At 47.6% G+C, this 72,089-nt stretch overlaps 1 protein-coding gene across 1 annotated transcript; it reads left to right on the top strand.

The window, feature by feature from the left end:
- Window positions 1-35,969: 35,969 nt before the first annotated feature.
- On the top strand, window positions 35,970-64,487 carry LOC140732491 (beta-1,4-galactosyltransferase 3). Its single transcript, XM_073055256.1, has 7 exons — window positions 35,970-36,047; window positions 43,799-44,260; window positions 48,660-48,895; window positions 58,183-58,370; window positions 61,205-61,327; window positions 61,437-61,541; window positions 64,227-64,487. Exons 2-7 carry the CDS (start codon window positions 44,005-44,007, stop codon window positions 64,372-64,374), a joined length of 1,056 nt encoding a protein of 351 aa, XP_072911357.1. The 5' UTR covers window positions 35,970-36,047; window positions 43,799-44,004; the 3' UTR covers window positions 64,375-64,487.
- Window positions 64,488-72,089: the final 7,602 nt, after the last annotated feature.

Raw genomic sequence — 72,089 nt, 5'->3', positions numbered from 1 at the left:
ACTCTCCCTTTCACAACGCTTACAAAGCGCTCCTCCGTCCATTGTTTGGAAAGTTGGATCACTCCTCCATCTTGCTGCTGCCGATGTACAGGCAGAAGCGAAACAAGCGGCAGCCGTAGATAAAACAGTCCACTACTGATTGGTTGGACCAACGGTCTCCGCGCTACAGGACTGCTTTGATGATGTCGCCTGGAATGTCTTTTATGATGAGGTTGTCTCCGAGTTCACAGATGGGGTCATAAGCTTCATCTGGAAGTGCATCGAAGATGTTGTCCCCCAAAAATGGTCCAAACCAGAAGCCCTGGAGCAACAGCACATGTGATAACATGTGATAACAGCACATTTGGAAAGAGGTGAAATCATCGGACAAAGTCAGCATGGATTTGTGAAAGGAAAATCATGTCTGATGAATCTTAGAGAATTTTTTGAAGATGTAACTAGTAGAGTGGATAGGGGAGAGCCAGTGGATGTGGTATATTTGGATTTTCAAAAGGCTTTTGACAAGGTCCCACACAGGAGATTAGTGTGCAAACTTAAAGCACACGGTATTGGGGGTATGGTATTGATGTGGATAGAGAATTGGTTGGCAGACCGGAAGCAGAGTGGGAGTAAACGGGACCTTTTCAGAATGGCAGGCAGTGACTAGTGGGGTACCGCAAGGCTCAGTGCTGGGACCCCAGTTGTTTACAATATATATTAATGATTTAGATGAGGGAATTAAATGCAGCGTCTCCAAGTTTGCGGATGACACGAAGCTGGGTGGCAGTGTTAGCTGTGAGGAGGATGCTAAGAGGATGCAGGGTGACTTGGATAGGTTAGGTGAGTGGGAAAATTCATGGTAGATGCAATTTAATGTGGATAAATGTGAGGTTATCCACTTTGGTTGCAAGAACAGGTAAACAGATTATTATCTGAAAGGTGGCCGATTAGGAAAAAAGGAGATGCAACGAGACCTGGGTGTCATTGTACACCAGTCATTGAAGGTGGGCATGCAGGTACAGCAGGTGGTGAAAAAGTCAAATGGTATGTTGGCATTCATAGCAAAAGGATTTGAGTACAGGAGCAGGGAGGTTCTACTGCAGTTGTACAAGGCCTTGGTGAGACTGCACCTAGAATATTGTGTGCAGTTTTGGTCCCCTAATCTGAGGAAAGACATTCTTGCCATAGAGGGAGTACAAAGAAGGTTCACCAGATTGATTCCTGGGATGGCAGGACTTTCATATGAAGAAAGACTGGATCGACTAGGCTTATACTCACTAGAATTTAGAAGATTGAGGGGGGATCTTATTGAAACGTATAAAATTCTAAAGGGATTGGACAGGCTAGATGCAGGAAGATTGTTTCCGATGTTGGGGAAGTCCAGAACGAGGGGTCACAGTTTAAGGATAAAGGGGAAGCCTTTTAGGACCGAGATGAGGAAAAACTTCTTCACACAGAGAGTGGTGAATCTGTGGAATTCTCTGCCACAGGAAACAGTTGAGGCCGGTTCATTGGCTATATTTAAGAGGAAGTTAGATATGGCCCTTGTGGCTAAACGGATAGGGGGTATGGAGAGAAAGCAGGTACAGGGTTCTGAGTTGGATGATCAGCCATGATCATACTGAATGGCGGTGCAGGCTCGAAGGGCCAAATGGTTTCTATGTTTCTATGTTAACATCCTGTGCGAGCAGCACTTATCAGGCGAGACAGAGCTTACATTGCCAGTGACCAACAGGAACTCAAACAATGCAGCTACAATCTATGCAAAATCATCAAGGCAGCAAAACGACAATACAGGGACAAGATCCCAGACACAACTCTCCACCAATGACACACAGAGCTTATGGCGCAGTCTGCACACCATCGCAGACTTCAAAGCTAAACGCAGCGGTGCTGCCAACATTCTGCCTCTCTCCCAGATGAGCAAAATCTGCTCGGTTTGATGTTGCCAATGCTGAGCCCCCGAGGAGGACTGGACAGCATCCCTGGGTGGGTATTCAGCATGTGCACAAGTAGCAGGTGTGTTTACAGACATTTTTAATTTCTCCCTCTCCCAATGTAGAGTGCCCTCCTGCTTCAAAACATCCACCAATTGTTCTGGTACCTAAAAAGACCAAGGTAGCATGTCTGAATGACTGGTGTCCTATTGCACTCACCTCAAGTGTTTTGAGAGGCTGGTCAAGGACTACATCTGCAGCACGCATCCGCCCACACTGGACTTCCTACAGTTCGCCTACGGACACAACCGATCAACAGATGATGCAATAGTCACAGCTCTACACATCGTCCTTACACATCTGGAGAAGAAGAAATACTGTGAGAATGTGAGAATACTGTTCTTGGACTAGAGTTATGTATTCAACACCATAATTCCCTCCAGGCTTGACAAGAAGCTCAAAGAACTTGGCCTTCACCCTGCCTTGTGCAGATGGATCCTGAACTTCCTGTCAGATCGCTGCTATGTGGTAAGAGCGGGTACCCTCACTTCTGCCCCTCTGATGCTCAACACAGGTGCCCTTCAGGGCTGTGTCCTAAGCCCCCTCCTTTACTCTCTGTATATACCCGTGACTGTGTCGCCACCCACGGCTCCAATCTGCTAATTAAATTTGCTGACGACACTACATTGGTTTGCCTTATCTCAAATAATAACGAGGCACCCTACAGAGAAGAAGTCATCACCCTGACACTGTGGTGTCCAGAAAACAACCTCTCCTTCAAAGTTACAAAAACAAAGGAGCTGGTTGTGGACTACAGGGGGAATGGAGACAGGCTAACCCCTACTGAGATCAATGGATCTGGGGTTGAGAGGGTGAGCTTGGCATACACATCACTAAGGATCTCACATGGTCTGCACATACTGACTCTGCGATGAAAAAAGCACAACGGCGCTTCTTTCACCTCAGATGGTTGAAGAAGTTTGGCATGAGTCCCTATATCCCAAGGACTTTCTACAGGGGCACAATTGAGAGCATCCTGACTAGCTGCATCACTGCCTGGTATGGGAACTGTACCTCCCTCAACTGCAGAACTCTGCAGAGGGTGGTGTGGACAGCCCAGCGCATCTGTAGATCTGAACTTCACACTAATTAGGACATTTACAGTGACAGGTGTGTGAAAAAGGCCCAAAGGATCATTGGGGACCCCAGTCACCTCCAACCACAAACTATTCCAGCTGCTACCATCTGGGAAACGGTACCGCAGCAGAAAAGTCAGGACCAACAGACCCCCGGACAGCTTCTTCCACCCAGGCCATCAGACTGATTAATTCATGTTGATACAATTGTATTTCTATGTTATCTTGACTGTTCTGTTGTACATACTATTTATTATAAATTACTATAAATTGCTGATTGCACATTTAGACGGAGACGTAACGTAAAGATTTTTACTCCTTATGTATGTAAAGGATGTAAGAAATAAAGTCAATTCAGTTCAATTGTTACTTGAGGGCAGTTGAGGCCATTTTTGGCTGAGAGTTCTTAAAGTATTTTCAAGTAATAAGGAGCTCTCTCAATGGAATATTGTTGTTTCGGGGGAGTGTACAAAGGAGAAAGCGAATTTAGTGAGGTGGGGTTTACATCAATTGATCCAAGTCACAACCATTCCAGTTGGAGGTTACATATCTGGACAAACTGCCTTTCCAGTCTCTGAAAAGAAGAGAATCATAAGAAAAAATCTGCAGATGCTGGAAATCAAAGTAACGTTGGAAGAACTCAGCAGGCCAAGCAGCATCTGTGGAAAAGAGTGAGCAGTCCTGATGAAGGGTTTCAGTCTGAAACATCAACTGTTTACTCTTTTCCATACATGCTGTCTGGCCTGCTGAGTCCCTCCAGTACTTAGTATGTATTATTCTTTCCAGTCACTGAGTTTGTGTGTGTATTTTGATGGGCTCTGGGTCTCTGAACGTATCTGGCAAGATCTGCGGACCATTTAGTTGGTTTGCTGTTCTGATTTCAGGTTTAAGATGACGCTCATGAAACACTGTGATGACTTTCTGGCAGCAAACAACTCTACTAACTAGTCTATTAATCACACTTTTTCTAGACAATGATTACAGCAGGCAGTGAAAAAGGCAAATGGTATGTTGGCATTCATAGCAAGAGGATTTGAGTACAGGAGCAGGGAGGTTCTACTGCAGTTGTACAAGGCCTTGGTGAGACCACAGCTGGAGTATTGTGTGCAGTGTTGGTCCCCTAATCGGAAGAAAGACATTCTTGCCATAGAGGGAGTACAAAGAAGGTTCACCAGATTGATTCCTGGGATGGCAGGACTTTCATATGAAGAAAGACTGGATCAACTAGGCTTATACTCACTGGAATTTAGAAGATTGGGGGGGATCTTATTGAAACATGTAAAATTCTAAAGGGATTGGACAGGCTAGATGCAGGAAGATTGTTTCCGATGTTGGGGAAGTCCAGAATGAGGGGTCACAGTTTAAGGATAAAAGGGAAGCCTTTTAGGACTGAGATGAGGAAAAACTTCTTCACACAGAGAGTGGTGAATCTGTGGAATTCTCTGCCACAGGAAACAGTTGAGGCCAGTTCATTGGCTATATTTAAGACGGAGTTAGATATGGCCCTTGTGGCTAAAGGGATCAGGGGCTATGGAGAGAAAGCAGGTGCAGGGTTCTGAGTTGGATGATCAGCCATGATCATACTGTATGACGGTGCAGGCTCGAAGGGCCGAATGGCCTACTCCTGCACCTATTTTCTATGTTTCTATTACTGCAATCAATAGCCTGTAATCTCTGTACAACAGGCATTTTTATGGTGTGAACTGAAGTCTGGAAGGTGCAAATCGGTTGTGGAGTGGTGTGTATGGATTGAATCGAGGGGGTGGAGACTGGGCCTGCAAGTGACAAATGCTCTGGAATTTGACCGATTTAAGCACCAGGCCAGATTGGAAAGGCCGGTTATTGTCCAAATTGAGGCTACGGGTCCCTGGTAGCAGGGCTGGTGTCGGAGCACGAGGAACGAGCAGATGTTTTGCTGATTCATGGGCTGGTCCAGATTGAAAATGTTAGGGTGTCAGGCCGAAGGCGATGTACAGGCTGGTGTTCAGCTCACTGCTTGGCGAGGTTTAGTTGCTTCTGTGCTGAACTGAGGCTGTGGCCTGCAGCAAGCGGGGTCCTGGGCTGACTGCAGTGACGACTGGCTTCGTGACTGTGAACTCACCTTTGTGATCTTTACTTCTGAATACTATTTGCTTACGTATTATTGTTTGCATGATTTATTCCTATTTTGTGCATTCGGTGTTTAGTGGTCTTTTTTAATGGGTTCTCTTGGGTTTCTTTGTTCAGTGGCTGCCAGTAAGGATATGAATCTTAGGGTATCCCTGTCTTTGTTGCCAGCCAGGCTCATTCTATCTGCTGTGTGATTGTCTTGCATGTTAAGAACTCAACACATCACAATCTATTTCATTTTCATCTTGCAGTTTGTTGTCTGCACTGTACATTCGCTGATGTATTGATTTGATCTGTATGAACCTTAGGCAAGGCAAGCTCAGTATCTCAGTTGTCCTTTCAGGTGGCACTTTTGCCATTTCCATAGCATTTGATTTTATTTTTTACCATGCCGTGCAAGGAGCTGGCCGGATTTGAACTCGGGGCCATCCGCTCCGAAGTCTGGTGCTGATGCCACTAAACCATTGGCCCGCACTGTATATCCAGCATTAATAAACCAATTCCAGCACCAAAACTAAACCACTGGTAGGACAACAGGACCAATCTTAGATTAAGTGTGATCAGCGGCTAACAGACATAAGGAGCTACAGTATCGCTGGAAGCATGCGGAACGCGTTTTGTCAGATTCTGGAACCTATAAACTGATGGTTCCCAATGGGAAATGCAAAGGGAAATTGACCTTTCCCTAGATCCCATCATCACATTTCATGGAACAGATCAAGGAGACCCTTACAGCTGATATTGAACTGAATGGAGGCTCTTCTGTTAAGGATTGGGAGGAAGAATGTATTCCCTGGTGTACAACTGAAGAACCAGGCAACGCATATCAAGAGACCTCTGCTCTACTCTCTCTACACTCATGAAGGCGTGGCTAGGCACAGCTCAAACCCTGCCTATAAACTTATCGTTTATATAACTTCTGCTTGCAGAATCTCAGATGCTACCGAAGAGTTGTGAGGTTTGAGGTAGATTGGCTGGTTGAGTACTGTCGCGACTATAACCTTGCACTCAACGTCACAGAGACTAAGGAACTGATTGTGGACTTCAGGAGGACACAAACCAGTCCTCATAGAGGGTTCACCAGTGAGCACCTCCTCATTTCTGGGAGTCAGCATTCCTCAGGATCTATCCGAGGCCCAACATAAATGATTCAATTACTAAAAAAAGGACGCTGGAAGCCAAATTTCATTAGGAGTTTAAGAAGATTAGGTATGTCACCAAAGAGTCTAGCACATTTCTACAGATGTACCAAGGAGTGCTCCGGTTGGTTATGTCACCATCTGGTATGAATGATCCAATGCACACGATTAGAAGATACTGCAGAGGTTTCTGAACTCAACCATTTCCACCACGGGCTCTAGACTCACACCATTGGGGACATCTTCAAAAGACAATACAAGGGATCCTCATCATCTGGGATATACCTTCTCTCATTATTATCAGGAAGGAGGTACAGGAGTATGTAAGCACACACTCAACTTTGTAGTACCTATCCTACATGCGAGGGGTTAAAGGTTCCCCATACTTGTAAAATCGGGGAGCTGTTGGTACATTGAATATATTTTTCCCAGCAAGAATACCATCTATTTCTTTTTCTTTCTTTTTTTTTGTAATTTATTTTTTATTGAAGTTCATCATCAAACATTTCCATAAGATGTATTTCAGACATTGTACATATATATCATATAATCATATATATCACAAATCTCCACAATGTATTTATCTGAGATATACACTCATAGAAAAGAGTGGAAAGAAAAAATAAGCAAAAGGAAAGAACTATGTACAAGTAGGGAGTGATCTTTTTTACAACAGATTCATTGATTTGTGAGAATAAAGTCAGGCCTATGAGGCATTACTTAGTTAAACCATTTTTCCCAGTATGAATCAAATTGTTCCAAATTGGATAAAATTCTCTTACATTTGATTGGATTTAATAGCCCATTGACATTAAAAGAAATGAATTTTACCTTGTCCTTAGCCATCTGTATTTATCTGTCAATGTATCATTGAAATTACAATAAAACTTAATCTATCTACTCCCTGAACAAATATGAACCAAGAAACGTATATAATAACAAAAATGGCAACGAACGTGTGATTCCAAGGCTGAGGTCACTAGTAGATGACCCTGCGTTGAGCTAGAGGAAAGGTCTAGCTGTGGGGGGTAACCCCTCCTACTTGTGAGTTGAGGGCCCCCAATGCAGTATTCATAAAAGTCAGTGAACAAATCCATTACACAAAGATTTCCCTATGTACTCCTCATATATATATATACACACACACACACACACACACACACACACACACACACACACACACACACACAGATATATATATATATATATATATATATATATATATACACACACAGTTAGATAGAGCTCTTATAGATAGCAGGGTCAAGGGATATAGGGAGAGGGCAGGAACGGAGTATTGATTGTGTATGATTAGCCATGATCACAGTGAATGGTGGTGCTGGCTAGAAGGGCCGAATGGCCTACTCCTGCACCTATTGTCTATTGTCACACACATACATACACATATATTCTCATTTTGGTGGGGAAAAAGGAGTAAGTGAGCGAATAAAGAATAACATCTAAGTAATATAAAATCCACATTATAATAAGTATTTCTCGAGATAGGTATAACACCACGTACTTTTGCTTTCATTTAGCTTCTCAACATTTTTAAAGTTAGCCAAACCTTATGGCTCTTCTGAAGGGGGTGAGGACTGTCTTTGGGAAACTCCCAGTCTCTTCCTGATATATTTCTCTCGGCCTCCTCCCGTCTCCTGCCTTCTCGATTCTCGCACTATTTCCCAAGCGGAGTGGGATAATTCCTCAGCCAGGCTTTCCCTCATTTTGGTGACGCTAACGGGCAACGCTCTGGCCTTCATGTCTGTAGTCGCCTTTTCCACCGTCTGGTACAACCGCGTCCCGTCTCCATAAAACACAAGAAGTTTAGCAGGGTACGGAGTTTGAAATCTAATCTTGTTTTGCTTTAGTACTCGCTTTACTTCAGAGTATTCTTTGCGTTTCTGCAGGACCACGGGGGGGGGGGGTAAATCTTGGTCGAAATATATTAATTTATCGTCGAAAAACACTCTCTTCCTACCCCGGGCCCTTTGTAGAATCTGCGCCTTGGTGCAGTACCGGAGGAATTTAATTATTATTGAGCGTGGCTTTATGTCCCGGGTAGGTTTCGGAACGAACGCGCGGTGGGCTCTCTCGACTTCCAGCTCCATAACCGAGGGAAGATCCAGCGCGTCCCGCAGTAACTTTCCGACAAACTCCGTCATAGACGGGCTCTCCGCTCCTTCGGGAACATTGCAGATTCGGATATTTTTCCGCCATGATCGTCCCTCCAGGTCAAGCAGTTTACCTTCTTGGTGATGTATTATTTTTATTGTCTTGCTCAGTATCCGTTCCACGTTTTGAACGCGATCTTCTACCTTCTCAATTCGAGTCTCTGCCACCGCTACTTTTTGATTAATGCTGGCGAGCTCTGCCTTAATATCACGGAGCTGCTGCTTTATATCTTTCCGGACCTCCATTATTTCTTTCAGGATTTCGAAGATATTCGCCGCTTCGTCTGAACGAGGCCCAGCGGCCGCCTCGCTAGCACGCGGTCGGGTCGGAGAGCCACTCGCTGCACTCCTCTCGGCCGCAGGCTCCGCAGTGTCGCTTTTTAAATTGCCGTTCCTTTTCCCCATTCTTGCCCCTCTTTTCAGTTCAAATATTTTTCGAAAAATATTATATTTGATGGAATAACGGGGCTTAATACGCGTTTTTCCGGAGGAGCTAGTGACTTAAGCTGCCATTCTGATGATGACGTCACCGGAACCCCCTTCTTTTTCTTTCTTCTAACCAAAGATAAATGTGACCTTGTAGTAAATTCCCTTCATTTACTTGCATTGCTTGCCACTGCTTTGCAACATACTTAACTTCAGCTGTGGCACTCTGGATCCCAGTCAACTGGTGCAATCTCTCTTTTGACCTTGGCCACAATGCTACGTGATCCTTAGGGCCTCTCTGTGCAAGCTATACTACGGCAATACAGCCATTCTTTGGAGCGTACAAGGTTGAGGGGGGACTTGATAGAGATATTTAAAATTATGAGGGGGATAGATAGAGTTGACCTGGATAGGCTTTTTCCATTGAGAGTAGGGGAGATTCAAACAAGAGGACATGAGTTGAGAGTTAGGGGGCAAAAGTTTAGGGGTAACACGAGGGGGAACTTCTTTACTCAGAGAGTGGTAGCTATGTGGAATGAGCTTCCAGTAGAAGTGGTAGAGGCAGGTTTGGTATTGTCATTTTAAAAAATTGGATAGGTATATGGACAGGAAAGGAATGGAGGGTTATGGGCTGAGTGCAGGTCAGTGGGACTAGATGAGAGCATTTGGCACGGACTAGAAAGGCCGAGATGGCCTGTTTCCGTGCTGTAATTGTTATATGGTTATATTAGAGCACGGTCCAAATAACATCAAGAGACAGCTGACTGCCCATCTCATCAGAATGCTCTCTCAGTTCCTCAAAATGTAATGAGAGTCAGATTTATTATCCCTGACATATGGCATGAATTTTCTTGTTTTTCAGAAGCAGAAACCAATGGCTTTCACTGAATGAGCATTTAAATATATTTAAGATTTTAAAAATTTTTCTCCAAAAGAGAATCCTTTCAAAGTCGAGTCTATTGTTGTGTCCATGCATGCTCAGGTGTAATGAAAAACATATTTGCAGCAGCACCACACCACATAGCACCACTTATAAGAAAATTATGGATTAAACATAAATCCAAAGGTTCAAGGATTCATTTAATATCAGAGAACCTGAAATTCGTACTCTTCACAGACATCCACGGAACAAGAAACCCCATAGAATGAATGATGGAAACATTGAAGTCCTGAAGCCCCCCTCCCCCCCCCACCAGCTGTACAAGCATCAGCAAATACATCAACCCCTCCCCCGGCATCCCCACTTGTGACAGGAAAAGCACCAACACCCCCAACACCAGGCAAGCAACAGCGAAAGCCCCCCCCCCGCCCCACCCAAGAGACCTTGATCAAGGGTCCATCAAAACTGCAGTCTATCAGCCAGCACATTGGTAACTTAGACAGGCTCCCACTCTCCATAACGGGAGAGAGCTAGCTCTCCAACAACGAGAATGGAGATCAACAACTCGCTGTTCTGTTACAGTCTTCGAGCCGCTTCTCCAAGCCCCCCATCGCGAGGAGGAAGGGAGAGAGAGAGAGAGAGCTCTGCAGCTTCTGACATTCCTGCGTATCTGAATTGGTGTACCAGACCATTATGTATCCTGTTGGGATACTTTAAGCAGTAGATCTATAGAGGTTTGTCGGAGTGTTCTGTGACAAATTGAACCCCCTTAACCTCCCAAGGTAGTGAAGATGTTGGCGCACCTTTCTTATGATTGCAGCTACACTCAGTGGCACTTTATTTAGTACCTCCTGTACCTGTAGGTATGTTCGTGGTCTTCTGCTGCTGTATGCCGTCCACTTTAAGGTTCGATGTGTTGTGCGTTCAGAGATACTCTTCTGCACGTCACTGTTGTAACGTGCGGTTACTTGAGTTACTGTCCCATTTCTTTCAGCTTGAACCAATCTGGCCATTCTCGTCTGGCCTCTCTCATTAACAAGGCGTTGCCCACAGAGTTGCTGCTCACTGCATGGCTTCTCTTTGTTTTTGCACCATTCTCTGTAAATTCTAGGGACTGTTGTATGTGAAAATCCCTGAAGATCAGCAGTTTCTGTGATATTCAAACCTCCCCATCAGGCACCAGCAATCAGTTCACGGTCGATGTCACTTAGGTTACCTCGTCTGGGGCAGGGATGACCTGTACAAGAGGGACGGGCTGCGCCAAAACTGGAAGGGGAACCAATATCCTGGGCTGGAGGTTTGCTAGTCCTGCTCAGGAGTGTTTAAACTAGTTTGACAGGGGATGTTAACCAGAACACCAAGTCAGAAAGAGGATGGACAGAATGGAAGGTAGCTGTAAGCGCCAGCAAAACCAGGCAAGAGTAAAGTAACAGATAGCGTAGGATGGGTAGTTTGTCCTTGCCGGAGAGTATTAAACTGGAGCAGGGCAAATTACAGAGCTAATAAGAGTTCATTGGGACGGCTATTTTTGGGCAAGTCCACATCCGACATGTGGAGGGTGCTTTAAAGCCAACTGCAGAGGGTAAAGGACAGGTATACCCTTTACTAAAGAAGCCAGAAAAGAACTCAAGAAAGGAATTAGGAAAGGCAGGAAGGGACACGCAATGTCCTTGGTAAGTAGGATTAAAGAGAATTCCAAGGCATTCTATAGAAATATCAGGAGCAAGAGGATAATTAGGGTGAGGGTGGGGCCACCCAAGGATAAAGGAGGGAGGGGGCACATTTTTTTAGATGTGAAGGACGAGGGTTAGGTCTTTAATGAACACCTTACATCAATATTTACCAAGGAGAAGGATGTGGAGGATGGGGAGAACAGTGCCAAGAGTATTAATATGCTAGGGCATTTCGAGGTAAGGGAGGAGGTAGTGTTGGGTCCCTTAAAGAGCATTAAGGTGGATAAGACTCCAGGGCCTAATGGGATACAACCCTGATCATCGAGGGAGGCATGTGAAGAGATTGGCTGGGCCTATGATCTTCTTGTCCTCTCTGGTGGGCTCCTGGAAGACTGGTGAGTAGCTAATGTTGTTCCATTGTTCAAGAAGGGAACCAGGGATAATTCTGCACCTATTGCCTATTGTCTATCCAGAGAAATCCAAAAACCAGAATCGAGAAACAGGCAAAGTCAATATTCAGACAGATAGACTATAGATACAAATGCTGGAAAAGCTCAGGAAAATTCACTGGCACAATCTGGCAACAAACAGGTGAAAACACAGGACTGAAATACACTGAACAATAAACAGACAGGCAGATGATAGGTGGAGCAGAACGAGACACAGGTGGCAGCAATACAGGTAATAATGAGAAACAGGTGAGAGGCAGAGTACTCAGTGATACAGGGGCCGGAGTAGAGCGGAGTGGGACAGGGGAACATGGCGATACAAAACCACGGACTGACATCTAGGGGAAACACACAAAAAGACAGAGTTCATCTGGAGGTACTGACACCATGTTAATTATATAAACCCTCATTACAGTTCCGGCAATCTACGACAGTACTCTAGAGCGCATATCATAAATGTGAGATGCTGTAAATCCAAAGCAACATGCACAAAATGGAGGAACTCAGCAGGTCTGGCAGTATCTATGGAAATGAGTAAATAGTTGATGTTTCTTATCGAGACCTTTCTTCAGGACCACGTCTCTGCCCACTCTACATGTAAATGTCAGGCATGTAAATTCCAAGTGAACATTCGGAAGTGGGGGGGGGGGCAGAAGACTCTACTGCAATAGATCAAGAGAGCGATTAGGAGCCAGTGGAGCAGATCGCCTTATAACAAACAGATCTACAAATCTTGGAAATGGTTTATTTTTGTTACGTGTACTGAGATACGGGGGGAATTTCGTTTTGCATGCAACCATACAAATCACCTCATCACGCTTAGCACATTGTGATAGTACAGTGGGGAAAACAGAATGAAGTGTTACAGTAACCGAGAGACTGCAGTGCAGGCAGAGAATAAGGTGCACGGCTAGAACAAAGGAGTTTTGAGGTCGTGACCATCTTATTGTAAGAGGAGGCTTATAACAGTGGGGTAGAAGCCGTCCTTGAGCCTGCTGGTACCTGCTTTCCTGCTCGATCGGAGGGGGGTAGAAGTGAGAATGTCCGCGGTGGGTGGGGTCGCTGATAATTCTGGCTGCTTTACTGAGTCCATGGAGGGCAGGCTGGTTTCTGGGATGTGCTGAGCTGTGTCCACAACTTTTTGCAGATTCTTACGATCACGGGCAGAGCAGGTGTCCTACTAAGCCGTGATACTTTCTGTAGTGCGTCAATCAAAATTGACGGGTGCATACCAAATTTCTGAGGCGTTGGTGATCTTTCTTGGCTGTGGCGTCAACGTGGTTGGCCCAGACTATTGGTGACGTTGACACCTCGGAACGTGAAGCTCTCAGCCCCCTCAACATCAACACCATCGATGTAAGCAGGAGCATGCGCACACCACCGCCCTTCCTCACCTTCCCGGTCAATGAGCAGCTATGACACCATGCCACCAGGCTCTCTATTTATACTCCGACGGATCTTTTTTTTTGCTTGAAAGTTGGCATGGTTTCGTCCCCAGCTGTGCAAATGGAGTTAGAAGAGAGACTGGCCACACCATCCTGACTGAGTCCGTGGAATTGTTCCACGCGTGGAACGCTCTGACGGGGGTTATAGGGGCTGTTACGTTAAGGACACATCTGGGTCTCTTAGATAGGCACATGACAAGAAAAATGGAGGGCTGTATGGCAGATTTGATGCACCATCAATAACTCTGAGACGTGGGTTAAGGTAGGCTTTTATTGGCTGGAAGAAAGCACAAGCAGCAAGTGACCATCACACTGCATACTGGAGACTGAGGAAGGGTCTGTGCCTCCAATCGCCTTTATACAGGGGTCTGTGGGAGGAGCCACAGGAGCAGTCAGCGGGGGGGGGGGGGGGGGGCGTGTCCAGACAGGTATATGTCGTTCACCACAAAATTGATCTTAGAGTAAGTAAAAGATAGGCGCAGTATCGTGAGCCGAATGGCCTGAGCTGTGCTGTAATGTTCGCTCTGCACAGTGAACGTGTCTACGATCGTTATGTTGTTGTGGGGAAAATGCGGCCTGTCCGCAGGAGTCACCCGTGACCTAATTACCATGGCAACGGCGGATCTCCTAGTTGTCATCCTCCGTCTGATTTGAAGGCAGATTGCGATTTGTTTCGCGGAAATAGTGTGCATTCCCGTACTGCGCGGACCGGTGCGTGGCCAGTTGTGACCCCTGGCCGCGTTTCTCCTGATCCTCCCGACCATCAGACAAGGTTTCCGTGCGAGCCGAGCCCGCTGGAGACTCCGGGCGGCGGGCAGTGAGGGCGAGCCCCCGAGACCCGGAGATGGAGTCAGAGCCGCAGGAAGTCCTTGATTCTGCTGCTGGTCATCTCGGGCAAATTCAGCGTGTTGTCGCCGCTCTTCTCGCGGTACCTCGGGTGGTTCCGCCTGTCCTTCCTGGACGTGCCATCGTACCCGGCCGTTTCACTGCGCGAAGAGCTGCCCTTTATTACCCGACACAGGGGCAGCTGAGGGTTTGCTGGCATCCCCTCTCGCACGACTGAGAGAAGGCACTCGGTGCTGAGCCGAGCCGAGCCGAGGAGTCCACGCCACGGCCCTACCTCCCAGAACCCTGTGCCCTTCGCAGCCCCGCCGAGGTTCCCGTCTTATCAGCTCAACCTCTCCAAGGCTTACCCGGTGTTCCGGGCCCAACCTCGTCACACTGTTCTGCTGAGGACCTGGTATCCCCTCTGCGCCTCCACCCTACCCTTAATATCAGCACAGTCACGCCGAGTCTCCGGCATTCCCGTTGCCCACTGATTGTCACCGGTTCTACTCCCTCCCTCTCCGATATGACACTCCATGAGGTCTCGCAGCCCGCTGGGTTGATCGAGTCATTTCCTTCGCTCATTCCCCCCCCCCCCCCCCCCATTTCCTTCGCTCATTCCCCCCCCCCCCCGCTGGATTGTCAAAATGAGATTGGAAGCTGACGCTCCGGATCAGTTTTCACTTCAGACGTGTAACCCAACACAAGGTGCAGTAATTCAGTTGGTAAATAGAGCCAAACAAATATCAAATGTAGTAATCAGAGTGGCGAAACACCAGGGAGGATGAAGCCCCTCTCAGGTTGTCCTCGGGTGCTTGTTAACTCCTCATTTCAGTTAATTTCCTTCCCCCCCGTGTTCCACTGGGCTCCTTGATTAGGGCACCTGATCCTCATTCGAACCCTTTAAACTCCGGCTTTCATCTACTCGCTGCTGGTTCCCTACCTCAGCAGAGCGGCGAGTCAAGTTCCGAGCCGCCACGAGTAAAAGGGGGGAGGCGGTCATCTTCATGAGCTTCTCCGTGACACAAGATTCGTATTGTCTGCTGTTGTTTGGATTCTGTCGTCTCGTTCCCAGCTGAGTAGGTCCGGCCGTTTGCCGCTACTCCGAGCCGAGATAATGAATCGTCTGTCTTTGTTTGGTGTTGTCCTCTCTGTGTTCCAAGTCCGTCTCCAGTTCCAGGCTTCTTGTCCGGTGTCCAAATCAAGTCCAGTTCCAGGCTCCTCTGGTTTGAAGTCCAACGTTCATGTCCCAATTTCCCTCGGGATCAATAAAGTATGTCTGTCTGTCGGTGTAATCATCCAACCCAATCTCCGTGTCACTTGGGTTCGCCCCCAGTCGCTCCATGTAACACTGGTTTCCAACGATGTACTGGGTAGATTACTATGTTATTGTAATCTGTCCCATGATTAGGTTAGGGTTAATCGGGGTTGTGGGGTCGCTGGGTCAGAATGGCTCGAAGGGCTAAAGGGGCATATTCTGTGCTGTATCTCTAAATAAGTAACTACGTTTGCAGGTGACACCAGAATTGTCAGTGTGGTGGACAGAGAACACCGTTGTCTAAGACCCAGATCAACAGGGAAAGTGAACCAAGCAATGGCAGGTGAAATTTAACTCGGCCGAGTGCGAGCTATTCTACTTTGGTCAGTTAAACCAGGGCAGGACTTACAGAGTAAACGGCTGGGACTGTGGAAGTGACGTAGAACACAGGTACAGGTACATAATGACCTGAAAGCAGCATTGCTGGTGGACAGGGAGGGAAAGGAAGTGTTTGGCATACCAGCCGTCATCAACCGGAGCACTGAGTACAGAGGTTGGAAGTTGAATTGGTTTATTATTGCCCCACGTACCAAAATACAGTGAAAAGTTTGTGGTTTGCACACTGTTCATACAGATCAGATCATGACACAGTGCATTGAGGTAGAACAGGTAAAACAGTAACAATTCAGAATGAAATGTTACAGAGAAAGTGCAGTGCAGGCAGACAATAAGGTGGAAGATGGTGAGGTCAAGAATGCAATTTATCATACTAGGGGACCATTTAACAGTCTTATAAAGAAGCTGTCCTCGAGCCTGGTGGGACCTGCTTTCGGGCTTTTGTATTTTATGCCCTATGGTGATGGAGAGGAGAAAATGTCCGGGGTGGGTAGGGTCTTTGATTGTGCTGGCTACTTTACTACAGCAGCAGGAAGTGTAGATAGTCGTTGGAGGAGAGGCCGGTTTCGGTGATAGTCGAATTGTAGTCTGGAATGATGGAGTTAATGCAATCTCACCAAGCACCACCATGATGGTGGATGTCAGAGTCACTGAGCTGCAGTCGTTAAGGCGCATTGTCTTCTTTTCCTTAGTTACCGGGATGATTGTGATCTTCTCAAATCAGGAGTGAACTGTGCCTGAAGCAGGGAGATGTTAAAAATATCTAAATACAAATAACCAACAGACTCTGGGACAGCTTCTTCCACCAGGCCATCAGACAGATGAACTCACGCTGGTCTGAGTGTACTCTATAATACATTAACTGTTCTATTTATTATAAATTACTATGATTCCACATTGCACATTTAGATAGAGTCATAACATAAAGATTTTTACTCCTCGTGTATGTGAAGGATGTAAGAAATCATGTCATTTCAGGAGAAAATCTGCAGATGCTGGAAATTCAAGCAACATACACAAAATGCTGGAGGAACTCAGCAGGCCAGGCAGCTTCTGTGGAAAAGAGTCTAGTCAACATTTCGGGCCGAAATCCTTCAACAGGACTAGAGAAAAAAAAGATGAGGAGTCTTAGTGAGAAGGTGGGGAGAGGGGAGGAAGAAACACAAGGTGATAGGTGAAACCAGGAGAGGTGAACTAATGAGCTGGAAAGTTGAAGTTGATTGGTGAAAGAGATACCAGGCTGGAGAAGGGGGAATCTGATACGAGAGGACAGAAGGCCATGGAAGAAAGGGGGAGGAGCACCAGAAGGAGGCGATGGGCAGGTAAGGAAAGGTGAGAGGGGAATGGGGAATGGTGTGGATTCCTGCATATCGGGAGACTGCTCCATCCACTAGAAAAAGCGGATCTCCCAGTGGCCTCTCAGTTGAATTCCTCTTCACATTTCCATTACGGCATGTCAGTCCATGGTCTCTTCTGTTGCAATGAGGCCACAGTCAGGTTAGAGGAGCAACATCTTATATACTTTCTGGGTAGCTTCCAACCTGATGGCATGAACATCGATTTCACGAACTTCTGGTAATGCCCCCCAACCATTCCCTATTCCAATTTCCCTCCCTGACCTTATCTTCTTATCTGCCCTTCACGCCCCCCCCCCGGTGCTCCTCCCTCTTTTCTTTTTTCCATGGCCTTCTGTCCTCTCCTATCAGACTCCCCTTCTTCAGCCCTGTATCTCTTTCACCAATCAATTTCAACGCCGGTTCTTTACTTCACCCCTCCCCCCCCCCGCCCCCGGTTTGATCTATCACCTTGTGTTTCTTCCTCCCCCCACCTTTTCTTTTCAAATCTTTTTTATTATTATTCGAAAATAACACAGGTCCATCGAAGTAACAATGCTTCAAAAAATTATCTTAAAGATTGAGGATCTTCCATCTTCTTACTCGGACATCTCATCTTTTTTCTCTAGTCCTGAGTAAGAGTCTGGGCCCGAAACGATGATTATGTACTCTTTTCCATCGACGCTGCTATGAGCTCTTCCAGCATTTTGTGTCTTTATTAAAAATATCTGCCCAATTTCGTTCTCTGGCCTGCTATAGTTTGTAAGTCCTTCCACAGTTGATGCCTGGTCTAGAACTTCGTTTTGGAACGGTGCTGCCTCTTAGCATCTCTGATAACTTGGCTCAAGTCATATCTCGATTTGGTGTAAAAGTTAGGGTCGTCTCAGTTGAAATTTCCGACCTGGAGTTCAGTTAGGAGAGGATCTCGTGGTTCACGTTCGACACCCTTCCTACATGTTACAGCTGAACCAGACCTTGGTGAGACCGCACTTGGAGTATTGTGTGGAGTTCTGGACACCCAGCTACAGGAAGGAAGACAAGCTGGAGAGGGTGCAGGAAATATTCATGACGATGTTATCGGAACTGGCGGGGGCGTTATAAGGAGAGGCGAGATAGCCTGTGACTGTTTTCCCTGGAGCGAAGGGGGCTGAGGGATGACCTCATAAAACCATAAGGGGGTAGTCACGGCCTTTTCCACCTAGCAGGGGAGTTTAAAACCACAGGGAACAGGTTTGGGGTGAGACGGGAACGATTTAAAGGGGACATGAGGGCCATGTTTTCTATACAGGAAGGTTGTGTGTATGTGTGTTTGAGGCAAGTACGTTGACAACATTTAAAATACACTTGGATGGGTTCGTGGATAGGAAAGGATTAGAGGGCAAATAGGGCAAGCTCAGGTAGACGATTTGGTTGGTATAGACCAGTTGGGCCGAAGGGTATTATTTCTATGCCGTTTGAGAGATTCTGGCTCTGAATTCACTGCAAACCCGTTCCCTGCTTCCTTTAACATCCCAGGGGCTCTTGCTTGGTCGTTAGATCTAGTTGATGATTGTCACTGAAAAGGTTTGTGTCACAACCACGGATTCCGCAGTGCAGCAGATTCGGCAATTGCGCTTGTGAATGTGCACATGTCAGCTAATTATTTTATTGTGATTATTTAACTCCATTCATTAGTACTTGTCGAGAACACAGCAAGGATTCGCTGCTTCCATTCCGGCTTGCCCGAGAAATTGGACTGTCGAGTCAACTGACTCTGAAGACGAGCGGTATTCGTTTAGTTCTTTGTTGTTCTTTTACAGCCGCAGTGTAGGCTTCATTCTCCATTTGAGAGTTTTAGTTCACGGCCCTGTTTGGCCTGGCGTTTCTTGTTTCCTTTAACACTGTTCGCATTGAAGTCTGTGAACTATCGACCTGCTTCAGTGTCTCGCACTCCGCCCTTGGGCCGTTATCCGAAACAGGTGACAGTTTGTTTGATCTATCATCCCGAAACAGCATTCAAGACACACGTGCCTCGAGGCAGCTCCAGGGAAAGGCAATAAAATGTAGAGTGAAATGTTTCAGTTACAGACAGCGCAGGCGAGGGCCACGATGAGGGAGATTGTGAAGTCAAGAGTTCATCTCTAGATTCAAGGTTGTTTAATGTTATTTCCAGTACACAGGTGTAAAGGAGACAAAATATTTTTTCTCCGATTCCAAGGCGGCATGAAACATAGTAAAATGAAGGACACTATAATAAAAATACGCAGTGAATAGAAATGCACCAGAGAGCTTATATACATAGATATATACGTCCATAAAGTGACACCGGGCGCAAGAGCGGCTGTACAATAAAGTGACTCACAGGAAATGATTAAGTAGTGGTGATGGTGGGTGTCGAGGAGTAGGTTAGCTGCAGTACAGCCCAAAGGCAGATAATGTCACAAAACAAAATAGTTCAAAAGCGGGATGGTGGGAGTGTTCATGCACCATTTGGAAATCTGACGGCAGAGGGCAAGAAGCTACTCCCAAAACACTGAGCATGGGTCCTAGTTTTGTATAGTAAGGCAGTGACTGGGGTTGGTTGAAGGGAAGTAGCTGTTCCTGAACCTGGTGTTGTGGGAGTTCTGTACCTCTTGCCCGATGGGAGCTGCGAGAAGATGGCAGAAGAACGTCCGAATGGTGAACGTTGCCTTCTGGAGACAGCGCCGCCTGTACATGGTGGGGAGGGATGTGCCCGTGGTGTATTGAGCTGAGTCCGTTACTCTGTGAAGCTTCTTACGTTGCTGCGTATTCGAATTGCTGTGATGTAACCTGTCAAAAACACAAGGACTGTTCCTGTTCTGATTGCGTTCCTTCTGGTAAAATTTCTGCATAAATTACATTTTTGTGAACGTTGTGTATCTCATACTATAGCGTGTGATGCCGCTCCAAGCCAGCTTTTAACCGCGCCTGTGCGCACATGGACTTGTGAAACTGACAAACTCGACCTCGACTTTTGACTTCGGAAACCTGCAGTGGTTAACCAAATTAACCGTCAAGTTATCCGCAATGATCGTAGCAGCTGTGCTACCATGTGTTGAGTAAGTTGTTCTCCAAAGCGGTTGTCTGCTCGTGGGTCTTCAGGCGGCTGTGGAGGCCGACCTGGATCCGCATAATCCGGGAAGTTAGGGTGAATTCCATTAGTGACTTTGTAGACGTGGAGAGGCTGATGCACGGGCAGCACCACAGGTTCCTCGAGAGATCGGAGTCAGGGTCCAGTGGCATGGAATGCAAAACGGCTGGGGACCCAACACTGTCGCAGCCTTTACCGCCTTCACCGCCGATCTGATGCGTTATCGTCTTCCGCCAGATCAACCGCTGAGATCAGGGTTGGATTACTCTTTGTCCGGAACCTCCTCGCTTGACCTTACCGTCATAGGTGACCCTACCAGAAACAAGCTCCAGACGGTATCACTCCACCACGCCAACGTGACGATCCTCGGAGACGACGACCAATCATACTGATCGTCCGGCCATGACTGGGAGACCCTCCACTCCTACTCTCCTGATTCCTCCCACTACCCCAGCTCAGTCTATCTCTCACCCAGCAAGGAAAGGCTTTGAAGTCTCCGCTGCAGCTCAAAATTCTCCCGCAGGGAAGGGCGGCCTAATGTTCACAAAGCAGCCAGTTTCTCATCTCTGTCACCCAGTCTGGGAGAGGTAGAAATGAGTGTGAATGGAATGCTGGAATTTATTGTAAGGAGGATTTGATTACAGTTGTATTCAGTTGTACGAGGATCAGTGTTGCTTTCAGTTGTACGAAGATCAGTGTTTTTTAAAAAACTTTATTTTGATTGAACACTAAAACAGAAACACTAAACACATGATAACAAAGACAGGGAATCACACATAAGCAGCAACAAATATATAGAAACATAGAAAATAGGTGCAGGAGTAGGCCATTCGGCCCTTCGAGCCTGCACCGCCATTCGGTATGATCATGGCTGATCATCCAACTCAGAACCCTGCACCTGCTTTCTCTCCATACCCCCTGATCCCTTTAGCCACAAGGGCCATATCTAACTTCCTCTTAAATATAGCCAATGAACCGGCCTCAACTGTTCCCTGTGGCAGAGAATTGCACAGATTCACCACTCTCTGTGTGAAGAAGTTTTTCCTCATCTCGGTCCTAAAAGGCTTCCCCTTTATCTTTAAACTGTGACCCCTCGTTCTGGACTTCCCCAACATCGGAAACAATCTTCCTGCATCTAGCCTGTACAATCCCTTTAGAATTTTATACGTTTCAATAAGATCCCCCCTCAATCTTCTAAATTCTAGTGAGTATAAGCCTAGTCGATCCAGTCTTCCTTCATATGAAAGTCCTGCCATCCCAGGAATCAATCTGGTGAACCTTCTTTGTACTCCCTCTATGGCAAGAATGTCTTTCCTCAGATTAGGGGACCAAAACTGCACACAATATTCTAGGTGCGGTCTCACCAAGGCCTTGTACAACTGCAGTAGAACCTCCCTGCTCCTGTACTCAAATCCTTTTGCTATGAATGCCAACATACCATTTGCCTTTTTCACTGCCTGCTGTACCTGCATGCCCACCTTCAATGACTGGTGTACAATGACACCCAGGTCTCGTTGCACCTCCCCTTTTCCTAATCGGCCACCGTTCAGATAATAATCTGTTTTCCTGTTCTTGCAACCAAAGTGGATAACCTCACATTTATCCACATTAAATTGCATCTGCCATGAATTTGCCCACTCACCTAACCTATCCAAGTCACCCTGCATCCTCTTAGCATCCTCCTCACAGCTAACACCGCTGCCCAGCTTCGTGTCATCCGCAAACTTGGAGATGCTGCAATTAATTCCCTTGTCTAAATCATTAATATATATTGTAAACAACTGGGGTCCCAGCACTGAGCCTTGCGGTACCCCTCTAGTCACTACCTGCCATTCTGAAAAGGTCCCGTTTACTCCCACTCTTTGCTTCCTGTCTGTCAACCAATTCTCTATCCACATCAATACCATACCCCAATACCATGTGCTTTAAGTTTGCACACTAATCTCCTGAGTGGGACCTTATCAAAAGCCTTTTGAAAATCTAAATATACCACATCCACTGGCTCTCCCCTATCCACTCTACTAGTTACATCTTCAAAATATTCTATAAGGTTCGTCAGACATGATTTTCCTTTCACAAATCCGTGCTGACTTTGTCCAATGATTTCACCGCTTTCCAAATGTGCTGTTATCACATCTTTGATAACCGACTCTAGCATTTTCCCCGCCACCAATGTCAGACTAGCTGGTCTATAATTCCCCGGTTTTTCTCTCCCTCCTTTTTTATAACTATTAACTTTAAATACACAAATAAACAAGAAAATCCACTCTGAATACTGTTGGGCAGAAGGAACTATATTTAAAAGGAGTCACAAAACAGAAATATTTACGGAGTTAACCTGAAACGCTGACAGAATTGTACAGTCTTTACAGCTTTCTGGTTTAGGGAAGTTTTCAGAGTATTAACGTATAGTTTGAAGTCTGACGTAAAAATATAAATGAAAGTTTCTTATTTCTGTACTTGCATTTATGGATATAAAATTTGCTGTAAATTAACAAAAGATTTATGATAAAGAAATGATCCCTATGAGATTTGGTATTATTAGTAAACCCAAATAAGACAAAAAGTAAAATCTACATTAATATATTGATCAATAAATTGAAAAACATCAACCCAAAATATTTTGACATATTCACAATCCCAAAACAGATGTGTGCTTGGAATATTGTTGCATTGCTCTGAATCATCACACACAGAGAAAGGTTATTTGCTTAGGAGGTGACTGACCCGATTGATCCCGGAGAAAGTCATAGCGAACTACCGCGCAGAAACAGGCCCTTCGGCCCGTCTAGTCCATGCCCCGCTACTGTTCTGCTTAGATTCATCGACCTGCACCTTACCTCTCCCAAACACGTACTTATCACACACGCCACGATTCCGGAACAGGACGAGTTGGCGGCTAGGGATGACACTGAATACTGGTCCCAGGTCCTGGTATTCTGTGGGGACTCGGGACAAATCGAGGGGTTCCGGGACAGGCGGGGTTGCGGTAGCTTCCCTGGGGGCTGGGCCTGACCGCAGACAGTTAGCTTGGCAAGACTGGCTCCATTTGGCTATCCTCCCGGTAGACCAGTCGATGTGGGGATTGTGTTGGGTCAGCCATGGGTACCCTAGAACTACCGGAGCTTGAGATGAACGAATGAGACTGAACTGTACCTCCTCCCGATGGTTGTCGGATAGGATCAAGGTCAGGGGAGGCGTACAGTGGGTCACCCGAGCCAGCAGTTTTCCGTCCAGGCCCCGGGCCTCCAGGGGTGCAGTTAGCGGCTCGCGAGGTATTCCGGCCTGGGAGGCTATGTCCTCGTCCAGCAGATTGCCCTCGGCACCGGAATCCACCAAAGCGGATAGGGACAGAGACTGTCGTTGGTAATTCACGGTAGCCGGGATCTGCAACCGAGTCTGGGGGAGTGTCGTCAAACTCACCAGAACAGTAGGAGCGGGACAGGTTGGCGGGGGGGGGGGGGGTGGAAGAAGGTGAGGTGGACCGTGGGAAGGCCCGAGGGACGGGGTAACCGGTCTTCTCTCCCAGACGTTCTCGGAGTCGATTGTCCAGCCTGTCCATCACTGAATCCAGGCTGTTAGTGACCCAACACAATCCCCACATCGACTGGTCTACCGGGAGGACAGCCAAATGGAGCCAGCCTTGTCACGCCAACTGTCTGCGGTCAGTCCCATCCCCCAGGGGAGCTACCGCGACCCCACCTGTCCCAGAACCCCTCGATTTGTCCCGAGTCCCCACAGAATACCAGGACGTGGGACCGGTATGCAGTCAACAACGGGCCCTTTCCCTGCCTCCGCACCGCCCATATGATTGTGCCATCGGCCTTCTCCCCGGGGCCTCGCTACCCACCAGTCGCCTTTTTAACCTATGCCGACCGGAGAGAGAGGCCATGGAGAAATACATCAGCGAGACGGGTCGCTTCGTCCTTGTATTGATTACAGAGGCTTAAACAGTATAACAGTTAAGAACAAGTACCCTTTACCCCCATTCGTTCGGCTTTTGAACCACTGCATGGAGCCACCATTTTCTCAAAGCTGGACCTTCGGAACGCCTGCCATCTAGTCAGGGTGAGGGAGGGGGCCGACTGGAAGACGGCCTTTAATACACCTCTGGGCCACTTCGAATATTTGGTCATGTCGTTTGGCCTCACCAATGCTCCCGTCGTTTTTCAAGCCCCCATTAATGACGTACTGAGGGACTCAATTATTCGTTTACCTCGATGATAGCCTGATATTTTCTAGCACCCCCCAAAAACACGTTCACCATGTCCGTCAAGTCCTCCAGAGACTGTGGGAAAACTAATTACTTGTGAAGGCGGAAAAATGTGAGTTCCATGTTCCTTCGGTCAGCTTCCTGGGTCGTATCATCGAGGGCGTGCAGGTGAGAGCTGACCCCGAGAAGATCCGGGCAGTGGAGGAATGGTCCAGGCCCCCGACCCGCAAACAACTTCAACGATTCCTGGGTTTTACAAATTTCTACCGCCGATTTATCAGAGACTACAGTCGAGTGGCGGCACCCTTAACCGGCTTACCGGACTCGCCGTTCACCGACCTGAATGGGCGTTTCACCACCGCTCCCATCCTGGTCCATCCGGACCCAGTCCCTAAATTCATTGTCGAGGTGGACGGCTCTGACTCCGGGATAGGAGCAGTCCTGACCCAACGATCAAGTTCGGATGAAAAGCTTCACCCCGTGCGCCTTATACTCTCGCCGACTGTCCCCCGACGGGCGGAATTACGACGTGGGGAATCGGGAACTCCCGGCGGTCAAGCTAGCATTGGAAGAATGGAGGCACTGGCTGGAAGGGGCAGAACAACCGTTTGTGGTATGGACTGATCATAAAATCCTGGGGTATATTCAGACCGCCAAATGTTTGAACTGCCGCCAGGCCCGCTGGGCGTTATTTTTCGGACGGTTTAAGGTTTCCCTCACATACAGTCCAGGGTCCGAGAACGGGAAGCCGGACGCGCTCTCCCGCCAATACAACTCCAAGGATGACACTTCCAGCCCGGGGACTATCCTCCCACCATCCTGCGTGGTCGCCACCCACACTTGGGAGATCGAGTCGAAAGTAAAAGAAGCCGAACGGGATGACCCCGACCCTGGCAATGGACCGGGCGCTGGCCTGTATGTGCCCGTTTCCGTCGTTCTTCAATGGGGGCAGACGTCTTGGTTCGCCTGCCATCCCGGGAGTGATCGGACCCTAGCGCTCCTGAAAAAACACTTTTGGTGGCCATCCATGGAGCCGGATACCAATTCCTATGTCTCGGCATGTTCCATCTGTGCCCGGGGAAAAGCCTCTCATCGGCCACCTGCGAGTTTACTTCGTCCTCTACCTGTCCCTGGTCGTCCCTGGTCACACATCGCCCTATACTTCGTCACCGATCTACCCCCTCCACAGGGGAACACCACCGTACTCACCGTGGTAGACCCGTTCACCAAGGCGGTGCACTTTATGGCCCTCCATAAACTTCCTTCCTCTCATGAAACTGCATATCTTTTCGTCCGCCACGTCTTCCGTCTTCACGGAATCCCCGCGGACATCGTCTCCGATCGTGGTCCCCAGTTCGTCTCGCAGGTATGGAAGACCTTCTGTCAAGCCTTAGGTGCATCGGTCAGCCTGTCACCCGGCTTCCACCCCCAGCCGAACGGGCAGACGGAACGGGTCAACCGAGACCTGGAGGCGACGGTACGTTGTGTAACGGCAAACAACCCATCGAGCTGGAGCGACCACCTCCGTGGGTTGAGTACGCCCACAACTCTCTAGTGGGCTTGGCCATTGGAAGGTCTCCATTCGAGTGTTCCCTGGGGTACCAACCCCCGCAGTTCCCCGCGCAAGAAGAGGAGATTGCGGTACCGTCGGTTCAGGACCATATCGAGCGGTGCCTTAAGGTTTGAGAGGGACTATTCAATGTCGAAAATATTATTAATCCCGCAGCGGTCCGCCTAAAATTGCCAAGATTTATGCGCATCCACCCAACTTCTCATGTTTCTCAGTTAAAGCCAGTCTCTGTCAGCCCCTTGTGTCCCCTGGCTGAGACACCCCCACCTACCCGAGTCATCGACAACCGTCCGGCATACACCGTCCGAAGACTACTGGATGTGCGCCATAGGGGCAGGGGTTTCCAATACCTGGTTGACAGGGAAGGGTATGGTCCAGAGGAGCGTTCCTGGGTCCCCCGCTCCTTCATCCTAGACCCTTCCCTCATCTAGGATTTTCATCGGGACCATCCATTCAGGCCTGGAGGCTCCCGTTGAGGGAGGAGTACCGTCATGGTCCCTTCTGGCATTCGCCCACCTGGCTATTTACCCCAGGAATTGGGTCTCAATCACCTCGTTTAGTTCCAATCATTCCCAGGTTCCACTAACTACAAACACCTGCTTTCCATCAGCAAATGCAGTATAAAAACCCTGCGACCACAACAAGGAGATGCCAGATCGTTGGTCAACTCCAGTGTGCGTAACCTCGTTTCACGGTTCCTAGGACTGCCAGTTCTCGGTCTAGCATCGCTCCTGGATACCGACTGCACGCTCGCTACGTTAATAACGCCTCCCGACTCTGCCTTCATGCCCGTGTTCTGCACTTGGGTTTGCCCACCGACACGCCGGCCAGTTCGTTTTCCGCTCATGTTCCCCTTCAACATTTCACCTTTCAGCCTTAATCCATGACCTTTACTTCTCGTCTCATCCAACGTCAGTGTGGGAAAAAAGCCTTATATTTGTCTTGTCTATACCCCTCATAATTTTGTATATCTATAAAACACCCCCGCATTCTCCTACACCCCTCAGTCGTGTGAAAAGAGTTTGCAAAACCCCTGAGAGGGTGAAGATGGGGAAGGGCGTGCGGCCCTGTCTGTGGGTCTAGGGCGATGGGTCCCAGCCTCAGAATAAGGGGATAGAAATTGCCGAGCAGAATTGGGCTGTAGGAAGAACTCTGTTCAGGTAGAGAGGACCCTGCTTCCCCTCCCCTCCACACACACACACACACACACACACACACACACACACACACACACACACACACACACACACACACACACACACTCACACTCACACTCACACTCACACTCACACTCACACTCACACACACACACTCTCAATCAACCAATCACTGTGACAGGGTGGATGGGATAATTACTCACAGTGACTTTGAGTGTGTGCGTGTAGGAAGTGGGGAGGCAGGCTTCAGAGACTGAAGGGTGGGGTGTGGTGAGGGGACCATACATGGAAACATAGAAAATCTACAGTACAATACAGTTCCTTCGGCCCACAATGCTGTGCCATACTTTAGAAATTATTGAGGGTTACCCATAGCCGTCTATTTATCTAAGCTCCATGTACCTATCCTAGAGTCTCTTAAAAGACCCTATTGCATCCGCCTCCTCCACAGTCGCAGGCAGCCCATTCCACGCACTCATCCCTCTCTGCGTAAAAACTTGCTCCTGACATCTCCTCTGTGCCTGCTTCCAAGCACCTTAAAACTGTGCCCTCTCGTGTTAGCCATTTCAACCCTGGGGAAAAACCTCTGCCTATTCACACACTCAATGCTTCTCGTCATCTTATACACCTCTATCAGGTCACCTCTCATCCTCCGTCGCTCCAAGGAGAAAAAGCCGAGTTCACTCAATCTATTCTCATAAGGCATGCTCCCCAATCCAGGCAACATCCTTGTAAATCTCCTCTACACCCTTTCTATGGGTTCTACATCCTTCCTGTAGTGAGGCGACCAGAACTGAGCACAGTACTCCAAGTGGGGTCCGACCAGGGTCCTATATAGCTGCAACATTACCTCTCAGCTCTTGAACTCATTCCCACGGTTGATGAAGACCAATACACCATATGCCTTCTTAATCACACAGTCAACCTGCGCAGCAGCTTTGAGTGTCCTATGGACTCGGACCCCAAGATCCCCCTGATTCTCCACACTGCCAAGACTCTTACCATTCATACTATATTCCGCCATCATATTTGACCTACCAAAATGAACCACCTCGCACTTGTCTGGGTTGAACTTCTTCTGCCACTTCTTCTGCCCAGTTTTGCATCCTATCAAAGTCTTGTCATAACCTCTGACAGCCCTCCACACTGTCCACAATACCCCCAACCTTTGTGACATCAACAAACTTACTAACCCATCCCTCCACTTCCACATCCAGGTAATTTATAAAAATTACGAAGAGAAGGGTTCCCAGAACAGATCCCTAAAGTACTCCACTGGTCACTGACCTCGGTGCAGGATATGACACATCTACAGCCACTCTTTGCCTTCTGTGGGCAAGCCAGTTCTGGATTCACAAAGCAAGGTCCCCTTGGATCCCATGTCTCCTTACTTTCTCAATAAGCCTTTCATGGGGTAACTTATCAAAAGCCTTGCTTAAATCCATATACACTACATCTACTGCTCTATCTTCATCAAGGTGTTTAGTCACATCTTCAAAAAATTTAATCATGCTCGTAAAGCAGGACCTGCCTTTAACAAAGCCATGCTGTCTATTCCTAATCATATTATGCCTCTCCAAATGTTCACAAATCCTGTCTCTCGGGATCTTCTCCATCAACTTACCAACCACTGAAGTAAGACTCACTGTTCTATACTGTAATTTCCTAGGCTATCTCTGCTCCTTTTTTTGAATAAGGGAAGAACATCTGAAATCCTCCAGAACCTCTCCCATCCCCATTGATGATGCAAAGCTCATCGCCAGAGGCTCAGCAATTTCCTCTCTCGCCTCCCACAGTAGCCTGGGGTATATCTCGTCAGGTCCCGGTGACTTATCCAACTTGATGCTTTCCAAAAGCTCCAGCACATCCTCTTTCTTAATGCCTATATGCTTAGATTTTTCAGTCCGCTCTAAGTCATCCATCACTACAATCACCAAGGTCCTTTTCTGTAGTGAATACTGAAGCAAAGTATTCATTAAGTATTTCCATTACCGCCTCCGGTTCCATACACACTTTTCCACCGTCACTCTTGTTTGGTCCTATTTTCTGTTGTCTTATCTTCTTGCTCTTCACATACTTGTAAAATGCTTTGAGGTTTTCCTTAATCCTGTTCGCCAAGGCCTTCTCATGGCCTCTTGTGGCTCTCCTAATTTTTATTCTTAAGCTCCTTCCTGCTAGCCTTATAATTTTCTAGATCTCTATCATAACCTAGTTTTTTTTGAACCTTTTATAAGCTTTTCTTCTTGACTAGATTTTCAACAGCTTTTGTGCACCATGGTTCCTGTACCCTACCATCCTTTCCCTATCTCATTGGAACATACCTATGCAGAACGCTACACAAATATCCCCTGAATATTTGTCACATTTCAGCCTTGAAATGTTCTGCCCTGAGAACATCTGCTCCCGATTTATGCTTCCAAGTTCCTGCCTGATAGCTTCATATTTCCCCTTACTCCAATTAAGCATTTTCTTGACTTGTCTGCCCCTATCACTCTCCAATGCTATGGGAAAGGAGATAGAATTATGATCACTATCTCCAAAATGCTCTCCCACTGAGAGACCTGACACCTGACCAGGTTCATTTCCCAATACCAGATTAAGTACAGCCTCTCCTCTTGTAGGCTTATCTACGTATGGTGTCAGAAAACCTTCCTGAACACACCTAACAAACTCCACTCCAGCTAAACTGCTCGCTCTAGGGAGGTGCCAATCAATATTGGGGAAATTAAAAATCTCCAATCACGACAACCCTCTTATTATTGCACCGTTCTAGAATCTGTCTCCCTATCTGTTCCTCGATGTCCGCGTTACTGTTGGGTGGTGTCTAAAAAACCCAGTAGATTTATTGACCCCTTCTTATTCCTAACTTCCACCGACAAATACTCCGTAGACAACCCCTCCATGACTTCCTCCTTTTCTGCAGCCGTGCCACTATCTCTGATCAGCAGTGCCACGCCCCCACCTCTTTTGCCTCCCTCCCTGTCCTTTCTGAAACATCTAAAGCCTGGCACTCTAAGCAGCCATTCCTACCCTGCACCATCCAAGTCTCTCTAATAGCCTGGCATCATAGCTCCAAGAGCTGATCCACGCTCTGAGCTCCATGCTACTGATCTCGCTGTCCACGTCTCAGCCCAAAACAGGGTCCAGAGGTATCTCGCACCCATCAATTGATTCCGTTTGCTTCCCCTTCCCCGGAGAATCTCCCCAATCCCATGGCTCCGGCAAACGGCTGGGAAACAAGAAAGGTCCCTTCTCCGTCTCCGCGATACTTCCGGCCCCTACACCCCTCCCCGCCCCCGTGACGCCCGGCCTCTACACCACATTTCTGTCTGTAAACTAGGTTCTGGAACGGTTATTACCCCTCAGCCAGCAGGCTCTTGAACCAAAGGGAATGACGTCACTCGTCCCACCACTGAACTGTTCCCACAACTAGGGAATCACTTTCGAGGACTTACTGTTACATGTTCTCGGTATTTATTATCCTTTTATTTTTTTCTCAGCTCAAGCTGGTAAAGCCTGAGGTACGGACATAGCCAAGCACACTCATTTCTCAATTGCTAGGAACTTTCTAACTTTTCTAGCGGTGTTTAGTATTGTGGCTTTCTGGAGACTTACATGGGTATTACCGCGTAGCCCTGATTATTTAATGCTATTGTGTAGTGCCTTTGCGATGATACCAGTTGTAGGTATTACTACACAATAGCAAGAGTAACCTGCTCATGTTCCTACACAATAGTTACTACTCAATTTCCTCTCTTAATTCAGCATATTTCTGGCGTTTTTCAATTATTAATTTCTGTAAGTTATGTGTGTTTGGAATGGCTATTGTTATGATACCAGCCCCCTCCTTTGTGAGAATTGCAAGAGCCCTAGTGAAAGGGGGGTCAATGACCCGAGAGAGAGAGAGACAGGCTGAATGGACACAGGAAATGGAAAGACAGCAACGTGCTGGATACCGCATTCCACTGGGACAAAAGCTGGCGACTGTGGCATTGTTCTCAGGAGACACCTGGGAACTGCAGACGTGCCAACTCGCAGGGACATTGTAAAGCCCTCGGGCAAAGTGGGCTGGTTGAGAGAGAGATTGCATCACCTGCAACCTGATTGACACCTGAGATCCCGTGAGGCAGTATAAAGAAGGGTCTGAAAGAGGACGACCCTCAGACGCACCAAGGAGACACCAAGAAGCACGATAACGCTTCCCGTGGGAACGGGAAGCCATTTTGAAATAAGCCACGTGCGTTAAATTCCGAATGCGGGGTTTGTGGCTGGAACCAACGGAAGATCGCTTTTAACTAACAACGGGGAAGATCGCTCCCCTGATTCCACGGATGTTTTGGGCAAGTTTTTCCGTTTTATCTCTCTCTCTCTCCAACACGTGAAATCAAAAGGGAAAAGCCTGCAGACTTCAGAGTGACTCTTTATATTTCCAATTGGACTCAGTATTATACCCTAGACAACGAAAGAGCTTATTTCTGAGTGATTATTAATGTACCTGCGTTTTAGATTGAGTATTGACGCATGTTATCTGAATGTTTGTACTAACCTTAATTTTTGTGCCCCTTTATTAATAAAACTTTTGAAAATAGTACCATTGGACTTCAACTGACATATCTATCTTTGCTGGTAAGTGAAACCAGTTACTGGTTTCATAACAAGTGGGGGCTCGTCCGGGATTTGACACCAAAAAGGGGGAGGTCAGTCAATCGGGATTGTAAGTCAAAAAAAAAATTAATTTGGATCTGGTACGCAGGTAGCCAGACAGAAAAACCAGCAAAGATGGACGTGTGTGAATTTATGAAAAACGCGACTGTGGCGGCGCTAGAGGTGAGCGCCAAAGCAGACTTGTTAAATTTGGCGAAGGGGTTAGAACTGGAGAACGAGCAGGATCAAGCTGAGAGGCAAAGACAGCATGAAATTCGGATCAGAGAGTTAGCAGCAGCCGAGAGAGCGGCAGCGGGGAGAGAAAGAGAGAGGGAGGAGCTAAGGAGAGAGCGGTTTAATGTTAGTCGGGAGCTGAGAGTAGTACCTCCGTTCGAAGAGACGGATGTTGATAGTTATTTCTTGCTTTTTGAAAAGGTGGCAGTGAACCAGAAGTGGCCACAAGAGCAGTGGGTCGCGTTGTTACAAAGTGTGTTAGCAGGAGGGAGGATTTGGGCAGCCAGGATGCCGACCCGCCGACCGGCGAGTACGGTGGCCCCGCCCCTAGAGTCCCAAAGCTATCGCGCATGCGCGGTCACTCGCAGCCTGTCCAGAAAAGCAGTGAGCAGTTTAAATCGGGCCAGCAGTAATCTGGCCAAGATGTTTTTACCAACCCTGTACCATGAGGGTTCCGAGGGTGGTAAAACAGAAAGCAGTAAAGTAAAAGGGGGTAAGGGAGAGGAAATAGCCCTGCCCTTAGTGAAGAGAAAGGTCCTAGAGGTAGGAACTAAAGTTGAGAAACGGATAAAGTTGTTAAAATGTCCAGAGTTGGACATGGTTAATCTGTCTGGTTTGGCAGAATTGTTTGAAGAAGTTCAGAGTTCTAAAGGTGTTCTCGATGGTCCCGAGAGTGAAATGAGGGCAGTCTTAGAGAGGAAGGGTATCCTTGCTGTGGAGAAGTCAGCTGAAATGGCCGAGGAGGTTGTTTCAGCTCGCAGGGTTGCGCCTTCCCCAACGGGGGGCAGCCTAGAGAGTAGCTGGAAGGATCGGGGGACGTTAGAATTTGAAAAAGGTACGGGTATTGAAAGCCTGGAAGAGGCCAATGTCCCTTTTGAGTGTGTCCAAGATGGGGGCGCACGTGGTGCTGAACCTGGTAACAGAGCTCAGGGGAAGTCTGAGGTGTTTGATTCAGGGGGACGGGGCGGCCGTCTTTGTGGATCAGATAGGGTTGGTTCAGTAGGAAAAGGGTTAACCTTGGTAACCGTGGGAAGTGTGAGTTCCACGGTGTTTGTATTCGAGAGTGGGGCCAAGGTTAATGCCGAATTTAAGGGGGGAATGAGGATTGTTATTGAAGGAAACGGAAAGTCTGTAGTTCCCAAGTCGAAGGAAGAAATTTTAAACCTGGCAGATCGCTCACAGAGTGAGTCGGGAAATAGCGGGGCCCCCCACTCTATTGTTACGCCAGGGTGGGGTGTGAAGAGGTTGCATTCGAAATACTACCTGAAAGAGGAGTTGGAATTAAAAACAAATAGCCTGAAGGGTCTTGACAGTTTGGGGCATGGTGTTGAAAAAATAGCCCCGATGAACGAGGCGGGCGGGAGTTCACCACGCCAAATTACTCAAAGTCCCAACGGGGGGACTTGCCAGAAAAGAGGTGACGGTTAATGGGGATGCCATTTTTTTTTTAAACAGCAAAGCAGGTTTTACGGGTTGCGCCAAAGCCTGTGAATAATAAAGACAGACCTTTGGAGACCTGCCGGCGAAGTAAACCGACCGAAACGATTAGTATTCGCATAAACTTTTGTAGATGCACCTAAGCTAAGATCACACCTCCGCAGTTTTGTGGCTGAAAACAATAAATAAATAGGTGGTTATTGAATTGAAGTCTGATGCTACAAGACTTTAAGATATTAAGATGTTAAGATATTAACTAAAGGGGCACTGTACTTGTTAACTGTTTAGATGCTGACTTGAATGTATAACTGTATTACTCTGTAGTGAAAAGAAAAGCTTCTGTATTGTATTAGATTCAAAATTTCTGAAAGACTGTACCACTCTGGGTTTTAACCGCTGGTAAAAACCTTTTTAAGAGGGGAGGTGTTATGATACCAGCCCCCTCCTTTGTGAGAATTGCAAGAGCCCTAGTGAAAGGGGGGTCAATGACCCGAGAGAGAGAGAGACAGGCTGAATGGACACAGGAAATGGAAAGACAGCAACGTGCTGGATACCGCATTCCACTGGGACAAAAGCTGGCGACTGTGGCATTGTTCTCAGGAGACACCTGGGAACTGCAGACGTGCCAACTCGCAGGGACATTGTAAAGCCCTCGGGCAAAGTGGGCTGGTTGAGAGAGAGATTGCATCACCTGCAACCTGATTGACACCTGAGATCCCGTGAGGCAGTATAAAGAAGGGTCTGAAAGAGGACGACCCTCAGACGCACCAAGGAGACACCAAGAAGCACGATAACGCTTCCCGTGGGAACGGGAAGCCATTTTGAAATAAGCCACGTGCGTTAAATTCCGAATGCGGGGTTTGTGGCTGGAACCAACGGAAGATCGCTTTTAACTAACAACGGGGAAGATCGCTCCCCTGATTCCACGGATGTTTTGGGCAAGTTTTTCCGTTTTATCTCTCTCTCTCTCCAACACGTGAAATCAAAAGGGAAAAGCCTGCAGACTTCAGAGTGACTCTTTATATTTCCAATTGGACTCAGTATTATACCCTAGACAACGAAAGAGCTTATTTCTGAGTGATTATTAATGTACCTGCGTTTTAGATTGAGTATTGACGCATGTTATCTGAATGTTTGTACTAACCTTAATTTTTGTGCCCCTTTATTAATAAAACTTTTGAAAATAGTACCATTGGACTTCAACTGACATATCTATCTTTGCTGGTAAGTGAAACCAGTTACTGGTTTCATAACACTATAACTATTAAATAAGCCGTTCTTGCTTCTTTACCCTGTAATATTATTTATATCCGATTGGTCGTTATGGATTGCCCTATTATTATTATTTCCTGTTGTATTTATACAGTATTATTAATGGAGCCAGTGATCATTAATGGAGAATGTGTGGAGCAGGTTAAGACCTACAAGTATCTGGGAGTACAGTTAGACGAGAAGCTAGACTGGACTGCCAACACAGATGCCTTGTGCAGGAAGGCACAGAGTCGACTGTACTTCCTAAGAAGGTTGGCGTCATTCAATGTCTGTAGTGAGATGCTGAAGATGTTCTATAGGTCAGTTGTGGAGAGCGCCCTCTTCTTTGTGGTGGCGTGTTGGGGAGGAAGCATTAAGAAGAGGGACGCCTCACGTCTTAATAAGCTGGTAAGGAAGGCGGGCTCTGTCGTGGGCAAAGTACTGGAGAGTTTAACATCGGTAGCTGAGCGAAGGGCGCTGAGTAGGCTACGGTCAATTATGGAAAACCCTGAACATCGTCTACATAGCACCATCCAGAGACAGAGAAGCAGTTTCAGCGACAGGTTACTATCGATGCAATGCTCCTCAGACAGGATGAAGAGGTCAATACTCCCCAATGCCATTAGGCTTTACAATTCTACCGCCAGGACTTAAGAACTTTTTAAAAGCTATTATTAATGCTTTTTGAAATAGTGATTTAGATGCATATCATATTTTTTACTGAGTTAAGTATTGTATGTAATTAGTTTTGCTACAAGTGTATGGGACATTGGAAAAAAGTTGAATTTCCCCATGGGGATGAATAAAGTATCTATCTGTCTATCTATCTATCTATTTCTTTGGCACATTGGTAGTTTGTTCGTCCTTTTGGGCGTGGTTTTTCATTGACACTGTTGTGTTTCTTGGATTTGTTGTGCCGGCTCGCAAGGAAACGGTACGTACATTGATAATAAATTTACTTTAATTTTGTTGTACTTTGTAAACCCCTTTGGGAACTATAGTCCTCCCCGTCTGTCACCCCTTCCAGCCCCGCATTCCTCCTATCACCGTGGCTCCCCACGCCAGCGTTGCCAAGAGACCCAAGGCAACCTAAACCCACCAAGCAACGGTCGGCGTTGTATTCCAGCCGCTGCCAATCACTTGCCTGTCGTCACAAGCAGTAGCCAATCAGCAGCGAGGATTGGGACGAGGGGCGCGGATAATGTTACGCGTCACCTCCGTGGCGCGGGGCGGGGAAACTTCCAAATTTGTTAGTTTGGAATTACATTAGAGAGGGACGCGGCGGGATTTCAGGTACGAGTTTTTCCATAGTTCTGATTAATTTTACATTGTTTGCTGACGTTAGTCAAAGTCTTGACCCGCTAAATTCCCCTAACTGCGCGACTGCTGCTCAGAGACGAGCCGAGCTTCCTCGCAAATTAGTTCGTGTTTCCTCGGTCTGGGACGGCTTCAAACTCTGAGAGAGTTGAAACGTTGCCCGTGTGCTCAGCAATCATTAACAACTTCCAAGAGTGCAGAGAGTGAGCCTGGCCTATTCTCGGGCGGGGTGGTGGGGGAGAGAAGGGAGTGGATGGGGCAGAGCAACAGAGGAAGACAAAGGGGGAAGGGAGAGTGAAGGGAGGTAGAGGGTGGAAGAGGGAGAGAATTTAATTTAATTGGCACATGTTGTGAAATCCTGTTTTGTGGCAGCGGTACAGAACTAGACAAACATTACTGTCAGTTTCAAAATAGATAGTGCAAAGGAGGTATATTGTAACAGTGTTAGTGAGCCGTTCAGAAATCTGATGGCAGAGGTGAAGTTGTTCCTGAATCACTGAGCTTTGGCCTTGAGTCTCCATATGAGAGTAATGAGAAGAGGGCGTGTTCTGGATGGTGAATGTCCTTAGTGAAAACTACCACCTTCCTGAGGCACTGTCATTAAGAAGGGTGGGGTGAAGGGGAGGGAGAGATGGGGGTGAGGGGTAGAGAGGGTTGGGGATAGAGAGAGGGGATGAAAAGGGAAGGGTGGGCATTCGGAGTGAGAGAGAGGAAATGTAGTGAGAATGTAATTGAGAGAGGGAGGGGGTTTGGGCGTAGTAAGGGGGGGGGGAAAGAAGGAATGTGGAGGGAGTGAGGGGGTAGGGAGCGGATGTGTCAGATTGAGAGAGGAGACTCCGAGCCAGAAGAGCAGGATCTGTGTGTGCGCGCGCAGCTGAGGGGCGGCGGGGCAGTCTGTGCCGCTTTTGTTGCAAATTCCAGCAATTTGTTGCTTACTAGTGGCTTCGGGGAGATGTCCCCAGGGTCCGGAATGTCGTCATAGGAGAGTGAAGGAGTCACAGAGATGGGCAGGGGTGTCAGTGACGAAGGGGACGCAGAAGAGCACAGAGAAGGGTATAGGGGGCGGAGGGGGTCGCAGAGTTGGACAGGGGTGAAGGGGCCAGAGGGGTTCACAGAGATGGGGAGGGGAGTAGGGGCTGAGTGGTTTGCAGAGATACGGAGGGGTGGAGGGGATCATGGTGACGGGGAGCGGTGTAAAGGTTAGAGTTTAGCCTTATTTGTCAATGTTCATCAAAGCGGAGAGTGGAATGCATTGCTTTCGTCAACAACCAACACAGCCCGAAAGTGTTCTCATGCTTTCAGCGCCAACATAGCACGCCCACAACTACCATCTTGGGAACGTGGAGGAAAGCTGAGCACCGAGAGGAAACCCACGCGGTGGCAGGGGCAACGCGGAGACTCCTTACAGACAGCGGGGGGTATTGAAGCCCGGTCGGTTTTCCAGCCGGCGCTGTGAAGAGGGGAGGCCATCACGGTTGCTAGCTGCCGTCGCCCTTCTCTCTCTGAGAGTGGAGCGTTGATCGCCTTTCCTGCTATTCCGAGCGCTCTCGTTATCTGCACTTCTCAGACAGGACGTGGGTTGCGCTGTGGAGATGCTGTCAACGAGAACAGGACCACACGTCTGACCGTAACGTGTTGGTAGTCTTTCCTTTGTGATAGGGGAGCCTCATGTGGGGCAGCTCAGTGGGGGAATCGTCGGTAACTGGGGCTGAGGGTGGGGAAGAAACCGAACTGCACTGGACAGGAAGGTTCTACAGTGGCTGGTCGAAACTGACCAATTCATTACCGGCACCAGCCCACCCACTGTCAAAGACACACATACAGATACATGGTGGGGGTGGGGGAGGCCTACAATATCATAATGGGACACTAGACACAAAAACAGTCACTTTCCCCAAGCAGTAAGGCTCTCTATAGCCCGACTACCATTATTTTATCATTTCATGTCAGTCACTCTGTGTACACTCCTGTGCCCAGCATCACTTTATGTACATATTGGTCTCTGTACTGTGTATAATTGTGTATTTATTGTGTTTTTTCTGAGCTGCGTTGGATCTGGAGTAACAATTGCTTCATTCTCCTTTGCACCCGTGTACTGGAAAAGATGTTAAACCATCCGGAAAGTTGAGATTAGGTGTGGTTTATCAAGTTTGATCAGATACATGTATAAAAATCTGAACAGAGGCATTCCATCATATCAGTAGCATTCTCAGGAAAATCATCTTTCACAATAACAAAGCACAAAGCAAAAACAAGCTGACCCTACTGTTGTTGAGCTGAAGCAGAGATTGGGGTTCAAGGGACTGAATGGTTGAAGGGAAGAGGCTGCTCCTGATCCCGATGGTGTGGGACTTCAGGGCCCTGTGCCTCCTGCCTCTTGGGAGCTGTGAGAAGATGGCGTGGCCCAGATTGTGGCGGCATCTTTGATGTGGGTTATTGCCTTCTTGAGGCAGCACCTCCTGTAGATACTATCGATAGTGGGAAAGGATATGCCTGTGATGTATTGGGCCAAGTCCACTATTCTTGGCATCCACGGTTCGTCACCTGGCACACGTCAGGTGTGTTCAGGAAAAACTCCCCACCTCCCTTGGTTGAGTTAGTCCATGCAGTCTGCATTCACCACATTACCTCTTCCCCAACGATGTCAGGAGTGTGGTGGCATATTCCGCACTTGCCTGGGTGGAGTTTGTCTGTGCACTCAACGCCTGCCATGTTACCTGTCCTCAATCTACAATGCCTGAGTCAGAAGTGCGATGGAACAATCGCCGCTTGCCACTTTGAAAACTCGGGAAGCTCAATGCCCCAGGACACAGCAGCACACTGAATTGACATCCACACAGAGTCGTTCACTCATAACACATTAGATCAGCTCACCATCGACAGTTCACTCACTCCAACACCGATCGGCTCCCCATCCTCGACAGTTCACTCACTCCACCACTGATCAGCTCCCCATCCTTGACAGTTCACTCACTCCACCACCGATCAGCTCCCCATCCTCGACAGTTCACGCACTCCACCGATCAGCTCCCCATCCTCGACAGTTCACTCACTCCACCACCGATCAGCTCCCCATCCTCGACAGTTCACGCACTCCACCGATCAGCTCCCCATCCTCGACAGTTCACTCACTCCACCACCGATCAGCTCCCCATCCTCGACAGTTCACGCACTCCACCGATCAGCTCCCCATCCTCGACAGTTCACGCACTCCACCACCGATCAGCTCCCCATCCTCGACAGTTCATTCACTCCACCACCGATCGGCTCCCCATCCTCAACAGTTCACGTACTCCACACCGATCAGCTCCCCATCCTCGACAGTTCACGCACTCCACCGATCAGCTCCCCATCCTCAACAGTTCACGCACTCCACCACCGATCAGCTCCCCATCCTCGACAGTTCATTCACTCCACCACCGATCGGCTCCCCATCCTCAACAGTTCACGTACTCCACCACCGATCAGCTCCCCATCCTCAACAGTTCATTCACTCCACCACCGATCAGCTCCCCATCCTCGACAGTTCACTCACTCCACCACTGATCAGCTCCCCATCCTCGACAGTTCACGCACTCCACCACCGATCAGCTCCCCATCCTCGACAGTTCACGCACTCCACCACCGATCAGCTCCCCATCCTCGACAGTTCACTCACTCCACCACTGATCAGCTCCCCATCCTCGACAGTTCACTCACTCCACCGATCAGCTCCCCACCCTCGACAGTTCACTCACTCCACCAATCAGCTCCCCATCCTCGACAGTTCACTCACTCCACCACCGATCAGCTCCCCATCCTCGACAGTTCACGCACTCCACCACCGATCAGCTCCCCATCCTCGACAGTTCACTCACTCCACCACCGATCAGCTCCCCATCCTCGACAGTTCACTCACTCCACCAATCAGCTCCCCATCCTCGACAGTTCACTCACTCCACCACCGATCAGCTCCCCATCCTCGACAGTTCACTCACTCCAACACTGACACACAACAGTCTCAGTTTGTACTGTCTGCAGGATGCACTGCAGAAACTCACCAAGACTCCTCAGACAGCACCTTACAAACTCACCACATCTACTGGTTGGAAGGATGAGAGCAGGGGGAACATCACCCCCTCCCTCTGAAAGTTGCCCTCCAAGCCACACGTGGCAAATATAATCACTTTTTCTTCACTGTCACTGGTTCAAAATCTATGGAACTCCCTGCTAAACTATTCACACAGCTCAAGGATGGGAGTGGTTGATCTCATCTCCACCTCCTGAGCAGTAACCAGGGACAAATGATTTAATGCTGGCTCAAATTAGTAAACTAAATATTTTGGTTTGATTGGTATTATGGAATGTAGGTTTTACGGAATGTTTGCAGCAATAGGAGTGTTTGACTGTTCTGGGTCTGTACTTACTGGAGTTCAGAAGCATATGGGAGGACCTCGTTAAAACCTGTCAAATATTGAAGGATAAGAGTGGATGTACAGAGGATGTTTCCTACAATGGGGGAAGTCTCAGACCAGGGAGCTCAGCCTGAGAAAACAAGGGTGTTTGTTTTGAACAGAGCAGACAATGAATTTCTTTAGCCAGAGGGTGGTGAGTCTGGAATGGCTGTGGAGGCCAAGTCACTGGTTAAAACTGTAAAAGAGATTGATTGGTTCTGGAATAGTAAGGATGTCAAAGGTTTCAGGGTGAAGGCAGGAGAATGAGATTGAGAAGGAGAATAAATTAGCCATGATTCAATGGCAGAGCAGGCTGCATGGCTGAATTAGCTCCAGTGTCTTATGTGCCAAGATACAATTAAAAAGCTGGTCTTGCATACTGATTATTACACAGGGCATAGAGGTAGAAGCAGGTAAAATGATAAGAGAATGCAGCACAAAGTGTAGCTGTTTCAGAGAAACTGCAGTGCAGATAAACGAGAAATAAACCGTGAGGTCAGGAGTCCATTTGGTAATACTAGGAAACCAATCAATAGTCCTGTTCAGCAGTTTAGAAGCTGTCCTTGACCCTGGTAGTACATGCTTTCAGGCTTTTGTATCTTCTGGAGGGGAAGAGAGAATGTTGGGGTGGGTGGGGTATTTGATTATGTCAGCTATTTAACCGAGGCAGTGAGAGGTGTAGACAGAGTCCACAGTGATCTCAAATAGCCATGATTTGGAGTACAGGAAGGAGTTGGAGAGGCTAGTGACATGGTGTCATGAAAAACCTTTCCTGCAATGGTCAACAAAAGAGCCTTCAGGATGGAGGGGTTGAACAGTACACACACCCCTGTCTAAATCTACAGTGTTGAGGTCGAGAGGGTTGAGTTCCCAGGTGCGAGCATCAGCAGCATTCTGTCCTGGTCCAACCACACTGGTGCGATGTAAGAAAGCTCATCAATGCGTTTACTTACTCGGGAGGCTAAAGAAATTCGGCATGTCCCCGTTGACCCTCACCAATTTTTTATCGATGCTCCAGAGAAAAATGTTCTCCCTGGATGCATCACAGGATGCTTGGCACAGCATCTGCTCTACCCATGACCACAAGAAACTGCAGAGAGTTGTGGACACAGCTCAGCACAGCACGGAATCCAGCCTCCCTTCCATAGACTCTCTACACTTCCCTGTCAGCATAATCAAAGACCCCACCAACCCTGGACACTCTCCCATTGGGCGGAAGATACAAAAGTTTGAAAGAACATACACCAAGCTCAAGGACAACTTCTCTCCCACTGTTACCAGACTTTTAAATGGACCTCTTGTATAATAAGATGGACTTTGTCCTTGCAATCTACCTCATTATGATTTTGCACTTTTTATTTTACTTGACTGTACTTTCTCAGTAGCTTTTACGCTTCATTCTGAAATTTTGTATTATCTTATTCAAGCTCAATGCACCATGCAATTTGATCTGAATGAATCACGTGCAAGACAATTTTAAAAAAGTGTATCTTGGTGTGTGTGACAATAATAATCTAGCACCAGTCAAGGGGAGGCTGGTGTCTTAGGTGTGCTGAGCTGTGTCCACAATTCTCCAAGGTTTCCCGCAGTCATGGAAAGTGCGTTCCTTGATCCAAGCCATGATGCAGTTAGGATACTTTGACAGAAATTGGTCATTAGGTTGTTGGGGACGTGCCAAATTTCCTGAGGAAGGAGAGGCATTTGAAATTGTAAGGCACTCGTGAGACCAGACTCGGAGTATTGTGTGCAGTTTTGGGCTCCTTATTTTAGAAAGGATATACTGACATATTCACATTGGAGAGGGTTCAGAGCAGATTCACGAGAATGATTCCAGGAATGAAAGGATTACCGTATGAGGAATGTCTGGCAGCTCTTGGGCTGTATTCCCTGGAGTTCAGGAGAATGAGGGGGAATCTCATAGAAACATTCCAAATGTTAAAAGGCCTGAACAGATCAGATACTGCGAAGTTATTTCCCTTGGTAGGGGATTCTAGGACCAGAGGGCACGACTTCAGGATTGAAGGACGTCCTTTTGGAACTGAGATGTGGAGAGATTACTTTAGTCAGAGGGTGGTAAATCTGTGGAATTTGTTGCCAACAGCGGCTGTGCAGGCCAAGTCATTGATGTATTTAAGGCAGAGACAGATAGGTTCTTGATTAGCCAGTGCATCATAGGGTATGGGGTGAAAGCAGGGGAGCGGGGATGACTGGAAGAATTGGATCAGCCCATGATTGAATAGCAGAGTGGACTCGATGGGCCGAATAGCCTACTTCTGCTCCTATATCTCATGGTCTTATGGTAAGACCGTGAGAGATTTGTGAGCCTTTATGGCCGAGGCAGCAATGTGGTTGGAGCTGGACAGACTGTTGCTGATATTCATTTCTCAGAACCTGGAGCGCTCTGGCCTCTCGACCTTAGCACCGTTGATGTAGTTGGGAGCATGTGCACCTCTCTTCTTCCCCAGCCCCCCCCTTCCTGGTCAATGATCAGCTGTTGTGCTGATGTTGATAAAAAAGGCTGTTGTGACACTATCTCACAAAGCTCTATATCTCCTTCCTGTACCCTGATTCATTATTTGAGATGCGGAAACCTTGTAAATAGAGTGAGAAGAGAAGCTGGCCGCACAACCACAGATGTACAGGGCAAAGAGTAGCACACAGCCTTGTGCTGTTAGATAATCTAACCACTGTTAGATAATCACGGCTGAGGTATTGCTGTGTATCTTTACTGATCGCTATCTGTTGGTCAAATTGGTGTGATCGAGGGAGGGTGTGGGCAGAGATATGAGGCTGTGTATTGGGGCCCAGTGAAAGGAAATTCTGAAAAAAAGAATTGACAATGGCCGAAAATATAAGAAAGACACAAAATACTGGACACACAGGATGGGAATGGCAGCATCTGAGGAGGGAGGAACAGGGCCAGCGTATTGACTCCGGGACCAACCTGTCTTCACAGACACTGCCCGACCACAGTGTCTCAGCAGCCTCGGTGTTGCTGGTGGGAGTTGCAATCCGTATCCAACTCCGCCTGCTGTGGTTTTGTACTCCCTCCAGAGTGAGGGAGCAGGGGGAAGGCGTGGGGTCCTGATTGGAGTAGGGACAGAGGGAGTGAATGGGATTGGGGGGGGGGGTGTCTCATTGGGATTGCAGGTGGTGGGAGTGAATAGGAAGGAGCAGGATCCCAGTGGGACTGAAAGTGAAGGGGTGGGGTCTGTTTGGGAATCTTAACAGTGGGGCGAGGGGTTTTCCAGAAAAATTTTAGGGACCTTCAACAGATTTCTCTTGCCTTGTCAGCCGACGGGACGCTCCAGTGGTTAGCCTTCCTGGGTGAGTGGGACACCAGGATGAGCCCAAGGACAACTTCTGAAGGACTATCTGACACTTGGTGCCATAGAAATTCCTGCGATTTTTGAGCTGGAGGCAAGGGCGGATGGCCAGCTGAAGGAAAGCCCCTGCTGGGAGTTGCGCACCGCCTCCAGAGACCTCTGTGGGATTGGACTATGCTTCCCAAGATCCGCTACCTTTTCCTCTTTCTGTGCGTCCAGCTGATGGTGATGCTGCTGTACGGGGTGGAGTACAGGCGGCGGGTGACGGACCTCATCAGTGTGCTGCTAGGAGCAGGCCTTTCCTCTGGCCCAGGCGCTCCCCCCAACGCCTCGCATCTCCTCGGCCTGCACCGAAATGAGAGCCTGGCCACCAGGTTGCATGGAAACAGGGACAAGCTCTCTTACTGTCCGCAGGTCTCGCCATACCTCGGTGAGTGGGGTGCATTTGAGGGGCTGGGGGTTAGGGATGGGGGTGAGGAGGAGGGGGAGAGATTTAGACGGGGGGGAGTGAATGGGTTCAAGAGGTCTTAACCTGTTGTGGTTGCAGTTTTGGGGTTGGGAGTACGCTAGGCCTCAATGTGTTGCCCTGGGTGTTCAATGCGCTTCTTCCTATTGCTCTGGTTACAATCCTGGGTTTAGATATTCATTGGTACTCACCCTGTCACTGTAATTATAAGCCTGGAGGGGCGTTCATAGGGCCGCGTCCTGTCACTGTGGTTACAGGCCTGGGGATGATAAATTAGGATCAGAAGCCATTCGCAACTTGAAGAACATGGCTTTGTCAGGGGGATGTCACGTCTTAAATGCTTGCTTGAGCTTTTTAAGGAAGGGATCCTGAGGGTAGAGCAGTGGATGACATCTATGTGGACTTTAGTAAAGATTTTGACAGGGTCCCTCACGATCGGCTGCTCTAAGTGATAAACACTCGTGAGAACTATGGAGGCTTGGTAGATTGGAATCAAAATTGACTTGGGCATAAAGGTCAGAGGGCGTGAGTGATACTCATGGGGGCTCTGTGACTTAGTGGTGTTCTTCAGGCATCAGTGCAGGGACCTCTGTTGAAAATGTAACTGGGCTGATTAAGTCTGAAGATGAAACAAAAATTGGTGCAGTTGTGGCCAGTGTAGAAGATTGCTGAAGGATACAGCGGGATATAGATCAATTGCAGGTATTTTGGAAGGCCAAGCGTATGCAGTAAATGGCAGGAAACAGCAGCGTTGATGTGCAGATATCTTGGGATCCAAGTCCATGGATTCAAAGATAAAGATTAACTTTATTTCTCACAAGTGCATCCAGACATACAGGGAGATGCGTTCCTTCGTCACGACGACACCGACACAGTCCGGGGATGTGCTGAGGAGTGTCCCTGAGTGTAGCCATGCTCCCAGCACCCATTGCATGCCCGTAGCTCACTAACCCCAACCCGAACAGCTTGGAATGTGGGAGGAGACCAGAGTGCCCGTCCAAAGCCCAAGCAGTCTCGAGAATGTACAATGCTCAAAGTAAATTTATTATCAAAGATGCAGTTATAAAGAAGGCAAGACAGCGACTATACTTCATTAGGAGTTTGAAGAGGTTTGGTATGTCAACAAAAACTTCTATAGATGTGCTGTGGAGATCATTCTGACAGGCTGCATCACTGTCTGGTACTTGGTGGGGGGTGGGGTGCTGCTGCAGAGGGTTGTAAATCTAGTCAGCTCCATCTTGGGTATTAGCCTGCAAAGTACCCAGGACATCTTCAAGGAGTGGTGTTTCAGAAAGGCAGCATCCATTATTGATGACCTCCAGCACCCAGGGCATGCCCTTTTCTCACTGTTACCATCAGGTAGGAGGTACAGAAGGCTGAAGGCACACACTCAGTGATTCAGGAACAGCTTCTTCCCCTCTGCCATCCGATTCCTAAATGGACATGGAACCCGTGAACACTACCTCACTTTCTTAATATATATTATTTCTGTTTTTTTGCACGACTTTTAATCTATTCAATATGCATACACTGTAATTGATTTATTTATTATTATTTTCTTCCACATTACGTACTGCATTGAACTGCTGCTGCTAAGTTAACAAATTTCACGATACATGCCGGTGAGAATAATTCTGACTCTGACCCATATGTCACCATAGACAACCGTGAGATTTCATTTGCTCGTGGGCATACTCAACAAATCTATAGAATAATAACCATAACAGAATCAGTGAAAGACCGTCCGACTTGGGTGTTCGACCAGAGTGCAGAAAACAACAAACAGTGCAAACAGTAATAAATAAACAATAAATATCAGAATGTAAGATTGAAACATAGAAAATCTACAGCACAATACAGGCTACAATGCTATGCCCAACATGTACGTTTTTTTGCGTGTGCCATACTCTGCCAGAGCCTCGGTGACCACTTATTTTCTCAGGATTCTGTGAATGGTCCCCGACGTCCTCCTCACAGCACAGTGTTTTTTTTTAATGAGGCCAAGTTGCGAGCTCAACACTCAACCTGGCACGGATGGAAAACATGTCCAGGAGCGGCCCGACTGGATTCGAACTCAGGAACCTTCGCTCCGGAGTCCAGTGCTGTTGTCACTGCGCCACCGGCCGGCCAATGTGTACTTACTTTAGAAATTACCCATAGCCCTCTATTTTTCTAAGTTCCATGTACCTGTCCAGGAGTCTTTTAAAAGACCCTATCGTATCCCTATAAGACCTTATCTTATTCAGGGCATCAAAGATTATGGTGAGAAGGAGGGGGAGTGGGATTAAAGGGGAGATTGGATCAGCTCATGATGAAATGGTGGGGCAGACTCGATGGGCCGAATGGCCAGCTTCTGCTTCTTTGTCTTATGGTATCCGCCTCCACCAGCATCGCTGGCAGCCCATTCCATGCACTCACCACTCTCTGAGTAAAGGAAAAAAAACTTACCCCGGCATCTCCTCTGTAACTGCTTCCAAGCACCTTAAAACTGTGCCCTCTTGTGTTAGCCATTTCAGCCCTGGGAAAAAGCATCTGGCTATCCACACGATCAATGCCTCTCATCATCTTATACACCTAAAGAGGAGTCCTTAACAGTGAGTCGCTAGATTTTAGGAACAGTTCAGTGATGGGGTGAGTGAAGTTATCCCCTTTGGTTCAAGAGCCTGGTTGTTGAGGGGTAAGAACTGTTCTTGAACTTGGTGGTGTGAGTCTTGCGAACAGCAGACTCCACGGGTGGGAATTGAACCCCATCCCTGATCGCTGGAGCTGTAAAATATGCTAATTCTATGCTTATGTGCCGCCCTAAAAGATGCCGCATGGTTAGATAAGGTGGTGAAGGAGGAGGACTTGCCTTCATCAATCAGTCACAAAAGTCACGAGATCTTGAACTCTGGTTAGGCTGCATCTGCATTACTGGTCGCCCCAGTGCGGGAAGGGCGTGGAGACTTTGGAGAGGGTACAGAAGAGGTTCACCAGGACGCTGCCTGGATTAGAGGGCATGAGCTTGAAGGAGAGGTTGGACAAACTTTGGTTGTTTTCTCTGGAGCGGCAGAGACTGAGGGGAGACCTAATAGAAGTTTATAAAATTATGTGATGCGTCGACAGTCAGAAGCTTCTCCCGCGGTCAAAATGTCAAATACTAGAGGGTGTGCACTTAAGGTGATTGGGGAAATTTTAAAGGTGATGTATGGAGCAAGTTACTTTTACACAGAGAGAGGTGGGTGCTGGAATGCACCATCAGGCGTGGTACTGGAGTCTGATTCAATAGATGCATTTAAAACCCTTTTAGACACTTGAACGGGAAAGGAACGGAGGAATATGGACCAAGTGCAGAATGACAGAATTAGTTAGATTGACACCATGGCCAACACAGACATAGTGGACTGAAGGGGCCTCTTCTGCTGTGCTGTCGAACAGGCTTGGGATTTGGTAATCACTAGGCCATGCTCCATTGCCAAAGCTGCTGCCTGGTGCTATGGGTTCACTAGGCTTTGTCCTGTTGTCACGGATATTGTGTGAGAGCAGGTGGATCCCATTGTTATGATTACAGCCCTGGGGTTTGGGGTCCGTTAGGCCGTGTTCTGTTGCTGCAGTTGCTGTTCTGTGTTTGGGAGGGTGTCTGTAGACCTCGTCCTATTGCTGCAATTACCATCTGGGTGTTTGGGGATCAGCCATGATTATAGGCCTGGTGTGGAGAGTCTGCTGGGCCTTGACGCATTGCCACAGTAACCGCCCTGGTGTTTGAGGGTAGGCCTTGTCCTTTTGCTATGGTGACCGTCGCTGCAGTTACTACCCTGGGGTTCAGGGAGGGCCTCATCCTGGTGTTTAGACATCCACTAGGCCTCATGCCATTGCTTTGGTGAATGTCTCAGCATTTGGGGGTTCAGTAGGACTCATCCTGTTGCTTCAGTTACAGTCCTGGTTCGGGGGTGTCTGCTAGGCCTTGTTCCATTGCAGCCGTTACTGTCCCAAATTCCATTAGGTGTTGTTCTATTACTGCAGTAATCATCCTGCAGTTTGGGGTTGTCTTCTGGGCCTTGTCTCATTACCACGGTTATCATCCTGGGGTTTGATAAGCCTTGTCCTGTTGCTACGGTTACTGACCCAAAGTACACTAGGCCGCATCCCGTTGCTGCGGTTACCATCCTGGGGTGTGCTAGGTCTTGTCCTGTTGCAACGGATCCCTTCCTGGTGTTTGGCGGTTCAGTAGGCCCCATCCCATTGACTACTAGGCCTCTTACTTATCGCTGGGGTTTGGGCTTAATTAGGCCTTGTACTATTTCCACGGTGACTGTTATGGAGTTCAGGGGTGTCCAGTATCCTCATCCCATCACCAACCTTCTCCCCCCTTTTCTGCCGACAGCGGGTCCACGGCAGGTAAGCTTCCCGGCGGGGCTGACGATGGAAGAAGTCCTCCGGCGGAACCCAGATGTGGTGGCCGGAGGCAAGTACCAGCCTCCGGACTGTGAGCCCCAGCACAGCACGGCCATCATTGTCCCGCACCGGAACAGGGAGCAGCACCTGACGTACCTGCTGTACCACCTACACCCTTTCCTACAGCGGCAGCAACTTCGCTATGGCATCTACATCATCCACCAGGTGAGGGCTGCCACTCCACTGGCTGTTCCCTTCCCCTCCGTTCCTCCAGATCTCGGGACTCGTGCTTCCTTGGTCTCCTCCTCCCACCTGTGCCCCTCAGCCTGCATTTGCAGTGTCCCCCGTGATCTGGGGACCCTTGGTTTCCATTTATATTCCCATCTCCTATCGCAGAAACAAGCCCTTCTGCCCATCCAGTCTGTGCTGACCAAGAGGGCAGTTCCTATTGCATTTGTCCTGTATCCCTCTGAATCTTTCCTCTCCATGTACCTGTCCAAGTGCCTTTTACGTGTTGTGAATGTACTTCCCTCAACTACTTCCTCTGGCAGCTCGTTCCATCTACCCATCACCTTCAGGGTGAAAATGTTGCTCCTCGGGTCCCCTTTAAATCTGTCCCCTCAACCCTATCCTGAGGACAAGACTGTGACCATCCACCTTATCAACACCCCTCATGGTTTTATAAAGCTGTATAAGGTCACCCCTCAGCCTCCTTCACTCCAGGGAAACAGTCCCAGCTTGTCCAGTCTCTCCTTATAACCCAAACCCCACAGTCCTGGTAACATCCTCACGAATCTTTCCTGCACGCGATACTCCCGAGTGCGGTCTCACTGACGTCCTGCAAACGTGACGCCCCAACTTCCGTACTCGCTGCCCTTGCGGATGAAGGCCAGCGTGCCAAATGCCTTTTCCACCACCCTGAACACAAGAGATTGTGCAGAAGCTGGAAGCCTTGACCCACACGCACAAAGAGCTGGAGGGACTCAGCAGGTCAGGCAGCGTCCATGGAGGGGAATGAACAGCCGGTGATTTGCGTTGAGACTTCCAGCCCTGAACGATGGAAGGATTCCCTTTCAAAGATGCTGCCTGACTTGCTGAGTTGCTCCAGCACTTTGCCTGCGTTCATCACCCTCTCTACCTGTGTCTCCACCTTCTGAGAACTATTGACAGTGGATTCTGGTTAATTGGGACCTCAGGACCAGTACATTTTGGTCCAATTCAGTGGCTGCCCCAATTAGCCAAAGTTTCATGGAAATAGCTAAAAGGGGGAAAAAAAAGACAAGTACTGTTTCACTGAGAAACAATGTAGTTTGTAGGCCTCCGTTAGTCTCAACAGACCATGGATTTGCGCCTTGGAAAGTTTCCAGGGCACAAGCCTGGGCAAGGTTTTTTTTAATATGGAAGACCGGCAGTTGCCCAAGCTGCAAGTCTCCCCTCTCCACGCCACCGATGTTGTCCAAGGGAAGGGCATTAGGACCCATACAGCTTGGCACCGGTGTCGTCGCAGAGCAATGTGTGGTTAAGTACCTTGCTCAAGGGCACACACACAGCCTCAGCCAAGGCTCGAACCAGTGACCTTCAGATAACTAGACGAACGCCTTACCCACTTGGCCATGCGCCAACACATTGAGAAACAATATTTGTATTTAATTGAAATATAAAACATATGAGAAAATTTTCTTTCTTTCACGGCCTTCTGTCCTCTTCTATCAGATTCCTCCTTCTCCAGACCCGTGTCTCCTTCACCGATCAACTTTGTAGCTCTTTACTTCACTCCTCGCCCTTCAGGCTTCACCGCTCACCTCGTGTTTCTCTCTCCCCTCCCCCCACCTTTTAAATCTACTCCACAGCCCTCTTTCTCAGTCCTGCCGAAGGGTCTCGGCCTGAAACGTCGACTGGTTACTCTTTTCCTGGCCGCCTGAGTTCCTCCAGCATTTTGTGTGTGCTGCTGAGAAAATTACCAATACCTCTTCAGTCCTATAAAACTGTGGATTAGTTCCTGATAGTTATTGATGAGGAATTCATTTGCCGTGTCCTTCTGATTGACTGTAAATGCACAAAATCTGTCCAGACACCTAGCGCAGAAAATGGACTGCCGTCATACAATGCTTTTCACAATTGCAACCTTCAAATCTTAATGTTCATCGTAATATTCAAGATGGATGTTGATACCTTCATAATTCATAATTTGTTGAAGTAGTGAAATTGTTCAGTTTTCACTCCCAGCCATTTCTGGGCCTTCCAAGCCTGACTGCTTGAAACCACGGAGAGCAAAACAGTTCTGAATCATCTTACTAGTTATTTCTCACCAACTATCAGTGACAAAAATCACTGCCTTTTGAACACAAACACATGGAACTGATGCTATTTTAGAAACTGTTTGCTCTAGGTGTGGTGTCCAATGGCTACACAAGTGCACATGACTGACGCCATTTAGAAACTGTTCGACAACAGTCTCCAATTAAGAGGAAGAGTGAACATAGGAAATCCCGGCAATTTTCTCAGTTTAGTGTTTGTTCTTTGAAAGTTGTCTTAAAAAAAACAGCTGCCCCAATTAACCAAAGGCCCAAGTAACTGGAATCCACTGCACCCCCGGGCGTCCCTGTTCTATAACCAACACTCCCTATGTCTCTACCATTCACTGTGCAAGTCCCACTCTGGTTTAACTTCCCAAAATGCAACATCTCACATCTGTCTGAGTTAAATTCCTTCCTCGGGCCACTTCCCCAGTCGATCTCGATCCCCTTGTAGCCTCAGACAACCTAGTTCACTGTCCAATATGCCACTAAGTTTAGCATTATCTGCAAACTTACTGATTTCTCCTGTAGCTTCCCACAGTGAGCTAGGGTACACTTGATCAGGCCTAGGAATTCTTAGCTATTTAATTTAGAGATGCAGTGTGGAGCTGGCTCAGTGAGCTTCACTGCCCAGTAACCCGCCTAATGCCCCTAGCCTAATCACAGGACAATTTACAATGACCTGTTGACCTACTAACCGTACGTCTTTGGGCTGTGGGAAGAAACGGCAGCACTCGGAGAGACCCACACCTTTCACGGGGAGGACGTACAGACGGCGCTGGAACTGAGATCCGAACTCTGATGCTCTGAGCTGTAATCGTGCCACGTTAACTGCTACACGGCCACGGCACCTCTTTCTGCCTCGCTTATCTCTCTCTTAAACCCACTGCCTCTCTGACCTTCTGCACTGTAAGTACAGAGAAATATTCACCTGTTATCAATGTAGAGAAAATTTACTTGAGGACCAGAATTAATGGAAAGTTTATTTCATGAATAGAGGTGTATAAAATTAAGATGGTTCAGATAGGAAAAACGCAAGCAGGCTTTTTCCGCTGAGGCAGGGTGACACTAGAGGTAGTATGTGTATGTAGGCCTCCGTTAGTCTCGATAGACCACGGATTTGCACCTTGGAAAGTTCTGGGCAAGGTTTTTTTTATGGAAGACTGGCAGCTGCCCAAGCTGCAAGTCTCCCCTCTCCACGCCACCGATGTCGTCCAAGGGAAGGGCATTAGGACCCAAGCAGCTTGGCACCGGTGTCGTCGCACAGCAATGTGTGGTTAAGTGCCTTGCTCAAGGACACACACGCAGCCTCAGTCAAGGCTCGAACCAGTGACCTTCAGATCACTAGACGAACGCCTTGGCCACACGCCAACATGACTAGAAGTAGAGGGTCGAGGGTGAAAGGTGAAATGTTTAAGAGGAACGAAAGGGAACTTCTTCACTCAGAGGATGGTGAGAGCGTGGAACAATCTGCCAACAGAAGGGGTGGATGTGGATACGATCTGGATACGTACTTAGATGGGAGGGGTGTGGATTGCTACGGTCCAAGTTCAGTCAATGGGACAAGGCAGAATAATAGTCTGGCACAGACTAGATGGTCTGAAAGGCCCATTTCCATGCTGTATGCACTCCGCCTGTTCATCTGTTCAGTTCTGTTCACCTCAGTATAGGAAGGATGTGGAAGCTTTCGAGAGGCTGCAGAGGAGATTCACCAGGATGCTGCCTGGATTAGAGAGCATGTCTTAAGAGGAAAGGTTGAGCAAGCTGAGGTTCATCTCTTTGGAGCGAAGGAGAATTGATAGAGATGTAGAAGGTAATAAGAGGCATAGATAGAGTGGATAGCCAGCGGCTTTTACTCCAGGGCATAATTTTAAGGAGATTGGAGAGATATTTTTTTACATGGAGAGTTGTGGATGCATAGAGTGCCCTGTCAGGGGTAGTTGTCGAGTCTGACACATTAGGACATTTAAGAGAATCTTAGTTAGCTATCCATGTGGGAAAGAAGGATTAGATTGATCTTGGGAGTGGGATAAAAGATGGCACAATATCATGGGCTGAAGGGCCTGTGCTGTGCTGTACTGTGTTTTAACACCTCTCCCACATTCTGTGGCTCTACACATTGATGACATTATTGGTCCTTAGAGAGGCTTATTCTCTCACCAGTTACCCTTTATCCTCTTAATACTGTATACTTGCAGGATCGCTCAGGATTCTCCGTGACTTTATCTGCTATCTCATGTTCTCCTCTTGCTATCCTGATTTCCCTCTGAAATGTACTCTGACAACCCTTACACCTCCCAAGAGATTCCCAGCTCCCAGTGCCTCTCCCTGCCATACCCCTCCTGTTCCTCTCTGGGTTCCCTAATCATTCCAGACTTGCCCGTCACTTAACAGGTACACACGGTCCCTGAGGTCTCCCTCTCTTACTTTTAAATCTTTCCTATTTCATGGCCTCATTTAAGTAATAATTTGTATTTTTTATATTTTTCCTGTCTTGGAGCGATACCTCACATTTTCCCACATTAAACTCCATCCAGCCAAGTTATTCCTTTCACTTAACCCTTTGGAATTGGATTTTCAGAAGGCATTTGCTAAGGTGTCATTCAAAACACTTACCACCCAATTATGTCCTCACAACTTGCTAATCCACCCGTATCTGTATCAGCATTGAATGTGGCTGCAGTACACTTGGCCTTTCATCCAGGTAAGTTGATCTGAATCCTGTTGTAACCTTAGACGCCTTCTCCACAGTCCTCCATATCACCAGTTCTGCCGTCATCTGCAGACTTGCTGATTTCTTCCCCGGCTTCCGTCAATGACCGAGGTTTCAGGTTACCGTGCACTTGTAATTCTAGGCCCCTGAACTCAACCCATCTTACTTTTAAATCCCCCCCACTTGCCCTGCAAGCACAGTCTCCCAATTGGCCCTTGCAAATCCCTGCCTAGTGCCATCAAATTTAGCCTTGCCCCGTTCAGAATTTTCAGATGTGGACCTGTCTTGTATCCCTCTATGACTATCTTACCACTAATAGAATAATGGACACTGGTCCTACTGTCACTTCAGCCTCTTCCCCCTACCTCGTTCCCCAATGGGAAGTCCGGTGTTGCCCTTTCTTTAGTAGGGCCATTGACACATCATCATCATCATCACATGCCATACTCTGCCAGAGCCTCGGCGACCACTTTCTTCCACTGCGATCGGTCGGCAGTCAAACCTCTTGCATCTCTGGCGGTGAGGCTGGTCCACTTCTTGACGTTGTCGATCCAGGTTGTCCTCTGTCTGCCTCGGGAGTGGCTTCTTTCTACTCTGCCTTCAAGCACAGTGTGTTCCAGTGTGTCATCAGTTTTTGAGATGTGTCCAAAATAGCAAAGTTTCCTTTGGATAATGGTTTGCAGAAGTATTGGTTTCGTGCCAATCTCTTCTAGGATGAAATTGTTGGATCTCCTTTCAAAGTATGATACCCTGAGGATCTGTCTGTATGACCACATCTCAAATGCTGTCAACTTCTTTTCATCAGCTGCTTTTAGGGTCTATGTTTCACGGCCATATAGGGCTACTGGCCAGACGAGACTCTTGAGGAGGCGTATCTTGCTGTCAGTGCTCACAGATCTATCTTTCCAGATGTTTCAGAGTTTGGTGGTGCTTGTGCGTGCCATTGCTAGCCTTCGCCTTATTTCCTTGCTGCATTCATTTGTGTCATTTAGTTCTGCGCCAAGGTATAGAAAGAAAGACACTTGTTCGATCTTGTCGTTTCCAATGTAGATGTCAGCTTGAATTGCAGTTTTGCTTATCACCATAACTTTGGTCTTTTTGCCATTTATCAGCAAGTGAAATTCAGCAGAGACTTCTGCAACATTATTGAGTAGTGCCTGTAGGCCTTCTTCCGTTGTGGCTAGCAGGGCCGTGTCATCTGTGTATCTCAAGTTACTGATGGTTCTTCCTCCTGTTTTAATGCCAGTGTTGTCTGGAATTGCCAGTCTCATGATTGTCTCAGTGTAGATGTCAAAAAGGTGTGGAGAAAGGATGCAGCCTTGGTGGACTCCTTTCCCATTGCAGGATGATTCAGTCTCGCCAGATGTGGTCTGAAGGCTGGAGGATTGCATAACATAGTGTTTCTAGAAGAGCCACTAGGTGTGGTGCCATGCCCAGCTGAATCATTGTCGTCCACAGTTTGGTGTATTGGACACAGTCAAACGCCTTTGAGTAGTCTATGAAGCAAATGTATAGGGGGGTATTGACCTCTCTCATTTTCTCCATTATTGGGCGCATGCTGAAGAGCTGGTCCCTGGTATCTTGGCCACTCCTGAGGCCAGTGTGTTCGAGTGCAATCTCTCTATCTGTGTAGTTCTTTAGTCTCTCAGGGATGAATATGAGTAGAACCTTGCTGACGTGTGATATGAATGTAATTGTTCTGTAATTACTGCACTGCGGGAGGTTGCCTTTCCTGGGAATTGGAATGTAGACAGATTTGCACCAGTCTGTTGGCCATTTGCCAGTTTTCCAGATGGCGCAGACAATGTGGTGCAAGATGTGCGTCATTGAGGTGCCTGTTCTGCTGGAAGAACTACTTTCAGTAGTTCTGCTGGTATGTTGTCAGGACCAGATGCTTTATTCTTTTTAATCTTCTCGATTGCTCTTTCTACCTCTGACAGTAGTGGCTCGGGTTCGAGTTCCATTGTGTTGTCCAGTCAATGGCTTTGTCACGGTTTTCATTCTCGTGTTCTTCATAGAGTTTCTTGGTGTACTCGAGCCACCTTTCCCTCACATCTGCATCTTCTGTCAGAATTTTTCCCTCGTCATTTTTGATTGCACCAATTCTTGGTGTGAAGGTGTCGATAAGTTCTTTTACTGCAGCATAAACTATCTTGCTGTTGCCTTTGTTGGCCTCATTTTCCATGTTGGAGCAGATGCTTTGTAGGTTTGCCTCCTTGTCAAGCCTGCAGCGTCATTGTACTTCACACTTCAGCTCCTTGTATTCCTTACTTGTTGTTCCTTTCTGACCTTTCACCCATCTCTTCTTTTCTACTGCATACAGCGTTTCATTTGGGATCCATTCTGTGCCTTTGTGCTTTCATCACTTTGGAACATGTTTCTCTGCTGCTGTCGTCAATGCATCTCCTATTACATTCCCAAGTTCTTCTGGTTTGACCTCTTCTTGTAATTTCAGCAGGGCTTCAAAACTGTTGCAAAGCTCTACGCTGAAAGATCTGAGAGATCACTGGTGGTTTTGCTTGTTTTACGTTCTCAACCCTGAGCTCATCTTGGCCAACAACAGTTGATGATCGGTATCACAGTCAGCACCCGGATATGTCCTGCATTCCAGAATATTTGATTTCCATCTTTTGATGCTGAGGATGTAATCAATCTGGTTCCTGTTTTACCATCAGGAACTGTCCATGTGTATTTGCGTGGAGGCTGTTGATCAAACATTGTGTTCATTATACAGAGGTGGTTTTCTTGACAGAACTCAACTAGCCATGCCCTCCGTTCGTTCATTTGGTGTTCCTAAACTGTTGTTTCCCATGACCTCCTTATTCAGAGATGTTTGACCTGCTTTTTCATTAAAATCACCAAAAATGAGCACAATGCCAGTTTTTGGAGTATCATCAATGAGGCCTGGCAGGTTGTTGTCGTTGGTGAGTAGTTGACAGTGAGTGTGTTTGGGAAAGGCTTGCATTGTATGTGGATGGACAAGAGTCGTTCGTTCAATGGGTTGTGGCCTAGTACTGCTTTAGCTATTTCTTGCTTTGAGATGAACGCAACACCTGCTCTTCCTCCTTTCTCAGATCCGGAGTAGTACATTGTGTAGCTGTTCTTCATTGTAAAATGACCTCCGTCAGACCATCTGATCTCTGTTATTCCAATGGTATCACAGCCGATTCTGCCGATTTCATCGATGAGAAGGTGAAGTTTCCCTGTGCTTCTTAGAGTGCCAAGAACATTCCAAGTGCCAATATTGATATAATGTTTGTTAAGTCTGAGGGTCTTCATTCCAGCACTGGCTGTGTCAGATTCTGGGGTTCCTGGAAGAGGATTTCCCCCAGAGTCGTCATCACGACCAGAGGTACTTGAAGTGCCGTCAGCCTCTTCCCCAGTGGTATTGTTACTGTGATACAGCCTGTGGGTCCCACTGCCCACAGAAAGGTTTTTGTCATTCATTGGTCCTGTCATAGAGTGAAATTGGTGGTCTTGGAGGAAAGAGGATTCTGTGAGTGGTCCCCCACATCCTTCTCACAGCACAGTGGTCGCTCACGGACCAAATTGCCCAGCCGGTGATGCCATTATGGCATTCTTCCGCCTGTGCAGTTGACATTATTGCCGTTGATCTGCTGAGTTCCTCCGCCAATGCTGTCACCCAACGCCCTGCCGCCAGTGTCTTTACCATAACCCTGGTAAGGGAGGCTGACAGGTGCTAGTCCTTGCCCAGGGGACATCTGGGAGTACCTGTGACGGTTAAGAGGCACTCCATCATCCTTGTAGCCCTAGTGGACCCTGGATGCAGTTTAACGTAATGCCCAGGACGACCCTTGACACAGCTCGAGGAAATTTTCCTGGATGGATGAGACCAATTCTGTCTCAGTCAATCTGAGGGAGGTTGATACCACCTACAGCGACAATCCTGTCCATTCTACAGCTCACGGCATTCTCCCTACATATTTCCTCATCCAATTCCCACTGACCATTGTGGGGGCCGATAGTCCAATCCCATCAAAGTGATCTCCCTATGAGTTCTACTCTTACACACTCACTGAACAATCCCCCGGTAAGTATTACTGAGATAGTCTCCCTTATTTAAATAAAACTTAGTCCACATGTGCTTTATTCCTCTTTTTTGAGTCTACATAATCTAGGTTTGCATTAACCCTCTTGGGGTTCTGTGCTTTGGTTTTGTGTTTCAAGCCTCTCTCCTTAGGTCTACGTATCCCCGCTTCACATTCATGCCCTCCCTTCTTGGATCTGCATGTCCTGGGTTTGCATGCACGCACCCCTGTCAGCTCCGCATGCCTCGGTCTTGCATTTACACACTCCCCCTTAGGTCTGCGTGACCTCAGTTATGTTTACACTCTCCCCCTTTCTCAGGTTTCTGAGATTCAGTCCCGTGTTCCTGCCCTTTGTCCCACGTTACCCGCCTCAGTCCTGATTCCCCACCCTCAGTTCCGCGTTCCCGGCCGCGGTCTGGAGCTGACGGCCGCGGTCTGCTCTCTGGCTCCCAGGCTGGGATGTCCACCTTTAACCGAGCCAAGCTGCTGAACGTGGGGGTGCGGGAGGCGATGAAGGAGGCCGACTGGGACTGCCTCTTCTTCCACGACGTCGACCTGATCCCCGAGGACGACCGGAACCTGTACGTCTGCGACGCTCACCCCAAGCACGCCTCCGTCGCCATGGACAAGTTCGGCTACAAGTGGGTCTGCCCTCTGTAACACACCCTCCCAGGGGGCGCTGTGGGAGGGGTGGAGCGGAGGGAGTTTCATGCTGTTGGGGAGGGGGTGGGGCTGGGTGTCGCAGTGAGCTCAAGCGCCGTGCAGTGGGAGGGGCGGTGCAGAGGGAGTCCATGGTTTGGGGTGATGAGCAGGAGCTTTGTGCAATGGGGAGGGCAGTGGGCGAAAGCCCCATGGGAGGTGCAATAAGGAAAATGCCACCCAGAGACACGCATCCCATATATAAACTTTGTGCAGTAGAAACACAAGTTAATATTAACATAAATTATACATACTTTTCATAATAACTGTAATAAATTAGATTATAATGTGGTAAAGTGGATCGGCAAATTTGTAGACGTTTCTAAGACCAGGGCATAGAGGACAGTGTGGAAAGTTATCAAAGCTTGCAGAGGGACCTGGGCCAGGTGGAACGATGGCAGGTGAAAATGAACGCAGAAACGAGAGGTGTTGCACTTTTGGACGATGTTTAGGATCTGCACAGTGAACGGTGAGGCATTGAAGTGTGCCGTAGAGCAAAGGGATCTGGGAGTACCCGTCCATAACTCTTTGAGTGTGGCATCACCGGTAAATAAGGTACCTGTAAAGAGAGCTTTTGGCACATTGACCTTCACAAATCAAAGTATTGAGTCCAGGAGTTGGGATGTTATGTTGAAGTTGTAAAAGGTGTTGGTGAGGTCATGTCTAGAGTATTGTGTGCCGTTCTGGTCAGCTACCTACAGGAAAGGTATCACTGCGTACAGAGAAAATTAACAAGGATGTTGCCGGGACCTGAGTTATAGGGAAAGATTGGATAGGTTAGGACTTCCTTCACTGGTGTGGAGGAGAACGATGGGAGATCTTCTGTATAGATTAGGTAAGTGGATGAGACTAGATCTAGAGGTCATAGGCTTGGGGTGAAAGTTGAATACTTAAAGGGGATCTGAGGGGGATCTTCCTCACTCCGAGGGTGGTGCGACTGAAACAAACTGCCAGTAGAAGTGGTGGATATGTGTTCAATGGTATTTTGGATAGGAACGTGATTGAGAAGGGATCGTAGGGTTTTGGTCGGTAGGTGGGATTAGGAGGAAGACCAGGCTGCACAGACTAGGTGGGCTAAACAGCCATTTTCTGCACTGGAGTGCTCTTGTGACTCTCAGGACTAAGTTACACATAACATCCCAGGAAGCTGAGAGATACATACAGTGTGAAGGTTTTTCAGGTAGGTTTAAGAATCCGGTTGCAGTGGGGACAAACCTGCTGTTGAACCTTGAGGTGTGGGTCTTCAGGCTCCTGTACCTCCTGCCTGATGGCAGCATTGAGCAAGGGCCTGGCCCAAATGTTGGGGGGTCTTTGATGGTGGGTCGCCTCTTCTCGGAGAGCTGTACCCATGATGGAACTGACCAAGTCCCAGTGCTGCCTGTACCCCCTGTGTTTCAGTGCACTGGATCTCCCATACCGGGCTCTGATTCAACCAGTAAGAATGCCCTCCATTGTCTTTGATGCTGTGTCAAATCTCCTTAAACTTCTAAGAAAGAGACACTGATGTGCCTTTCTCATGGCTGGGTTCAGGGCAGGACTTCTGAGATGTTAACACTCTGCAACTTGATGCAGCTTACCTGAGCCCCTCAATGAGGATGGTGCGAGTTTTCCCAACTTCCTTGTTTGAAGACCACAATAAATTCCTTGATCTTGCGGATGTTAAATGGGGGTTGTTATGACACCACTCAACCAGCCAATCTTTGTGGCTCCTGTACTCCCTCTTGTCACCATCTGACGTTCTGCTGCTAACATTGGTGAAGTTATAGATGGCATCTGAGCTGCGTCTAGCCACACAGTCACAAATTCAGTGAGAATAGAGCAGTGGGCAAAAAGTGTTGGTTGTCAGCCAGGAGATGCTATTTCCGATCCACACTGACTATGCTCTCCTGATGAGGAAGCCAAGGCTCCAGTTGCAGAGGAAGGTACAGCAGCCCAGGTTCATCGATTGGTACTGAGGGAATGATGGTGTTGGACACTGAGCTGCCATGAATAAACATGCTGGCTGGTGTAGGTGTTGTCCAGGTGGTCCATGGGCAAGTTGCGAGTCAGTGAGGCTGCGTCCACTGTAGATCTATTGCTGAAGCAGGCAAAATGTAGCAGGTCCAGGTCCAGGTCCAGGTCCTTGCTTAGGCAGGAGCTAATCCTAGACACAACTAAACTCTCAACGTAGTTCTTTCCAGTAGATGTGAGATATAGATAAGTCCATGTTGCATGAACCATGTGCAGTGCCATACCTCAGTATCTGCCATATGTGTCAAAGCAAAACAGCAAACTTGTCTTGCACAGTGTTCCTACAGATAATTCACTACAGCAGTACAGGCAGTACAAGGGAGAGTGTCTAATTCTAGCCATGACCGATCTCTTAGAATCAGAATCAGGTTTATTATCACCAGCGTGTGACGGGAAATTTGTTAACTTAGCAGCAGCAGTTCAATGCAATACATAATGAAGAGAAAAAATAATAATAAATAAAATCAATTACAGTATACGTATATTGAATAGATTAAAAAAACGTTCAAAACCATTTCATCACAGTAGATTTGAGTGTGACCGAGTGATAGTTGTTGAGGCATCTGACCATAAACTTGCCCAACAAATAAATACTTTTTAAAATCACAATTCATTCAAACAGCCCAAAGATTCACCATAGTTTCAACCATACTTTTTAACTCTTTAGCTTCTGTGTGCTGGAACTCTACTAGGCCGTGGGAGATGGGGTGAGTATGGGGAGAGACTGGGTGGGTAACTGGTGACGTCTCTGCTCTCTGCCTCACAGACTGCCGTACTCTGGTTACTTTGGCGGAGTGTCGGCCCTCACCCCTGACCAGTACATGAAGATTAATGGTTTTCCAAACACCTACTGGGGCTGGGGCGGCGAGGACGATGATATTGCCTCCAGGTCAGTACTGGAGTGTTGTGCTATGAGTAGGAAGTGCTTTGGGAGCACTCTGTTGTGGGTGGGATGGTGGGCTGACTCCGGTACTAACCCTCCCCTCCTGCTACCCCAGGATCCACCTAAGCAAGATGCTGATCGTTCGACCATCGGTTAAGGTGGGAAGATACAGAATGATCAAACATGGCCACGACACAGGCAATGAGAAGAACCCCAAAAGGTAAAGTTATCCCATTGTACCTTCCCCTCTGCTCAAGAACCCCCTCCCATCTTCCCATAACCCTCCAGAATGTTTTGAAGTTCCCCCACCCAGCCAACACACTTTTTGTCCCTCTTCCCTCCGGGAGAAGGTCCAGGAGCTTGAAGATTCATACGGCCAGATTTGGGAACAGCTTCTTTCCAACTGTGATCAGACCGCTGAACAGATCCTGACCCGGATCTGGGCCGTGCCTTCCAAATATCCGGACCTGACTTGCACTACCTTACTTTCCCTTTTCTATTTTCTAATTATGATTTATAATTTCAAATTTTTATTACTTGGATTTGTACTTCAGGGAGCACGAAGCACAGAATTAAATATCGCAGTGATGATTGTACGCTCTAGTATCAATTGTTTGGTGACAATGAAGTAAAGTAAAGTAAAATGTACTGTCTCCCGCTACCCTCTGTCCCCTTATTCCCTCATTCTCCCTCCCATCGCTCTCCTATTTCACCCATCCATTCACTCCTACATTCCTGTACTCCTCTCCTCTCTGTCCTTACACCCTTCTCCAATCTCCCTATACCTCTCCCTTACCCTATCCCCCATTTCCCCCTCAGCATTCCCATCACCCCCTTTCTCTCCACCCTCTCTTCACCCCCCTCCCCTCACCCTCCCTTTTCGCTCTGTACCAGTGGTGTTTGAGGTGGAGAGCATTGAGACCTTCAAGTGGACGTGAACATCACTAAAGTCCAACTCCGTAGACTCGCCATGTCAGCTTGCCAACGCCTCTACTTCCTCAGGAGGCTAAAGAAATTCAGCATGTCGCCGTCAACCTTCACCAATTTTTATTGATGCACCACATCCGGGGGCATCATGGTTTGGTATGGCAACAGTTTTGCCCACGACCACAAAAAAAATACTCCAGTGAGTTGTGGACACAGCTCAGCACATCACAGAAACCTCAGCCTAAAACATCGACTGTTTGTTCATTTCCATAGATGCTGCTGAGTTCCTGCGGCGTTTTCCATGTGTTGCTCTATTAACCATATAGCCATGTAACAATTACAGCACGGAAACAGGCCATCTCGGCCCTTCTAGTCCATGCTGAACGCTTACTCTCACCTGGTCCCACTGACCCGCACTCAGCCCATAACCCTCCGTTCCTTTCCTGTCCATATACCTATCCAATTTTACTTTAAGTGACAATACCGAACCTGCCTCTATCACTTCTACTGGAAGCTCGTTCCACACAGCTACCACTCTCTGAGTAAAGAAATTCCCCCTCATGTTACCCCTAAACTTCTGCCCCCTAACTCTCAACTCATATCCTTTTGTTTGAATCTCCCCTACTCTCAATGGAAAAAGCCTATCCATGTCAACTCTATCTATCTCCCTCATAATTTTAAATACCTCTATCAAGTCCCCCCTCAACCTTCTATGCTCCAAATAATAAAGACCTAACTTGTTCAGCCTTTCCCTGTAACTTAGGTGCTGAAACACAGGTAACATTCTAGTAAATGTCCTCCGTACTCTCTCTATTTTGTTGACATCTTTCCTATAATTCAGTGACCAGAACTGTACACAATACTCCAAATTCGGCCTTACCAATGCCTTGTACAATTTTAACATTACATCCCAACTCCTATACTCAATGCTCTGATTTATAAAGGCCAGCATCCAAAGCTTTGTTCACCACCCTATCCACATGAGATTCCACCTTCAGGGAACTATGCACCATTATTCCTACATCACTCTGTTCTACTGCATTCTTCAATGCCCTACCATTTACCATGTATGTCCTATTTGGATTATTCCTACCAAAATGTAGCACGTCACACCTATCAGCATTAAACTCCATCTGCCATCTTTCAGCCCACTCTTCTAACTTGCCTAAATCTCTCTGCAAGCTTTGAAAACCTACTTCATTATCCACAATGCCACCTATCTTAGTATCATCTGCATACTTACTAATCCAATTTACCACCCCATCATCCAGATTAGTGTCACATGGACCGAGATACAGTGAAAAGTTTGTCATGCACACTGTTCATACAGATCAGATCATTACACAGTGCACTGAGCTAGAACAAGGCAAAACAATAACAGAATGCAGAATAAAGTTGTAACAGCTACAGAGAAAGTGGGGCAAATCATATTGACAGGAGATGGAAGTCTTGAGCAACACACACCATCTTTTCCCCAGGGTTGAGGAATCAGGCACTGGAAGATACAGATTTAAGGTGAAAGGAGAGGGATTTAACAGCAACCCGAGGGCAACTTTTTCAGCCAGAACACGGTCTGTATATGGAACGATCTGCCGGAGGGAGTGATTGAGGCTAGTACAAAAGATATTTGGCCAGGTGTGTCTATAGGAAACTTGGAGGGATTTGAGTCTAACACAGGGAAATGTGACTTACTCGGATGCTAATCTTGGTCGGCATAGTCTAGTTGGGCCCAAAGACATGTTTGGGTGCTGTGGGAGTCTGTAACATCCCCTCCCCACTCTGAGTCTGTAGATTCTCGATCTGATTTAGCCGACCATTCCTCCGCCCTCCGTAGTTGCTGCCTGACCTGCTGAGACTGCTCCACGTTGTAGCTTCTGGGGTCTCTTGTGACCCCACCGATGGCTTTGTGGCTGGGGAGGGGGAGTGATGTCGAAACCCTGGGCAAGTGCGTTAAGCTGAACCTTCCCTCTATCTGCAGGTTCAACCTGTTGGCCCGGACGAGACTCTCGTGGAGGAAGGACGGGATGAACGCGCTGGATTACAGTGTCCTCGCCAAACACTACTCCCCACTCTACACAAACATCACCGTCGACATCGGCACGGAGGAGCGGCCTCGTGCAACGTGACCGCTCGTGCCCCCACTGCCACCCCCGCACCCTTGCCGGAGGTCGGAGGAGTTTCCTGACTTTGGCCATCGAGGAAAGCGAAATAAAAATATCTCTGTCGGAAGAGAAGAGAACCCACCATGACCATTAGCAATAAACCCCTGGGTGTTTCACTGGGGTGGGGTGTGGGGGAGGCGACCACATGACGGATTTTAGTCACCTGACCCACCCAGCATCTTGAGACCTGGCTTCCTACGGGTGGGGGCGGTCCGGTCTTCACAGCCCCTCTGGGCCTCCGGAGTTCCATCCTAGGACAAGGTCTCCCACTCAATACAGACCCGTTTCTGAGGGGGGGGGGAGGTGGAAAGAGGGGTGTGGTGGTGATGACAGAGGTTATGACGAGAGGTCACACAGTGTAAACCACGGTTTGTCACAGAACCAGTGGGCGGTCACTGAACCCTTGGGTGGAGGGTGGGGAGGGATGGGTGGGAGGGGGTGAGAGATGCACAACCTGTCTTTACACCTTAGTCCTGGCAACATTCTTGAAAATCTCTTCTGTACTCTTTCCAGCTTAATGACATTTCCCCCACATGGAGATGTCAAAAACTGAACACACTGTTGTAAGTGCAGTTTCCTCAATGTCTTGTCCAGCTTTAACGTAAAGTCCCAACTCCTGTACCCGGCCTCCTGATCGATCAAGGCAGTGTGCCAAGTCGGTCTGCCATAGCTCCACTTTCAGGCAACTCTGTTCCCCTAGGTCCCTCTCTTCTACAGCACTCCCTGAGGCCCCACTGTTCACTTGGAAAGCCCCGCACTGATCTGATCTTCCAAAATTCAACGCCTCACACGTACCAGAATTAAACTCCTCAGCTAATCGAGATCCCCCAGTGATGTCTGATAACCTTCTTCACTGCCGGCATCAACGTCCGTTTTAAACGTCATCGACAAATTTCCTAACCATACATTGTACGTTCTCATCCAGACCGCTGTTGTAGATGACAGACTACAATTGTCCCAGCACTGAGCCCTGGGGAACACCTCGTCATGGGTCTCCAGTCTGAGACCATCCACCATCACTCTCTACTTCCTACCCTCGAGCTACTTGTGTCCTATTCACCAGCTCTCCCTGCACACGGAGAGAGGGGTGCAGCGGACTCACTGAGGGTATCTAGATAGGCACTTCATTCACCCAAGCAGGGGGCTATGGGTCAAGTGCTGGGCAAAGATGTGATGAAGCATCCGTGATCCGGAACGTTTAGTCCCCTTCACAGACGCCGCAAGACGGCCGAGTTCCTCCAGCATTTTGCTCGAGATTCCCAGCAGCTGCAGAATCTCTTTGGCTTATATTGGGTTAGGATGGAGGAGTTGGCAGAACTGTCTACTGGCTGGCAGGAGTCAGATGGCCCGACTGACATGTTTCCATGCTCTGATTCTGCGCCAGCACAGCATGCCCACAGCTCACTAAGCCGAGCCCGTAGGAGGAAACTGGAGCTCCTGAGGAAACCCACGAGGTCACGGCGATCGAACCCCGATCCGCGTGGCAGGTGCTACGCTACCGTGCTGTACCCCCCACAACCCCTAGTTTGGGATCATCACACAGTGCTTGGAGGTACAACTGGGTAACAGCAACAAGGCAGAATAAAGTGTTAAAGCTACAGGGAAGTACAGTAAATAAATGTTGCGTGCAATTCTAATCACCCAAATACAGGGAAGTGAGGGGGATTTGGACAGGGTGCAGAACAGGTTCAACAAGGTGCTGTAATGAGAGGTTGCGCAAACAGGAAGCTGAAGAGCGACTTGATGGAGACAATGAAAACTGTGTTCCAGTTACAGGAGGACAGAAGTTCAGGTAGTTAAGATGGAAAGGCCACAAGAAGATTCCATCTTATCATACCAGAGCACTGTTCAACGGTCTTATGACAGCAGATTAGAAGCTATCCTTGAATATGGTGGCCTTCAGACTTTTGTATCTTCCGCCCGATGGGAGAGGGGAGGAGAGAGAGTGTCCAGGGTGGGTGAGTCTTTGATTATGCCGGCTGCTTTACTGAGGTAGCGAGAAGTGTCGATGGAGTCCGCGGCGGGGAGGCCGGTTTCTGTGATGCGCCGAGCTGCGTCCACAACTCTGCGGCTTCTCGCATGTACCGAAGCTTGGTGCAGCCACCGCGAGGGGCCGGTGGGGAAGGACCAAAGTATACGGCCCGTCCGCTACTGGACGGGGAGGGGACGCATAGAGAGCACGGCTTCAGAATAGAGATGAAATAGAGAGTTCCACCTGCACAGGAATTTCTCTTGGTGGTGAATCTGTGGAATTCATTGCCACAGTTCAAGGTAAGAAAGCTCTAACAAAATTTATTATCAAAGTGTGTGCACCATATAAGCACAGCCCCGAGATCCATTCACTCGCAGGCACCCACAGCAAAACCAAGAAACACAATGCTGTTCACGGAAACCCCACATGCAACAAAAGCCAGCAGACCCCCAACGGGCAAAAGAGGACAAACCGTGACGGAATAAATGAAGCAAATAACTCGGAGAACATGAACCACGAAAGTCGGTCTACACGCTGCAGAGTCGCTTGGGTGCTGAAGTGAGTGAAACCCACCCGGGAGCCCAATGGCTGCAGGCCAGCTGCTCCTGGACCTGGTGGTGTGCGACCCAAAGATCCTGCTCCTCCTGCCCAACGGCAGCAGCAAGAAGGGTCAAATGCAATAAATCAATTTTATGCTATAAGTCTATTTCTTCTCAGCTCAAGCTGGTACAGACATAACCAACCACAGTTCTCAATTGCCAGGAGCTTTTGAACTCTTCAAGTGGTGCTTAGTACTCTGGATTTCCACCTACACAGCAATATTTATGTAATTGTTTAATGCTTATTGTGTAGTGACCTGGGATGATACCAATTGTAGATATTACTTTTCTGTCAATGTATACCCTGTTCATATTCCATAGTCTTCCAAATTCCTCTTTTAATTCAGCATATTTCTAGTGTTTTCCAGTTATTCATGTATGTATGTGATGTGTGTTTGGAATGGCTATACCTATTAAGTAAATTGTTCTTGCTTGTAGTATTATACCCAGATGGTTAATACGGATTTTGCTGTCTGTGATAATCGGACATAATATAATTTGAATCTAAAATTGGATCAGACTTGTAGTTTTAGTAAGGTATAATGTTAATGCGGAATCCTGGTGAATGACATTTACCCCTTGATTGTGCCTGTGTAAGTGACAAGATGGAGTTAAACTGCTGCAGAAGTGATAATTGCAATCATTGTTACTATTTCTGTTATGATTTTATAATACTAATAATAAATATTATTTTTGTGATAATTACAAAGACAATAAACACTTTTGTTTTACAGTGCCCCTATTCTTTTTGCATGATATTTTGGTCTGAAACGGATCTGATAAATTTACAAAGAAAAATAAGAACTGGAATGGCAAGTTTCAGAAAACACACAAACAGATTAACATTACTGCGGACAGTAGGAGTAATAGACAATAGACAGTAGGTGCAGGAGTAGGCCATTCTGCCCTTCTAGCCAGCACCGCCATTCACTGTGATCATGGCTGATCATACACAATCAGTACCCCGTTCTTGCCCTCTCCCTATATCCCTCAACCCCATTATCTATAAGAGCTCTATCTATCTAACTCTCTCTTGAATGCATCCAGAGACTTGGCCTCCACTGCCTTCTGGGGCAGAGCATTCCACATATCCACCATTCTCTGGGTGAAAAAGTTTTTCCGTATCTCAGTTCTAAATGGCCTACCCCTTATTCTTAAACTGTGGCCTCTAGTTCTGGACTCACCCATCAGCGGGAACATGCTTCCTGCCTCCAGTGTGTCCAATCCCTTAATAATCTTATATGTTTCAATCAGATCCTCTCTCATCCTTCTAAATTCCAGTGTATACAAGCCCAGTCCCTCCAATCTTTCAACATATGACAGTCCCGCCATTCCGGGAATTAACCTTGTGAACCTACGCTGCACTCCCTCAATAGCAAGAATGTCCTTCCTCAAATTTGGAGACCAAAACTGAACACAATACTCCAGGTGGGGTCTCACCAGGGCCCTGTACAGCTGCAGAAGGACCTCTTTACTCCTATACTCAATTCCTCTTGTTATAAAAGCCAGCATGCCATTAGCTTTCTTCACTGCCTGCTGTACCTGCATGCTTGCTTTCATTGACTGGTGTACAAGAACACCTAGATCTCGTTGTACTCCTCCTTTTCCTAACTTGACTCCATTTAGATAGTAATCTGCCTTCCTGTTCCTGTAATATTTCAATGTTTTTTATCTGATGAGTAACACATCAGATAAAACTTCTGTAGGGTTCTCAGTAATGTTAACTGCTAAGGCTAATGAAATGACTTCTCGGTAAGGCTATCTGCTGATGTAATGGTTTCTCTTTAGCTGCGATGTTTGGGTTAGAACTACAGACAACAGGTAGCTAACCAATGGGAGACTTGTCATTCTGGGAACCGGGCTTTTGGTCGAGGAGGAACGAGAGGAAGGGCGTGCGTGGAGAGCGGGCGGACTACCGGACGGCGGAGACGGGGGTCCGAGTGTCGGCGGCACTTTTGGCAGAGGTTGTTTAGTGGAGGAATACTTGCTGCGTGAGCCCCAATGATTTATTGTGCATGAACTATTTTATTAACAGTGGCACCTTTTTTCTTTTATATTCTGCTTCTCTACTAACCACATAGCCAAAGCAATTGTTAAAAAGTGTCGTCACTTAATCGCATATTGTCTGATATTTTACATCGTGGGTTTGTGCCGGGGTGCATTACACAGCATCCACACAAACGTGATTACACCGTTTGGTGGGGCAGGCGGCAGCTCCCCCTAGACGAAGGTGAGTTAATCGAGCCGAAGGACATATTTTCATCACAAACAGGATTCAGTGCTCCAAGTATGTAATTCTGATAAGTAGTACACGCCACTAAACTTAAATGAAGGCACAACTCAGCAAAATGAGGGAATTATCACTACAGAAGGAAAAATTAAACAATACAAGAGCACCACCCTCCAAAGAAGGCAAAACCATGATCTGAGCAGAGTACGTGTCGACAAGGAAGCATTGAAAGCCCGGCAGAACAGCACAGCACAGCACAGCAACAGGACATTCATTGTGTGCTGAACCAACGAAAGAGCAAATCAAAAACACTCAGACACTCATCCCTCCTTCCAACACAACGTCCATATCCCTCCACCTTCCTTGCATCCATGAGGTCCGGCAGATGGAATACAACGTTGGTAAATGCGAGATCATCCACTTTGGAAGGAATAAAAGAAGAGCAGATTATTATTTAAATGGTGGAAGATTGCAGCATGCTGTTGTGCAGAGGGACTTGGGAGTGCTTGTGCATGAATCACAAAGGGTTGTCTTGCAGGTACAACAGGTTATTAAGAAGGCAAACGGAATGTTGGCCTTCATTGCTAGAGGGATTGAATTCAAGAACAGGGAGGTCATGCTGCAACTATACAGGGTACTGGTGAGGCCACACCTGGAGTACCGTGTGCAGTTCTGATCTCCATACTTGAGGAAAGATATACTGGCTTTGGAGGCGGAGCAGCGGAAGTTCACCAGGTTGATTCCAGGGATGAAGGGGTTAACCTATGAGGAGCGATTGAGTTGCCTTGGACTATACTGTCTGGAATTCAGAAGAATGAGAGGAGATCTTATAGAACATACAAAATTTTGAAAGGGATAGATAAGATAGAAGTAGGAAAGTTGTTTCCATTGGTAGGTGAAACTAGAACTAGGGACATTGCCTCAAGATTCAAGGGAGAAGATTTAGGATGGAGATGAGGAGAAACTGTTTTTCCCAGAGAGTGGTGAATCTGTGGAATTCTCTGCCCAGGGAAGCAGTTGAGGCTTCTTCACTAAGTATACTTAACAAACATTTAGATAGGTTTTTACATCGTAAGGGAATTAAGGGTTATGGGGAAAAGGCAGGTAGATGGAGCTGAGTTTACGGATGTGTCAGCCATGATCTTATTGAATGGTGGAGCAGGCTTGATGGGCTGGATGGCCTGCTCCTGCTCCTATTTCTTATGTTCTAATGTTCTTACGTGCCTATCCAAACGTCTCTTAAAAGCCTCTAATGTATTTTCCTTTACAACCATACCATGCCACGCATTCCAGGCGTCAACAACTCTGAATAAAAACACCCTCATATCCCCTTTGAACCTACACACCCTCTCTGGTATTAGACCTTTCACCTTGCGAAAAGATATTCCCTGTCCATTATGCATCTCATTGTCCTGTAAACATCTATCAGATCTCCTCTCAGTCTCCAGCTTTCCAGGGAAGAACCAAGTTTTTTTCAGCCTCTCATGATAGCACGTGCCCTCTAAAGCCAGGCAGCATCCTGGTAAACCTCTCTGCACCCTCTCAGAAGTACTCACATCCTTCCTGTAGTGGGACAATCAGAACTATATGTAATGCACCCTAATGCACTGTGGGAGTTACATGTACTGTGTTGTCACCGAATTATAGGAAAGATGTCAACAAAATAGAGAGTACAGAGAAGATTTACTAGAATGTTACCTGGGTTTCAGCACCTAAGTTACAGGGAAAGGTTGAACAAGTTAGGTCTTTATTCTTTGGAGCATAGAAGGTTGAGGGGGGGCTTGATAGAGGTAGTTAAGAGGGGAATAGATAGAGTTGACGTGGATAGGCTTTTTCCATTGAGAGTAGGGGAGATTCAAGCAAGAGGACATGAGTTGAGAGTCAAGGGGCAAAAGTTTAGGGGTAACACGAGGGGGAACTTCTTTACTCAGAGAGTGGTAGCTGTGTGGAACGAGCTTCCAGTAGAAGTGGTAGAGGCAGGTTTGGTATTGTCATTTAAAAAAATTGGATAGGTATATGGACAGGTAAGGAATGGAGGGTTATGGGTTGAGTGTGGGTCGGTGGGACTAGGTGAGAGTAAGCGTTCGGCACGGACTAGAAGCGCTGAGATGGCCTGTTTCCGTACTGTAATTGTTATATGGTTATATATGTGGCCTAGCCAGAGTTCTATAAAGTTGCGGCATAACCTCCTGACTTTGAACTCAATGTCTCGACTAATAAGCATTGCATAAGCCCTTTAACCACCTTATCGACCTGTGTAGCCACTTTCAAGGAGCTATGAACTTGGATCCCAAGATCTCTCTGCTCAGCGACGTTGCCCGAAAAGCATCCTGTCTCCTTGCATTTGTCCGACTGAAGTACAAAACCTCACGTTTATCTGGGCTAAACTCCACCTGCAATTTCTCTGCCCATATCTGCAACTGATCGAAATCATGCTGAATTCTTTGCCAGTCCTTGACACTATCCACATCTCCGCCAATGTTGGTATCATCCAGAAACTTGCCCCCCCCCCCCCCACCCCACCGCCATCCACATTTTCAACCAGGTCATTTATGTACACCACCAACAGCAGAGGTCCCAGCCCAGCTCACTGCAGAACACCACTAATTACAGACCTCCAGCTTGAATGTCTCTTCAATCACTACGCTCTGGCTCTCCCTTATTCAGCCTTCGGTTTCCAAATGCTCTTATATCCTATTAACTGGTTTATAGTTCTCAGGATTTTCCCTTGATCGCTCGCCAGTCCTCCAGGACCTCACCCGGCTAGAGATGACATGAAGATACTGGCCAAGGGGGATGACCATGGAGTAGGTCGCATTCCTAGCGGCTCGCTCTCTTTTAATATATTTTATATCCCACCAACAGATCCCTTTTAGTT

The sequence above is a fragment of the Hemitrygon akajei genome, chromosome 1 (assembly GCF_048418815.1).
Source record: "Hemitrygon akajei chromosome 1, sHemAka1.3, whole genome shotgun sequence".
Lineage (NCBI taxonomy): Eukaryota > Metazoa > Chordata > Chondrichthyes > Myliobatiformes > Dasyatidae > Hemitrygon > Hemitrygon akajei.
Note: the sequence above shows the minus strand (reverse complement) of the source record. Positions and strands in the feature narration are given on the sequence as shown.

Bases quoted from the DNA above. Each gene is read 5' to 3' on its own strand.
- LOC140732491 (XM_073055256.1), top strand. From the start codon at position 44,005: ATGCTTCCCAAGATCCGCTACCTTTTCCTCTTTCTGTGCGTCCAGCTG. The intron at 44,261-48,659 runs GTGAGTGGGGTG...TTCTGCCGACAG, and splicing joins GCAGGTCTCGCCATACCTCG to CGGGTCCACGGCAGGTAAGC. The intron at 48,896-58,182 runs GTGAGGGCTGCC...TCTGGCTCCCAG, and splicing joins GCATCTACATCATCCACCAG to GCTGGGATGTCCACCTTTAA.